Source organism: Anas platyrhynchos, chromosome 3, assembly GCF_047663525.1.
Source record: "Anas platyrhynchos isolate ZD024472 breed Pekin duck chromosome 3, IASCAAS_PekinDuck_T2T, whole genome shotgun sequence".
NCBI lineage: Eukaryota > Metazoa > Chordata > Aves > Anseriformes > Anatidae > Anas > Anas platyrhynchos.
Window position 1 is genome coordinate 103,860,313 of NC_092589.1, and position 72,089 is coordinate 103,932,401.

A 72,089-nucleotide genomic window follows, 5' to 3' on the forward strand; every position below is an offset into this window, starting at 1 on the left:
GTTATTTATAATAAATTATTAGTTATTGATTGCCCACAGGAAAACAAAACAAAAAACAAAACAAAACAAAACAAAACAAAACAAAACAAACAACCCCCCCCAAAACAAACAAACAAACAAACAAACAAAAAAACACCAAAAAGCAGAAGGAATGAGCTGGATGAGCTCACTTGTATTAAGTTGTGTTTTCTTTTTCCTGATCTGCTCCATGTGCCTAAAAATCAGAGGAGAGATATATTGCTTCATTTTATTTATTAGATTCTCAATTCTCATCTCCTTTTTACTAACTGAATGTGAACCTTTGTAATCTGGATTTATTTAACAGACCAGAAGTTTTGCCCCTGAATGTCCTAAGATCACAGATCATAGGAATGGTTACAGGGGGTGAGAGCACATCCACCTGGCTCTGAGCTCTGCAAAGGGTGATACATCACAAATCACAGTAACAGGGCAAGAAGGTGTAATCCTTCCCCTGGTATTCTTCTGGACTCCATCTATTTTCAGCTCAGGGGATTTCCTTAAACAAACATGTTTTCCATCTTTTCCAGAACTCTTAATGGTATTTTCTTCATCTTTTCTTTTGAGTGTCTGTCCTGTCTTGCTTTCAGCCAGGTTAAAATTTTAACACGCATAAGGTCTTTTCTCTATGATTTCCCAGTCTGCTACCCATTGCGTGAAGAAAAGCAACTTAAGGCCATGTAACTGTTTAAGTTCACTTTATCCTTTATGTGCAAAAGCAATACACAAAATAAGTATTATTTCCTGAGGCAAGATAGCACGGGGGTAAGTGTGGCACTAAGTGGTTTCTTTTGTAACAGTCATAGGTTAAACTAGCATGTACTTCCTAGCACATCATTTTTGTATTCTTTGTAAAGTATCTTTTAACTCCATTAAATATATACATGTGTGTATATATGTATATATATCTTCCCATTAAAACTAAAAGCAACTGAAACCAATCAACAGTTACAGCATGTACATATGAATGTACATATACTACATCCATCGTTTTATCATTGTAAACAGTAACGTGAAATTAAGTTTGGTTATTTACCAAACAAACATTTACCAGTGAAGATATATGCAGTTCAAAAAATGTTATTTATTATTACCAAACATTAAAATTACAACATATTTGAACAGAAATGTGTACAGCAATACAGTTTTTATTATAACTCTCCTTTTCTCTCTAAATTTTATTATTCTGCATTTCTCCTGCTCAAACTGATGAAGAAAAAAGTGACATGAGGAAAGCAACTCAGTGTATGTCAAAATGCTCATGGCACTTTGGTTTACTGCTGGAAAAACTTGAAATCCTGTATCATAGATTTAAAAAATCGTCTACTTCAGTTTTCAAAATGGTGCCTATTCAATCAGCTTCTGTCCTTGCTGTCAGCCCAAAGTGTCAGCCCAAAGGAATTCAGTGAGCTGCACTGGATTACTACAGACTTATGCCTGTGTAATTGATAGCTGTATCTGCCCCCTGGCTTCTTTGACCTTAGGAATTGTGGGGGCTTATTCATATTGTTATGGGATGGCTGATGTGCATCTGTGTCAAGTGCTAGTCACAGAAGATAAATGAGTTGTTCAGCAGTCTTCAGTATTCACATATGATTATTTGTTCATAACTGTTCCTCTTTCCAGCTTCCCAGTGCCTGCTGAGGTGAGTTGACATGGGTTTGGCATATCTTGAGCTGAGCAACCCTTTTCTTCCCTTGTGCAACCTCTTTGTAATCAGGCTAGGAGTGACAGAAAATATTTTTCACATCTCTGGCACTGACATTATGTCATTCTTTCTTTTTATTATTTATTTTTTTCTTTTCTGTGTGTCATACTGGGGTCAAACACCAAGAATTGCCATGCTTTCCATGTTCAGACAATCCTCCAATTGGCTTTTGCAGGTTACTCTGTCAAGACTCTTAGCTGGCAATATATCTAGCAGCATATATATTTATTGTGTGTGTGTGTGTGTGTGTGCATTTCACAGAATCACAGACTGGTTAAGATTAGAAGAGACTTCTGGAGATCATCTAGTCCAAATCCCCTGCCAAACAGGGCCACCCAGATTATGTTGCACAGGATGGCATCCAGGCAGGTTTTGAATATCTCCAGAGAAAGAGATTCCACAATCTCTCTGGGCAACCTGTTTCCTCACAGTAAAGAAGTTTTTCCTCATATTCAGATGGAATTTTCTGTGTTTCAGTTTGTGCCCGTTGCCTCTTGTCCTGTCACTGGGCACCACTGAAAAGAGCACAGCCTCACCATCTTGACATCCTCACTTAAGATATTTATACACATTGATAAGAACCTCTCTCAGCTTTTTTTTTCACTAGGCTAAACAGGCCCAGCTTTCTCGGCCTTTCCTCATAAGAGAGATGCTCCATTCCCCTAGTCATCTTCGTAGCCCTCTACTGGACTCTCCCCAGGACTTCCAGGTCTCTTGTACCGGGGAGCCCAGAAATAGACACAGCATTCCAGGTGAGGCCTCACCAGGGCTGAGTAGAGGAGGACAATAACCTCCTGACCTGCTGGTAACACCTCCTAATGCACCATTGACCTTCTTGGCCATGAGGACACTTTGCTGGCTCATGGTTAACTGTCCACCAGTGGATATCACAAAATCAGTAGAAGTAAGTTTTACATTAATGTTTTAAAAATATAGTAAAAAATATTATTAATAATAAATAAAAAGCTATAAATGGATTTCATGCCATTTTTATGAGCTTAGAGTGCTATGTCCAGGAATTGGTCATGCGCAGGCAGCATATGTGACAACTCCTGAAAGGTTCTTCTGAATCAATATCAGAGACGTCCAGTGTTTATGTAGCCTCTCTTCTGAAAAGACAAACAAACAAACAAACAAATAAATAAGTTGTGAAGCTATTCCTTGCAGTTCTGAATTTGTCAGTAGCCAGTATAATGCTCCAGCCTGGAGAAAGTAAATCAATGTTTAAATTGAAAAGATCCCCCCAAATATCTCTGTTCCAAGTCTATTTGAAAAAATATCTGTCTACATTTCTGAATTTTGTTTCAAATCCAAAACTGTGACAGGTTATTCCCAAGGCTCACAGGTGTGTTCAGATAAAGCCGGAATTAATTCAGAGTCCTAACTCAAAAAAAAGTAGCATTGTTTAGGATAAACTGTATGAAAATACATTCTTTAATTTGTTGAAGAAAAAAAGATTTGGCATAAAATGTTATTTAGCATGTATGCTAAATAACAAGTATGTGAAGATGTAGGGGAATCCACTTGCTGCATCTGAAGTTCTATACACAAGAGAAGCACTTTCCCTTTTCAGGGACATGATCCAAAATCCATTAAAACTAATGGATTTTACATCAGATCCTATCAAAAATCCCAGACGAAAAGGAGAAATGTTTTGCATACCAAAGAATTGGTCTGAATTAGCAAAATATAACTTGACTTGTTCAATCTTGTATTTTTTCCCTTCAAATTTCTCTATTCAATTCCATATGCAGATGTGCAATTATCACTTAGGTACCTATAGTTGCACACTTCGTGGTATCTGTCATGTTCAAACATGCAGATCTTTTGGTTACAACTTAGTCATGCAAACTTTGATTCAGCAAAGTCCTAAAGCCCTTACCCCTTTGCTTGCTTACTTGAATTTGGACTTAAACAACTTGCTAATGCAGGACCTCCTTTTGGTTTATTTTCCCTTTTGTATCTGCTGACTTTTTAAATAGTTCTTGGACAAGTTCAATGTGAGTTAGATGCTGTGCTGGTGCAGAACAGGTCAGTTTACTTTTTTTTTTTTCTGCAGAGATTAAACATTCTGTTACTGCCATAGCAATCTTTGCAGATCATTTTGGGTGAATAAGATCTAAAATGATACCACCGGTAAACCAAGTTTTACCAAGTAGGACCCACTGAAAGCAGGCCAGCTAAAGTCAGTCATACAGGGACGAATGTGCTCTGCTAGAAAAACCAGCACTAGCCATGAACTAGGAAACAAACAAAACCAACAGACTGAATTACTTACAAATCATCAAATCATCAAGCCATAAAATGGAAGTTCTAATAACTTTTTTGCAAAGTCCTTGACTATGAATGTAAGACTGTGGGGAGGCATAAATCACACTATGAAGTCAGAGCACAGGGATTTAGAATTTCAAAGGTTTTAAAAAATGAACGTTGTCTGCCTAAATCCCTGGCCAATACGAATAGGAGGAGTTAGAATTTCTTGATGCTTTAAATAACACAAAGTAAATACATTCCCCAAGTTCAGTCCTGTATACAGAAAAATCTGATTAGTGCAGGGAAACATACTATCTGCATTTTAGAAGCTCTTCTTCAGTACTTAGTGTGAGTTCATGTTCAGCTGTGTACAAATGTTACAGTGTTATACAAAAACAGCTAGGATTTTGCAATTCCCATCAGCTGGCTAAAATGCAATGGAAGTGGAGACAGTAGGTACTCATTTTGCTAATAATAATAATAGCAATAATAATAATAATAATATTCCATTTTACTCAACATCTCTTTTGGACCCATTTTCAAAGATTAAAGATGATTTTATTACTTTTCTGACAATTGGTGGTTGCCTAGAGAGCAGTAAGGATAATCTCATTGCATCAGTCTCAGCAGGCAAAAGTCCCATCTAGCAGAATATACTTGATTTTCCAAAAGAGCTAGTGACCAGAAGCTGAGGGAAATATATGGCCTAAAATAGTGTACTGTCTACAATATGTCTGAAATTAAAGTTTGTAAATAATTCTTTCAAAGACATAAATAAAGATACCTCAATTAACCAGCAAAGTGAGATTTAAGCATTTTTTTTTCCAAGGGTAACCACAAGTGTCCACACTGTCCCTATAATTGACCTTTTAAAATCTGTAATGTATATCTACACAGGCAAAAAAGCATCATTTTGAACGGGTGATAATTATGTTTGTATGTTTTCTAACACAGAAGTCTTTGCTTAGAAAACTTTCTTAAAAAGTATCATACAATAAAGACAATTAAGAAGTTCAAAATTGAGTGAAACAAAAAAGTACTGTCTTTTCTCCAAAATTAATATTATACTATCACATTTCTATATAAAGATAAGCTCTTTTACATTATGTGAATCTGCAGGCCTTTAAATAAAAGTTTTTAATTGCATATTTCAGAAACAAATTAGTTAAATATACATAGTATATTTAGAGGTCACAGTAAACTGCCAGATCCCTGATAAACTACATAACTTGGGAATTTTAATTTAATTGTGCTTGTCTAATTTTTTTATATGGCCACTAATTCTCATTGTTCAGATTCTTTCATTTCAAATGATTCTTTTGCAGTCACTACGTTGTTCTTTTTTTTTTTTCTTTCCTCTTTTTAAAATATGATGCTATATTTAATATACATTTTTACACACATGATATATTACTTCATCTGATATTGATATTTTATTGATATTGATACTGATATTTTGATCAAACTGTACCAACACAAGACAAGCGTGAGTTTGGGGTTCTGTGTTTTCTTTGTTAATAGATAGATCAGCAACCAAGGTATAGACAACCTTCTCCAGGAAGTCCTGAAGCAACAATCTATATCCAATAATCGGCATAGTCAAAATCCCAAACCATTGTTTTCCTTCAGTTCTCTGAACAGTGAAAACTCAATGAAATTAAGTGCAAATTTCATGATTTAGCTTTTACATAATGAGTTACAGGTTTCCTTTTGATCCAAAAATAGAAACTCCTGGATTTGGCAATTACTGGTCAGTAATGCAGCCCCACTGCATACTTCTCAGCCTGTGGATAAAAGGTCAAATCGCGGTCCGTTACGTGCCATCTGTTTCTGGGAAGAGCTCTTCCAGTGTTTTTGTAGGAGAGATTCTTTTTAAAAATGAATGGGCCCTTAGATCCTGACCAGACATATTTAAGTCTGTGAGTTCTGAACATAATTATATCTGTATACATTTCAGCAGATTTCTGGAGACATATTCCAGATTTATATCAACATAAATAAAAAGAATTAACTTCCTGTTGATTCCTATTTTATTTTACGCATTCAAATGCTATACATTTGATGTAACAGGTCTACACTTATTTCTCTTGAGGAAAAAAAAAAATCTAATATGTGAAATCCTTCATTTCTTTATATCAGACAGCAGATTTTCAGCTGATGTATATTCCTATAACTCAACTGAAATCAGAGGAGCTTGGGCAATTAACATAACTAAGCATCTGGTTTCCAGTCTCCACCTTCAAGTATTTTTTTAATTTTTTTATTTTTTTCCCTTTCTGATAATGAGCTGACATTCATTTTCTCTGTCTTGACAGGTCACAAGCATTCATGCAAACGACTTGTGTGTAAACACACCTGACTGTGTATCCGTGCAGAACACTCAGGGCCATTTGCAGCAGGGAAAGAAAGAGAGTGAGAAAGGGGAGGTAAATACTAAAATGCTGGCTGATCTTGTTTAGTGATTGATAGCTTTGGTTTTATAGGTACAGTGGGAACTGTCAGAGTGGCCTGAGCAGAAAGCAGCTGCTAGTTCTGCACTCCTTGAGCAGCCTCTCCTGCTGCCCTTCAGGCAAGCCAGGTGGCTGTGGATCTTTGCTGGTATCTTTGCTGGAACTCACTGACTCCAGCTTCAGGTGTGGGCCAGTCTTGCAAACCTCCTCATGGGGCATATATGATTAGCTCCGAGAAACTTTCCAAAACAACATCTGAAAAATTATGCCTGCCATAAGCGCTTGGTGTTTAAAAAGAGAAAGAGATGGGGAAAACAACACAAAACAACAGCATACCCCAAACAAAACAAGCTGTTAGGGAAGAAATGTTCAGGAAAGCTTGGCTGTAATTGTGCAGGTGCAGAGGTTGGGTAGATGCCAGGTCATGCTGATGCCATAGGTTTTGCATTAACATTTGTTAGGCTTGAGAAGTTTCTGAGGTAAAAAAAAAAAAAAAAAAAAAAAAAAAAAAAAAAAAAAGCAATTGTTTTCCTATAGTTAGTAGTTAGCTGGAAATGAGGAAATGAGTTTCAAAGTTTGGAATAAAACTTTGTATAAAGCGCTGTCAGTCACTGAAACCCAACCCAGGCAGAAAGGAAAGTTGAAGGATGTAGCCTTTTTTTATTATTTTATTATTATTTTTGTGGGGTCAGGCAGATTAGCAGTCACAAAAAGCAGATATATTCTGCCAATATTGGAGGAGAATTTTGGATTTTCAAAATATTTTCAAGAAAAAAAGAGACTGAAACCAACTTCCCCTGAATATAAGAGGATAAACTCTTGTATAAGAGGATAAACTTTGGTGGAATAGGTCTGAGGTCCTGGGAAATTAAGATTGAAAACTGAAGTCCCCACAATGGGAACATTTGTGTCTTCATCTTTATTCTGTATTTAGTGGGCATTCAGAATTGTTTGTTTTGTTCATTTAGTGCAGCCAAAGAGAGTTTGGGGCCCTTAAGAGAAAGCATACCTCTAGAAAACAATCCCAGGTGAAAGGGGTTGTACCATCAGGAAGGTTAAACCTCACTTATCTGAATAAGGATGGGTAGGATGACAGTCACATTATCACATACATGGGTAGTTGATTTGTAGAATTACTGTGGATCTTAGAATAGAAGAGACTTCAGAGAAGCTCATAGAAACTTTTAAAGCCAGAGAATATTCAGAGTGACCAGCGTGTTTGTAGACATTTATGTAGCCTGATTTAAACCTGTTTTCTTCCCCCACTGAGCAGAATAAAACTTTTGAAATGTGTAAAAATCAAAGACATATATATATATAATATTTATATATTTATAAATTCTCTGATGAAAAATGGATAATTCATTTTCTTTGGTTCCTAACAAATAATGCCTCCTTTATATATATATTATATATATATATATGTATATATTATTTTATTTACCAATGGAAAAGGTAGTGTATGTATTTAATGGTGACTCTTACTATTTAGTTTTACAATCAAAAGTTTAATATAAAAGTGCAGCTCAGGAAGCAGCATCTAAATTTGGTTCACAAGTTACATGTAATTTAAGAATAATAATTTCAGATGATGAAACCTGCCAGACTGTCTGAAGTTCCTGTTTTCCTTTATGGCATCTGCGAACCAAGGTGCCTATAAATGTGCAGAAAAGGATTCTTTGCAGGTCTTAACATCTATAGTAAATAGCTATTTCATCACACATAGCTTTGGGGATGGCAAAAGAATCTAATTTTGAAAATGTTTTGATATTTGTTGTAATATTGTGTAGCAGTTTTACTACAGTTTCCCATCATAATTTACTGATGCAACATGCCTTCTGTCTTCTTACTTGGATACAGTTCTTGGTGTCCTGCCCTCCTGATGAAGAGCATGGGTTTGTTTGCTGCTGCATTGAATACTCACTCCTGACTCTGGAGAAAGATAGCAGAAAGGGATTTCTTCTAGCTAAGTTGCTGAGTGTGGAGACAGAAAGGGAAAGATTAACATTTCAGAGAGCAACCTCATTATCTTCCACACCATGGCCATTCACAGTGATGCCAAGATTTAATTCTTTATCTCACATGCCTAACAGAGCAACTGAAGTGCTGTCTAGATGCGTATCACACAAGAAATAGACACAGCGAACCTAGAAAGCAGCAACGTATCTGCAGACTAGGAGAAGGATATTGCTTCTCTGTGGTACAAGTGAACAGAAAGAGTGTGCATAGGATTCATCCCTATTATACATAAGAAAGTCACAAAGAAGTCAAAGGTGAGTCCAAAATTTGAGACCAAAGGCGATAAGATGCTGAATTCAAGCCATCTGAAAATATGCATCTAAAGTGCCTGGCTGGAGGTGCATAAGAAGCCTGAGCTCCCATTACATTCAAAGGCAAACTAGGCAATACAGACAATGTAGCCTAGAGTAACTCAGTTTGGAGAAAAGGCTGGACACTTCATGGGCTCCAAAATTATGGCAGACACCCTGGTTTACTCACCTGAATCCACGGCTGGTTGGCTGAATCACTCCCCCATCCCCTCTGACAATTTGGGGAGCTCAGATTCCTATCACATCTGCAGACACTCACATAAAGATATTTATACTAATCCCAGGCTGAATCCCAATGCAAATCTGTAGCTGACAAATCACACAGCAAAGCCAGAGCTGAGTCTCAGATTTCTGGAGCCTGTGCAAAAATCCCCTGAAGGTCACAGCTCAGGGAGGCCAGGAGAGCACCAGGCAAGAGCACAGAGGGGACCTTGTGTACCCCTGTCCCAGCACAGAAAGGTTTCCCCTAGGTGTTGTTCCAAGCCTGTAACAGACAGGAGGAGGAGGAATAACGTGCACAGAGCAAGGGTGCAAAGTTGACATGCCATTTACTTAAAATACAATGTGAGAGACAAGGGAATTATTTAGCTAATCCATCACACATTTGCTTTTGTAAAAGTGGAAGGACACATCTCTGAAACTGAAAGTCTGAAATTCTGTGTATCAGCATTCAGGGATATAAACAACAAGTGCAGGCCAGGGCTTCCTCCATGTCAGGGGCAGCCTGGCAGGGCCTGGCAGCAAGACCCTTTTCACCACCCCAGCCAGGAGCAGGGCAGATAGGGGAAGCAGGGCAGCTCCAGCCCTAGGCATTGAGCACCTCCTTGGGGACTAGGATGGGCCTCAGCCAGTCTGGGATGTGGGCCCCTGAGTAGGCCTGGCTTGGTGGGACTATGGCCAGAAAGGGGCAGGGCTATGGGGAGCTGGAGACCTGCCCTGCTTTGGCTTCACTGGGGCAGGGGCTGATAGCCCCAGGGGCTTACGTGAGCTCCTGGGCCCTAGACAAAGTGAGGGGAGCCCTGGGAGGGTTGGTCAGGGACATTACAGCCTGGTGTATGAGTATGTAAGGTCTTATTTTTATTATTCTGCCCCTCTGCTTAGATTTCCTTCCTGGTTTCTGCCTATTACAAAGACAGTACATCAGACTGATACTGTAATGCAATGCACAGAAATGAGGTCTTACAAAATGTAGTAAAGGACACCACCTATCTCTATCTTTGTTAGTCAAAGTACTTGGCTAATAATGTTGCCCATTTTGTTCAACTAACCTTCTGTGTGTCCAGAGAGGCTCACCGCCTTCCTGGTAAGTGAAGTATAACCAGTGGTCTAGGGACCTGCAACACACGCTGCATTATGTCTTTCCATCCAAATTATTGACTTGCCTTTAACTGTAGGTCATATCTACAAACCACAAAAGCTAATTGTGTGATGCTGATGGTTCCAACTTTTTAATGAGGTCCTGCTACAAATGTATCACTGATACATAATTTGCTTATTTACTTTTACTTCAGTCTTGCGTGCAGTTATGCGGATATTTATATTTATATCAAAGAGCATGTACCTTACCAGTCTTTAAAAAGCTTTTGAAAAGTCTTATGAAACAAAACAATTTAGATGAGTTTCTTAAGGAGTATGAGTTGTATAAGACTGTTTCTGACCAAGAAGCCCAGCAAAAGATGAGTTTGAGAATGTAGTCTATATCTTAATTTGGTTTTCACCACATTCAAAAGAACAATATACATATATCTTTTCAAGGCTTCAAAGTAAGCAAGAAAATTATGATTTTGTGTGCAAATAATAGTTTGTAAATACAGTTAAAGCCACAGTTGTAAAGGTGCCTTCCAACAATACCCATTTATCTTGAATGACCTCATGATTCAGCAGACTAGTCTGTTTTCTTACCATAGCCATCAGAAGAAGATTCAGAATATCCTGCAAAAACAGCTTGTGACACTATTGTCTTCCATGAAATGTCTCCTACACTTATGTAGTAATTAATGATGATCTTATATCATAGACCATAATGCTGTCCCTGATTAGTGAGAACTAAATAGGGAAATGACAAAAAAAATGTTCCCTAGTTTTAATGCACAAAACAGACATAAAAAATCTTTTCCAGAACTTTCAATTAGTTTCATCAATACTAAATTGCATGTTGGAAAGGATATCAACTTTTTATTTGATGCTCTTTAGACATTTTTTGAGACATCTTTTGAGAGATTAAAATACAGACAACAAAATTATAACAACATTTATTAATGCTGTTCCTGGGAAAATATCTATTTCCATATCCAGCACCTCACATTCTGTGGCAGAAAAGAAATTGTGGTAAACACAGGCTGCTCCTGTTACTTGGAAAATCACATACCTCTTCCTGATCTCTTACAAGCTGTTAGCTACAGCTGGCCATGATAACAAGCCCTTAAAAATCACAATGCCCTTTAACATCTAAATTGCCATTGCAACATTCCTACTAAATGCTCAGCATGACTGGTGATGTTTGAGAAGCATGCACACAGCTGGTGCCAAATAACACAAAAAAGTAGTAATTTGTAAAGTTCACGTCCTAGTCCAAATAGTCAGATAAAATGTTCTATAAGGATTTAATCCCATGAAACAAATGGTTGCAATTAGTTTTTTGGGGGATTATTTTTAAATGTTTCCATTTTATTTAGTGCTGTTTTAAATATCTTTATTTTTGTATTTATCTGGACATGTTTCAAAAGCCATTTGTTATGAACCCCTGTTCTGTTGCAATTCTTTTGTCTAATGCATTAGTGGAATAGCACTGTCTAAAAGTGATGAAAAACAGATCAGTTCAGCCAGCAAGCAAGGCTGCTGAGAGTCACTCTGGTGACCCAAAGAGAATTTTCAAAAGAGTAATACATTCAGAGCCTATCTCAAACCAAATGAATGGGGAAGCCACACTATTGTGCTCACAACTTTATCCTTTCTGTTCCCCTTTCCAAAATTATGTCAATATGACTCCATCTGTGTACCATTTGAACTTGCTGTGGTTTTGAGTAGCAGGGTTAAATTGAATAATATGTAAAAGATCAGATTTTTTTCACTTCAAACGGAAAAACTTCAGTTCAGTGTTTCAGTGATGGAATGGTTCATAGGGCCTGAGTAGACTCTGACACTGAAGGAGAATGCCAATGACGTTAGTTGGACTTTATGAGATTTTAGGTTACTCGGAGCATGTTAATGACCTATATGTATCTACATAGAATAACAGAATAACAGAATTTCTAGGTTGGAAGAGACCTCAAGATCATCGAGTCCCACCTCTGACCTAACACTAACAAGTCCTCCACTAAATCATATCACTAAGCTCTACATCTAAACATCTTTTAAAGACCTCCAGGGATGGTGACTCCACCACTTCCCTGGGCAGCCCGTTCCAATGCCTAACAACCCTCTCAGTAAAGAAGTTCTTCCTAACATCCAACCTAAAACTTCCCTGGCACAACTTCAGGCCATTCCCCCTCATCCTGTCACCAGGCACGTGGGAGAACAGACCAACCCCCACCTCACTACAGCCTCCTTTAATGTACTTATACAGAGCAATAAGGTTGCCCCTGAGCCTCCTCTTCTCCAGGCTGAACAAGCCCAGCTCCTTCAGCCGCTCCTCGTAGGACTTGTTCTCCAGACCCCTCACCAGCTTCATTGCCCTTCTCTGGACTCGCTCGAGTACTTCAATGTCCTTGTTGTAGCGAGGGGCCCAAAACTGAACACAGTACTCGAGGTGCGGCCTCACCAGAGCTGAGTACAGGCGATCACTTCCCTAGACCTGCTGGCCACACTGCTTCTTATACAAGCCAGGATGCTGTTGGCCTTCTTGGCCAACTGAGCACACTGCTGGCTCATATTCAGCCGACTATCCACCAATACTCCCAGGTCCTTCTCCACCAGGCAAAACCCCCATAAATCATAAATCACAATATTGAGTATGAAGGATGTCTGTTCAAAAACATGACATTTCTGTCCTTCCAGGCCTTTTCCAACTTATCAAACATAAGTGGAAAGGAGCAAAACACCCTTAAAATAATTATTATCAGGTTACTTTGAGCAAGTAGTTAGGTAACATGTCATTGACATAGAAGGCTTTATAACAAGATTTTACTTCCATAAACCTTATGCAGAAACTGCAGACTGTAGCAGATAAAAAAGAACATTTCCTTAAACACTGTGACTGTCTGTGGAGGGGTCAAACTTGAACATAATCATTCAAAACTGATACTAATTACACTACTTTTTACTGATTTGAAAAGATGTCCTGTTAGAAAATAACCACATTCTGCTCTTCAAGACAAGTTGTAAGTAAAGCTAATTAGACAGGTATATGTACTTAAATAATGCAATGTAACCAAACCTTTTGCTTTTCAATTTTTCAGGTTCCAAAGGAAAACAAAGTCTTATCTAATATATATATACACATATTGAATAATATTGAATCATTTTGATGAAATAAGACAGTCCATGAAAAAATATTTGAAGAACGTAAGGGTGCTTTTCTTTTAAAAATGTTCTTACAAGAGCTGTTTTTAAAATAACTTGAGTTCTAATTAGGACTGCCACATCTTTTTCTTAGTAGAAATTAGATCCTGTGTTTTCAATGTAGCCTATCATCCTTGAGTTGGAAATCAGACTTTGTGAAGTCAGCCTACCTAATGAATACCACTGTGCTGATGGAGTTACCCTCCAAGTAATTATTGTTGCAAAAGGAATACACATTAGTGTAGCCCATATTTGTGACTTTGTATTCAGAGGAGCTCATGTTCTAAGGCACACAAAAGAACAGAAATGATTTGTAAGGCATCCAAGAGAGTACCTGGTTATTCTCAGCATATTTTTAAAGAGCTTTCTCTATGCCTTGATACAGAACAATACAAAACAAAAAGGACTAATTAAATTTGTAAATGGTTGATAAATGTGTCTCTACATAAATATGTATGATCTATGTGTTTAGTTTCCTATAATGAGTATTATTTTAAAGAGAAAGAAAACATCAGCCACATAAATGTCAGGCTAGAATGGAGATATATGAGATTTAGATGAGATCCACAGAATCAAATACACTTGTTCAGGTTGTGCTTGAATTACTTTGGGATATAATCACCTCAGTGCATAACATGTCCTTGTGTTTCTTTGTACTGGAAGTGCAGCAGGTGTGACTGAGCATTCCACAATTCAGGATGAAGCTGATAACTCCTCACTGGTGAATTCCTGCTGAAAAGATGGATAGGAACCACAGATGCTCATCTAAATGTCAGTTTTAAATACAATGACCTGATTCTGTTTTGCACTTAAAAGGCAGAAACGACTTATGTCTTAGGAAAAGAATTCTTCCTAAGAAGAGAATTCCAGTATGTCCAGCTCTTCAAACCCCTTCCCCAAAAGAACAAGGTGATCATAAAAGCCTGCAGTCTGCCCAGGAGCTGTCAAAGACCCTGACTTCAACTCTATTCTAAGTGCCTCATGGTCGTGGGCAGTCAGAGGAAAATTGGTATCCAGGTTTAAACAAAATGATGAAACCAATGAGATGACAATTTAGGCATTCCCAGATCAAAACAGTGTCAAGTCTCCTTTTTAGTGAGATAAAATACTGCTGATGAATTATTGTCATCATCTTCAGCAAATCTATAGTACAACGTTAGGTAAAAGTCTGCACTAAGCTCAGAGCAGCTGCCAGTCTTTGTTCCAGAAATGTTTACTGGTCAGGGCTCCACAGGCTACCACCATGACACTTGAAGGAGAGTATATCTATTAGCCATTTACTATCTACAGAGCACTTCTTGAAGAATCTAAAGAAAAGGATGTTCTCTGCTCCACCATTTCTGTAAATAAGTGGGTCATTCCCTCAAAGATTTTGTCACATTTAAATATGAAAGAAAAAAAGTCTTCAGAGACATTATATTTTCTCTAAGGTTCAAATGCATTTGGAATAGAAAGTGAAGAGACTGATGGTTACATTTAAGTGAAAATCATTTTGCCTATTTAAACTCCCACAGCCATGATAGTATGTTACATTCAGAAGCTTTTCCCATACAGAGATCTTTAATGATGTTCCTAATGGCATTTTGTCTATCCTGCTCCCCTTCTCTTCCTCCCTCTCCACTAAACCAATTTTTCACTGTCTTACATCAAAATTAGTTTTATTTCTGATTTAATAAGAAAGGTAGCAGATATCCACAGGGATGAGATAGTGGTAGGCCAACCTCAAGTAAGCTGCTGTGGTTCAAGTTTTTTCCCTAAACTGATAATTTTTACAAGGACACTAAAGTGGGAACCCTCACATCTATTAGTGTGCTTAGTTTCAACAAGTTTTTTGGAAGAACACTCAATGTTTGGTGAACACTCAATGAGGAAAGTTACTGCTTTACGTGCTTGCAAACGCTGTGGCTCTCTAGAATTATTTGTCTGTGTGGATCAATGACCATGACCAATAACCACATTGCTTCTGACAAACTCTGTGTGACTATTTCTCTAAACTACACTGAAATGCAATTAGTATATAAAATTCCCTAGGAAACATACATGTATATCTGTTTAGTGACATCATTTACCCTAGCTGCTTCATTGCTTTGAGAACAGTTCATGTCCCCTGCCACCTAATACTTAGGATTCCACATCTTAGGATTCTGAAGCAGGAAGTTTGGGAGGTAATCAGTGTTTGTGTCTTAAATGCCATGTAGCAAGGAGACACTGAACATGCCCCTTGGATACTGCTGGCCAAAGATTTCTGTCTTCTCACCTTGATCACGAGTACCATATAAAACACTTGAAAGAAGCCCATTTTTTGTCACAATGGTTATTTGCTCCTGACTTTTTATTACTGAACATTTTAGAGTAGAGTTCATTCTGTTGTGCCATAGGGGCATCACAGAGCCTTCCAAAACAAAAAGATTTGTTTGCCATTTGCAATTTTTCTTTGTACAATCTGATGATACTCTAGAGCTCTTATACTCCTCTAAGATATTTTCTATCCTCATTATCTTCTAGTTCAGCTCAGTGTTCTGGCCAACTGTCAGATGGCTGTGAATGCTGCTGCTAATGAACTGTAAACTATCCAGGGAATAAAATGTTGGCCTCACATTTAGTGTGCAGGTTTGTAGATTTTATATATGGGATAAGAAATGGCATTATACTTTTTTTTTTTTTTTTCTTTTACAGGTGTTAACACTTAAACACATTATCTGTAACACACCAGAGACAATCACTTATTTGGCATGATGTGTTTCAGTCAAAGAAGGAAGAAGAGATCATAATTCACAACAGGTGAGCCTTTCTGAATATAGCTCAGCTAATGTTTGACGTATTATGGTGCACCAAACTGATAAAGTTCTCCATGAAATTTTGACTTGCACCATGAACTACAAGTCATAGGAAAAACACAGGCTGAGTATATTTCTGCTTGCTTGGAAAATCCCATTAGTATTAATATTCTTACAGTGGCATAGCTGAAATGAGAATTAATTCCATTTAGGATGTATCAGAGCTGTTTTATTAAAGGCTGTCTTTTCTTTGGTACCTTATTGTAATGTAAGACTAAAGCAATGCCAAAAATAAATAAATAAACAAATTTATTAAATAAATTTATTTAAATTTATTTAATAAATAAATTTATTAAAGCACTTCTGAAGTGAAGTTTTCTGTGATTTGTTACTATGAAAAGAACATCATTGGATATGCCTCTTTAAAGACCCACCCAAAAAAATATTCAATTTTTTGGACTCAAGCTCATGTGCTGTCAAACAAAATCCTGATGGATTGCATGTGGAAAGATATCTTCATGGGAATAGGATTTGAAAGACTAATAGTCAGGGTGACCCTATGTATCTACCCATAAAATACCTAACTACCCAACAGCACAGAATTTCATTGACTCCATTGCAACATAAACAGATGAATACAACAAACGTTACTTTCAGACTAGCTTAGACAGATAACAGTTGTAAATTTAATGTTTTGAGTAGACATGTTGTGTCTCTTTTATGTTGAATAAATATGTAAAAGAGTGATGACAAACAGGAAGGCTTATACTCTTTTCATATCTGCTGAGGATAGAAAAAGAAGTAATGAGCTTAAAGTAACTTAAAGCATTTTTAAGTTATCCATTAGGAAGAAGATTTTACTGTATAGGTAGTTAAGCAGTGGAAAAATTTATTTTGGAAAACTGTGGAATCCCCTCTTCTAGCATCTGTAAGATCGTGCTAGCTAAACATCTGTCAAATATGGTTAATACGCATTCAGTCTGTCTTTGGTCAGGGCAGTGGATTACATGACCCCATGGAATTTAATGATAAACAAAATTATTTATTTATTTATTTTTGCCAGTAGAATAGTTTTTGATAACACTCAGACAATATATATTTATCTGAAAAAAATCACTATCCTACTTTAAATTATCAGTTTGTCTTGATATTAATGGCTGTGGTAGCTTACATCACATATCCACACCTAGGTAGACATCTAGGTTCTTTCCTGGAAAGCATGGCAAGAAGTGGTACATCTCATTAATACCTTGTGTTGATTTACAATTCCAGGGAAGAATAATCTGCACACAAAATATATATAATTTATTTCACTCCAGCATTCATCCTTCTTGGGATGATGGCCTACCAAGCTGCTAACATGTTATAAAATATACCAGGCTATTTACATTCAAAGGCAATTTCTAGGCTGGAAATGGAGCATGGAAATGATGGATTTTATTCAAATCCACTAACATTCAATAAGTGAATGAGTACTATACCTCAATTAATCTAGTCTGTTTTATATGTCTGCTTTAGAACTGTGGCCTAGATGTAACCATTCCTGCTTGTTGGCTATAAATGGAATCTGGATGACTAGGACAAAGGTAGAAGTTTGTACTGTAGAATACTGAAGTTAGATCAGATAAAACTTTGACTGGATTATTATTCTGCTATTGGCTTAATGTTATCAGCCAACTCATTATTGGTTCTACCATAGCCAATAACAAGAAATGGAAAAAAACCTACAGAAGTTCTCTATCAATGAGAATATCACCAGAGAAATCTTCAGAGTGACTCAACCTGAATCAAATTGCCTAGCATTTGCCTAGGTACGGACCACTCATGCAGACAATTATCACAGCTCAACTAATTTATGGTATCTTGTTAAACCACAATAATGATCTAATTCTTCCAAGGCCTTTGGTATTTATTTTGGAGTTTGCTGTAAACTCACTGGGGTCTTGGGAGTCTTGTATGATGTCGTGGTTCCGCTTGAGTGGGCAGCCGAGCTCCACCACAGCCGCTCTCTCACTCCCCCTCCTCAAAGAGGAATGGGGAGAAAATATGTGAAAAGGGCTCAAAGGTTGAGATAAGGACGAGAAAATCACGCAATAATTATTGTAACGGGCAAAACAGACTCAGCATAAGAAGATAGTAAGATTTATTGCTCATTACTAACAAGTTAGAGAAGTGAGAAACAAAGGAAAGAAACCAAAAGCACCTTCCCACCCCATCCACCCTCTTCCACCTCCTCCCCCCGAGCGGCGCAGGGGAACGGGGGAATGGGGGTTATGGTCAGTCTACAGCGCTTCTTCTCTGCCGCTCCTTCTCGGTCACTCTCGTCCCCTGTGCTGTGGGGTTCCACCCACGGGATGCAGTCCTTGATGAACTGATCCGGCATGGGCTTCCCACAGAGCTGCTCCAGATATGGGTCCGTACCTCAGGAGAAAACTGCTCCAACCTGGCTACCCTACGGGCAGCAGCTCCTGCCAAGTCACCTGCTCCTGCGTGGTCTCCTCTCCACGGGCTACAGGTCTGGCCCGGGGCCTGCTCCGGCAGGGGTCTTCCACAGGCGGCAGCCTCCATCGGTGCAGGGCCACCTGCTCCACTGTGGTCTCCTCCACAGGCTGCAGCGTGGAACCCTGCTCCACCGTGGTACTCCATGGGCTGCAGGGGGACATCCTGCTTCACCATGGTCCTCACCACAGGCCGCAGGGGACTTCTGCTCTGGTGCCTGGAGCACCTCTCCCACTCCTTCTACACTGACCTTGGTGCCTGCAAGGCCGTTCCTCACTGCTCTCTCCCTCCCAGCTGCTGTGTGTCGCAGCGTTTTTTTTCCCTGTCTTAAATATGCTCTCACAGAGGCGCAAAACAACATCACTTATTGGCTCAGATCTGTAAAACAATGGGGCCCTTCCCAAACATGGGGCAGCTTCTAGATCTTTCTCACAGAAACCATCCCTATGGTCCCCCACTACCAAAACTTTGCCACGTAAACCCACTACATATGATAGCACACAATTGCATCCATAACTGCAATTATATTTATAACTCCTTTGTCTTATTAAAACATACCAAGTAGCTTTGGTAGGAATGAGTCAGGACCTAAAAGTCTGTTGTGTACGTGCTGCTATTGCTATGTTAAGTAGCATGGCTGACATCCATTAAAGATAATTGTTTTTTTGTCTCACCCTTTCCATGTTCTCCATTGTTTTGGTATGGGTGCATTTTTTAAAAACTATGTATGCTGCATATTCTTCTAGTATAAATCTTGAGGCTCAAAACTAGACTACATTGTACTTACAATGAGATAGGCTAGGTAAATATCACAAATATTCAATCTTCAGTCCATCTGGTTCCAGATCCTGAGCTTGGCCAATGTCTTTCATGGTGATCTAGGGGAGGGAAAAAAAAAAAAAAAAAAAAAAAAAAAAAAAAAAGCGGAAAAAAGTTTCTTTGCTTGTTTATTTAATCTCTTAAAGAAGGCAAATTTCTTCTGTCAAAAGCTTATTTTCATCCCTTTTTAGACTCTTCAGGGTCTTTTTTTTGATTTCTTCACTTCTAAAACACATGCAATGAGAGAAATCAAACACAAATATGTGAAAATACATTAAAATTTTAACTGTTGTCAGAACTTATTGTGATATGCAATGTAGAATCTTACACTGCACCTCAGCATGACACCATATGAGTCAAAGTTGTTGTTCTGTCTTGGAGTTGCCTCTTTCTTTTTTTTTTTTTCTTTCTCTCAGGCAGACAAACAGTTTTTTATGGACATATTGTTTTTTTAAGTTTTATATATTGCTTCTACACACTTGCCTGTTTACTAGACGATAACAAGGAAGAGAGAAGAGGGACCAATAATGGAAAATAACAATGGGAGGGGGAGGATTATTAAATACACTTGAACCTCTGGAGGCAACATATTTCTATCGCTACCTCTGGCACCAAAAGTAGTTGGCATGAGAACAACTGTCTCATTTACTCTTCTTTAGTGCAAGGAGACAAAGTTACTGGTAAGATTTGTACTACCCAAGCAAATTTTAAAAAAGGATTGTTTCACTAATTGTCATATCTGTACGGCACAGACTTCTTCCTTATGTGCTTTTCAAATTAGCAACGCGAAGCATATTAAACTGATTAATTGCTATGTGAATTCAGGATCAAGCTAGTTGAAAACAATGACTTGTATGTTGAAAAGTATAGGACATTGAGTAATATTGGTAAAACAACAACATATTTGTAATCAGTTAGGAATTAGTATTAAAATTTAAATGAAATTGTTATCAACTTAAATGACATTTATTATCACCATCAAGTGCAATGTTAAGTCTTCATATTGTTTTATTATTTAAGACTTTTGACCTAATTAAGAAGGACTGTGGAGTATGCTAAGATCTAGGACTTCCAAATAAAAGTCAGTGCATAATATGAGAAAGATCAGCTACCACAAACCCAAAAGCTTGTGTGACAACAAAGGAAAGAAACTTTGAGAGTGTAGAAATGAGGCCATGAAGTAAGATAGTATTTTGAATTTTCAGGAACTGCCGCAGTCCAAATGCCCTTGAGGAATAAAGGATCCTAGTGTATGGTGGCAGTGCAAATGCCATCTGTCCTCATGCAGGGTTGAAACATTGTGCAACAGTGAGGAAGCTGTTACTCGCATGCAATTTGTTATATAAAAGACATACATTGGGGTATTGAAATAATTACAATATGTGGTCTAAGCTGTTCATAGCTTGTGTGAAGATGAAAATAAGAGGAAATATTATGCTTACAACACAGAAGTCTTGAACCCTGGTGATTTTTCCTCTTCTGTAGACTCTGTGTGTGCAACTTACGTTCTTTTCCCACAAGTACTTGTGCTTTGGCTTGACTCTCTGCATAGAACTCCATATTGGTCAGATGGTCTACTAAGTGCACAAAATTAACCATATGTGGAAGTTTTTGCATGGTTAGGACTGCAATTTCTCTCTGTGCCTCACTTACTGACTGAAGATTAATAGATTTTCCAGTGTAAGGAAGGAGCTGAGCTTTGTCTTTTTTTTTTTTTTTTTTTTTTTTTTGAGATATATATGCCCTATATTACATCAATCTGACATCTTCATGGAGCTGCAAGGGGGTTATTGAAGGGAATACAGGAGAGTGTGAGATACTGCAGCTCTAAGGAGGGCTGTGAGGAAAAGACTCCTTTAGTGTAGAGCAGCAGCAGACCAAAAACAGATTTTTGCCTGCTGTCCATGCTTCAGTGAGCAGTTGAACAATGGATGAGCAGTGGATAAACTTGCTTTTTCTCCTTGCAGGCAGTTCTATTACTCTTAGGCCTTATGGATGACATTCATCTTGCCTAGCTTCAGAACTGACAGAACAAATGTCTACAAGTATTCAACCTAGGCTCTCTTCTTAATTCACAGAGGGCACCTTGGGGTGCAGTTGATCTAATTCTAAAGTAGGCATCTAAAACAGGCCAGAAAAATCATGTCCCAGAAGTGTAATATCAAACATTTACTGGATTTGAATTTGATCTATCATATCCACGCTCAGTGTGCTATACAATAATTTGTGCATTTTTAAGTGTCTTCATTGCCTATGTCATCCTGAGGAAGGGTCTTAAAAAGATTTGCAGTCATAAGAAAGAAGAACAGATGGTATAACAGCTTCATCTGGCAATGACTAACGTATACATATGAGGACTACTCAGGACTGATGCCTTTCTCCTCCAAGTAATTGAACAGCTTCTTTACAGGACAGCTGGAAGGACTGCTGAGCCCACTTCCATTCTCGTGGACACAGTGGCCTGGAAAAAGAACAGAGGAGCTGAGTTTTCTGACATGACCAATGTTTTTTTCTCACAAAATCAAACACAAACAAGGAGAAAATAGGTAGGGTAGTACCAAATAATAATAATAATAATAAAACAAATGTCTCTATGTTCCTTTTGTTTATAAACCATGAATTAAAAGGTTTATGTACCCATGTGGCAGAAATGAATCTGAAGTTGAGTTGCTACTAATGGAGACAGAATGAGCAGGAGTACTCCTTTAGCAGAGTAAGAATAGCTTTGGGATCTAGAAATCCTGAGAGATGTTCCAGGGAAACAATTAAATCTAGTAAACAGATACAGTCAAGGTATCTGTTTTCCAGAAAACAAGCGTTTCTGGAAAAGGAAGGAAGGAAGGAAGGAAGGAAGGAAGGAAGGAAGGAAGGAAGGAAGGAAGGAAGGAAGGAAGGAAGGAAGGAAGGAAGGAAGGAAGGAAGGAAGGAAGGAAGGAAGGAAGGAAGGAAGGAAGGAAGGAAGGAAAAAATGAATACTCTGGAACACAGACAATGAAAGCAAAATCATCCATGGAACTGTCCAAGCTTGAATGGAGATCTAGTTTAGGCCAAACATAAACTGAAAACAAGAGAGAGACACAACAGGGGGAAAGTTTTAATCCTACATATAATAATAATAATAATAATAATAATAATGCTATTTTAAATATTAACTCTACACTTTTTAAGGGCATTTCTGCTCAAGGTTCTCCAAAGACTAAGCCAGAAGATATAAATACCCTTCCCAGTGTTGTTCTGCATAGTTATATCTATCACCAACAGAAATTGGGAGTGGTCAAAGATTTTTAGCAGATCCTCACTGTAGTCACTACTAAAGTAATCATTTTTTTTTCTTCTATATACCTTACATTCTGTATTTATTCTGTAGTACCTGAGCATATTATAAATGCTAATGTATTTTTAAGACATACCAGAATTGCTGCTTAAGAAAAGTTATGTTTCTTTAAACCAAAAATCAAGAATTTTTTTTCTTCTTTTTTTTTTCCTTCCTTCCCTTTTTTTTTTTTTCCTCTATCTCATCAATTGAAAAACCATGTGGTGTGAAGACTTATAAAATTGCATATGTAAACCCGAGGGAAGATTGCTAGTGTGGGGACCTATGTGAGCAATGGGAAACTGGAAGAAAGGTTAGATATATATCTTCATAAATATGAGGATTAGAATATCCTTAGTCAGTACTGCTGCCGAACATATTTTGTCATGAAACCACAGCTCTACTTGCTAGGTCACTAAGCCTGGCCTACTTGAAAGACTAAAGTAATTCAGACTCTCATGCAGAGATTTGCTCATCCATCAGTGTGTTACAACCACGAGCCTGACTAATGTGTGGCATTCTTCTCTTTCCCCTAGCTATGGCAGACAATACTAGAGCCCTCCTGTGGACAATGAAAACTGGAGGAAGCTATTCTGTATCAGTCAGCTATCCTATTATAGAGCCAACATGATGATTCCCACTCTCCATCTTCCATACCCACACTGTCTGCCTTTCTCAAGGTCACAAAACACAACAAAGCATTTTAAACTACTCTTCAAAAGTATTCCACCACTGGGGCTTTCTAGAGGCAGGTTAATTTGCTTCTGAGACCACCACAAATACTCCTTCCTATTCAGCTTCCCTGAGTGCATGATATTTATAATCTTAGCATATGTACCATAGGGAGAAACATTCCCAAGTTTTGCAATCAAGCCATTAGGCTATATATCTGAAGTGTATGGTAACTCAGACTGAACCAAATGATAAGGGGTCTGAATGAGCAGAGAGCTGAGAGACAGAAGGTGTGATGATATATTTGAACACCAGGGATCAGATGTCTGACAGTGACAAGGCAAAGAACTGGAAACAAGTTTCCCTGTGGGTCCTGGCATTTTCTAGACATAAAGGTGACACATATTCAGCCGAGGCTTGGGAGTATGGATTTATATAGTGCAGGCAAACACATCTGCTGCATGTGTAGTCCTCTAGCTTTGGATTAAAGATTAGAGAGAGGAGAAGAAGAAAAAAGAGAGAAAAATTTGTTGTCCCCAGGTGGTTCTTTTAATGAAAGATTATTTTGCCACTGGAGTTTAGAGAGAGTTAGAACAGCTCCCAGACTTGTCCTAAAACCTAACTTCACCCAGGTAGTCTGTGTGTGAGCTGAAAGAAAAAAAAAAAAAAAAAGTAAAAAAAAAAAAAAAGTGGGGGTAACATTTAAAGAATGTCAGTGAAAGCAAAAGATGAAATAAAACTTTCTTTTTGCCAGGTCCATGCTAGCTGAATGAGGATTGTTTGGCATGAATGCCAAACAGTGAAAGAAATATTCCTCCAGCTCAAAGTGCATATCTTTGTAGGCACATGAACACTGTTTGTCTTATGATGAAAACAAAACAATACAAAAAATTACCTCCTGTTTCCTACCTCTCATGACAGCCTATATGTGATTCCAAGTTGTCATGTTTTGAGATAGATCTAAATAAAATCTTTTGAATTGAAATAACATAATTTTCATTAAAATATTATTAAACATCATTATCTTTCAAGTAAAGGAATCAGAATGGCTTGGGTTGGAAGGGACCTTAAAGATCATCTAGTTCCAAACCCTCTGCCATGGGCAGGGATGACACCCACTAGATCAGGTTGCCCAGGGTCTCATCCAACCTGGCCTTGACCACCTCCAGGGATGGGGATCCATAGCTTCTCTGGGCAACCTTTCCCAATCTCTCACCACCCTCTGAGTGAAAACTTTCCTTCTAACGTCTAATCTAAATCTCCCCTCTTTTAGTTTAAAACCATTCCCTTTTGTCCTGTCATTATCTGATTGAGCAAAATGTTGCTTCCCATTTTTTTATAATCCCCCTTTAAATACTGATAAGCCAGAATGAGGTCATCATCTTTGTGGTCCTCCTCTGGCCCCTTTCTAACAGACCCATATCCTTCTTGTGCTCAGGGCCACAAACCTGGATGCAGTACTCCAAGTGGGACCTCACAAGGGCAGAGTAGAGGGGGACCTCTGGCCACGCCTCTGTTGATGCAGCCCAGGATGCAGTTGGCCTCCTGGGCTGCAAGCACACACTGCTGACTGATGTTGAGGTTTTCATCCACCAGAACTCCCAAGTCCTTCTCTGCAGGGCTGCCCTCAATGAGTTCATCACCTAGTCCATACTCATGTCATTACCCTGACCCAGGTGCAACACCTTGCACTTTGACTTGTTGAACCTCATTAGGTTCAAGAGGGTTCGCTTCCTTTTGGATGGCATCCCTTCCTTCTGTTGTATCAACAGAATAACTGCAACACCTGTGTCATCTGTAAACTTGCTGAGGGTGCACTTGATCCCACTGTCTATGTCACTGATAAAGATATTAAACAGTCCCAAGACAGACTGCTAAGGGACACCACTTTTTTTGTTTCCACAGTTTTGAGGAAACTCAAAATAAATAAGCAAAATATAATGAGAAAAAAGGGCTTTTAACTCAGTCTCCCACTGCCCAATCTGTCTGCAGGGAAGGTTAAAGATACATGAGTAACTCTCTCCTGGTCCTTAGGAAGTTCTCTTTTGTACCAAGGCCTAGTTCCTCATACCTGTCTTTTCTCAGTGGCTTCTCCGTCTGGGCTGCAAGCTCCTAGTGCTTGCCATGACTCTCTTTTTTTTCTTGCCAGAGTAGGAAGTCTGGACCATTCTGCCAGGACAGACTCAGTGACTCCATGGGGAATGAGCAGTCTCCCCTCTTTCCACCTGACCCACTCATTCTCTTAAACCAACAGAATATACCCCTGAGAACAAACCAGATACAACCCAGATACAAACCAGATACAGTAGATATGTGAAAAACATCCTTAATAGTATTAAATCTACAAATATTTCCGGTCCTATCAACAAGTGATAGTGGACATGAATCTGAAGAAAATGTCTGCACCAGAACACCTCCATAATTTATACAAACTAAAACCCAGATTGCACTTAGTGCTAGCCCTTTTCTGTCTACTGAATGCATGAAGCCAAATGTCCTCAGGCTTTAGAAAAGTTTGCATTTGTAGCTGAACTTTATGGCTTATATCCATCTCTGATTAGCAGCCAGACTTTCTGTGTTGGCCCCTCACAGATGATGTGTTGCAAAAGCATCATTGAGATATTGCTTCTTCCTCACTTACTCCAAGTATTTTTGCTTCAGTCTTTATATGTCATCACAGCTGGCCACTTTTCTTATAGTTTTGGAGTCAGATATACCTTGGAGGCAGATGTATATTCAGATTGCTTGGCAGCAGAGGGTGTATTGCTAGAGCCAGGAGAACAAGATTAGAAGGTGAGATAAACATATGTTTTTATCTCTCAAATAAAGATTGGCTTCTGTAGTTCCTTAACAGTGAAACTTTGGAGCCTCCAAAGAGCCTCGGAGCTATGAATTTATAGGAGAGTGAGCCCGTTTTTCTCAAGTTAAAACATCAGGTACTTTCTACCATTTTTACTACTTATTATGAATCAAATAAAAATGTGAAACTTGTTTTTATCACTCAACAGAAAGACCATTTGGGACATGTTACAGAAAGGAAATTTCATCAATGTTTATTGATTAATAATAAAGTGGTTAGTAGTCATAGACAGTATGTTGCAACAGTGTATGAAAGTCCTAGAGAGCATGCAGGCATAATACTAAGGATTTAGTTGTGTGGGTTTTGTTTGTTTTGTTTTGTTTTGTTTTGTTTTAAGGATTTTTTTTTTCTCATTAACTTCCTCTACAACTTTGGAAAAGTCATAGACTGACACTAGTTCTCTGCTGAGGTCAACATGTATTAAATACAACAAAATGAAGAATAAAGCTTTAATCTTGCAGTTTTTGTGTCTCTCTGTAAAAAAAACAGAAAAACAAAACAAAACAAAACAAAACAAACAATAACAAAAACACAAACAAAAACAGAAGTAGAATAATTAACAAGTTTTCATATGCCACACTGTAAAATGCTTAAGTTGAAGAAAATACATCTAAGAACACTATGGAACTCATATATTGTACATTGTGTCCTTTGCATCTATTTCATAAAAAACATACATATGCACTTGTCTTTGTAGTCAAGGTGATGAAATTGTGGTTTTTTTTGTTTGTTTGTTTGTTTGTTTGTTTTTCTTTATACAGCTTCATTCTATGATACTGAAAAAGCTGTATTTAAAAGACTCAGCATGTGTAGATAAAGCGTGTATTTTGACCCACTTCTAAGTCTAAATAAAAGTAGCATGCTGCATTCTTTTTGTTCACAGCATATTTCCTCTGTAAAAAGTGTTGCTTTTGCTCCTGTTTCAGATCAAATGAGCTTTTGAAGCCCGAAAGGCATCTTTGAAAAGAAATTTAAAAGGTTTTTATACTTCAAAATACTCCAATATTGTTAAAGTGGCTGTAACTGTATCGCTACCATTGAAATAAGAAGTAATGCTATGAAAGTCAAAACAGTGTAAGTCAGCTGAATGTGAATTAAAAGTACTTTATGTTCAATCTGCAGGTAAATAAAGCAGTAAAGAGTTAGAATGCTTTTAGGTCCCAATCCATCAATGTGCTTAAGCACTTTCAGCATTAATCATCACAAGTGTTTTGATTGGTTTCCATTGAACTATTCTAAATCTGAAGTACTTTGCTAATGACTGAACTTACTACTTTACAGTAACATATGGAACTAGAAGGATTTCTGCTTAGCACGGGGACAGAGGAGACAGACAAAAGGACAATAGACAATCAATGTCATTTCAGAGTTATCACTTTCTTAAATATCAATATATATTTCACTTAAAGTTTACAAAGCTGTTTTGATCTGGTGCATCAAATATAATGCAAAAGAGAAGATAGATTCTAACTCTCTTGATGTTTGTGTTACATGACACAGGTAACTGGAATAGCTAAGTGGCTACTGTTCCAAACATAAAATGTTTTTAGTAGCGCACAGTCCTCCAACAGTTAATTATTTATTTGCCAAGCTGGTGAGTACATTTTTGAAAACCTCCCCTGAGAATGTTTACCTATGACGCTAAGACATTTTGAATGACATATCAATTTCTATAGATTTCCTTCCTGCACTTGGAAGAAAAGGAAGTAAGCATACAAGTTTTTGCCTCTTAATAGTGGCCAAAATTTGGATTTGCAAAGTGCTGTAAGAGAACAAGGTGAAATAAATATTTTCATTAGGGATTTTGGAAGTTATAATGTAATATAAAATAAATCCTCCTATATGATGTTATCTATTGCATTAAAATAAAAACTAAACTAAAATATAAACTAAGATAAAGAGAATGTTAGAACAACCATGCTGTGACAGACCAAAGGTCCATCTAGCCATCTAATATCCGTTCTCCAGTAGCGGACAAAAATGCATGCCCATGGAAGAGGGTAGGAACAGGGAAAAGATGTGGTGATAGATTTTTTGAGCATTATCCAGCAAATTTGTCAGTTGAGTACTCCAGATTATTAAATAACACTGATGGATTTTCTCTTTCATGAACATGCATAGCTTCTCCATGAATTAAGGTTACTCTACACCACCTCTTGTAGTGAGTTATGTACGTGGAAGAGCCATACTTTTTGTGTGATTTGAGCATGCCTTTTGCAAGTTTCTTTTGATGCAGTCTAGTTTTTGAGCTGGAAAAGAAAGCAAATTACAGACCTCTATTCACCCTCTCTCTGACTCGTAGCTTTTAAAATCTCTGTTTTATCTTCCTTTAGTTTTTGTTTGTTTGTTTGTTTGTTTGTTTGTTTGTTCCCCCCCCCCCCCCTCAAGGTGATGAGCCTTGCTTGTTCCTTGCTTGAAAGTTTCCACAGAACTTTGATCTGCCAAGTTGCCCTCCTTAGAGTCTTTTTAAGTTTTATTATATTCTTTTTGAAATAAGGGAAACAGTACTACATATATCACTACAGATAAAGGTACGCCATAGCTTTTTGTACAGTAGTATAATGTTGTTTCTTTTCCTGTTCAATGTTAGTTTCCCAAACATTCATAACATTTAATTTGCTTTTTGGAATACTGTTGGTCCTGACCTTTTTGTTATAACACCCTTATTTTATTGAGCAATAATGTTTATGTTAGATCCCATCATTTTCTATACAAAGTTATCATAATGTCTTCTTACCTGCACCCTTATACATTAATCTACAAGAATTGTTACAAAGTTAGAGGAATGCCTGTGAAAGTTGTTGTGCTGGATGTTTAGAAATTTGTGTTAGAAAACAAATTTAGTTTGATCTAGACTGTGCGGTGTTTACAGTAACTCTGTTCATTGTTTGCCACAAATAAATTATTGTCCCAGGATTTACAAAAACATGCAAACCTACACAAAAGATTACTTTGTGATTTGGTTCTTGAAGCAGTAGAATGTGCCTTAAGGCTCTTCAGAATAAAAGATTTAAAAGTTAAGGTTCTGCCTTAAGCGTTATTGTCCTTGATAGAACAGCAGGAGGCAAGGACTGCAGGCAAAATTGTCATAGCCTGAAGCCAACCCAGCTGCAACAGGAGAGGGAAGCAAGAGCCAGACAACCCGACAGAATCATATGCCAGCAGCAGGACAGCAGTATGAAAAGCTGATCTCAGCCAAAACTGGAGCCACTATATTATCAGCAATTGGAATTTGAGGTTATAGAAATGCATTGTTTGATTTGTGAAGAAGAAAAGATATAAGTGTGTATCATGCATTAATAGGCTCACTAGGACTGCAAAGAATTGCAAGAGTTACTTCCCCAGTAACTCTGAATGGGAAAATTAATTAGACTTACAAATAACAGCAACAACAAAAAGCTATGTTATGAGAGCATGGTTAAGTTACAAATTCAAGCTATCCAAAGTCTGGGCCAAAAGCATTCAGAGTTTTGGCCAGCCTATTTCCAATCCCTTGTGTGCATGTGTTATGATCATTAATAGCACACTCACTAATTTCTGCTAGGAACCTTTTCTCATTCAAGTGCACAAAATGAATGACATTCACTTAGCAAATCTTCAGAATTGTTTAATTTCACCAATAAATGTTTTTTCCTGATCTCATTCCTCTGTTATTTGAGATAACCTAATTGGGCTAGCAAAACTTTTTTAAAAATCAGACACAAATGAAATCAAAGAACAAATCAAAATGCAGCAGCCAGAGGCAGGTACCCAGGCTGGAAAAGTACAGCAGAAATTGTTGAAACTTCAAAAACTTAGTAATTTTTATAAGTTTCTCGTAAGGGGCAATAACATAGAATCTGAGTAATAGGTAGTTAGCAACCACATCTAAGACAAACTCTCTGTATGTAGCCTTTAACTCCAAATCTTTTTGTTCTCATGGACAATCTACTGTAAGTTTTAAAACTGTATATAATTCCGTGTTCTTTTTTATAAAGACAATATTTACATCAGACTATAGAATAATAATCACTGGCTTCATAAGTGTATGTGTGTCACCCAGTGAAGTGTTCCTATCTGATCCACACGGGTTATCAAATCTGAAGTGTGGCCTACCACTGAGTAGTCTTTTCTCAGGAGATTTTCTCCTGTCTTTGAGTTTGTGATGTCTTGATCCGACTGAGAGATCTTAATTTCTCAGACCTGTCTTTCTCATCCATTAATCAAGACTACTAAATATGAGGAATCTCCTCCAAGAATGGAAAAAATACTGCTTTTTTTCTTTCTGTTACATGGAACCTGAACTGGATGTACAGAGAGCAAGCCCTGTAAGAGCTACTGCGTTACTAGCTTTGATCTCATCTCCCAGCCTTTTTAGGCATTCAAACTGTCTTCCAAAATGGTAATGGTTTTGATTTTTTTCTTCATCATTCCTTCTATATATTTCTACATGGAGGAGCAGAAAATTTAAAGGAACAGGGAAAAAGTCAGCATATTTTTTTCTGGTGAATGACAGAAAGAGACAGGCCTGTCTGCAACATCTGCAACATTATGCTAGTGTGGGACATGAAGAAATGTGGGAAAAGTGTGAGGACTTCTATCTCTTTCTTCTAGTAGGAATTTAATAGCATAAAAAAAGTCAAATATTTAATCTCTGGCTGGATTAAGAAACGCTGCATTGTTCATAATTGTGACAGATACTTATTTTTTTGCCTAAAAATATTGATAACCATTAATTTTCTCATAGAAAACATTAGGGTTCAATGTGAAATCACTTTATTATCATCAAATGACAGTATGGGAAGTTAAATATCAAGTGATTAACTACCCATAGTGAGTAAGTGAGTACTGTTTTAGTACATTTTCTGGGAATACAACTCTTACAGGAAGATTTATATTACTGATTCTTTTTTTTTTTTTTTAATGGGGGGCATGATTGTTGTTTTGTTTTGTTTCTTCTATTTCTTTCTGTCTAGCTGTATGTCTGTCTATTGGTCTGTTTCTTTGATTATAGGCACTGGAAATTCACAGTATTTTACTGGATTAATTGTGTCTAAAGCACTGAATTTATGGGTATTACTTTACATTGAAGTTAAAATGCCTGATTTAAGTCTCACAAATGTATCTTACCTGAATGGACATTATTTCTGAGTTTGCCCTGAGCGATAATTTAACTTTTCCTTAAACTTCACTACCTCACTTATTTTTTTTATTTTTATTTTTTTGGCATGAGTAGAAAGTAACTGTCCATGTCCCATCTTATCTAAAGTAAACATACAATTGTTTCTGTCCATATCACTGACTTGGAAATGTAACATTTAGAAATACCCTAACAGATTTACAGACATTGTAAATATTTCATATTTCTAGGGATGTCTAGCAATGATAGATTTTGCTAGGGTTTTATGGAAAAGAATATATGAGGTTAAAATCCCTTGAGGATGTATTTCACACAAAACTGTTTTTCAAAGCATATTCCTCTGAGGATTTTGTTTTTGCTGTTTTGAAGTATTCTTCCGGTAACTTATCTATAAAACAAAGCTTATAAGCAAACTTTTTCATTATTCTACTTCTGGATTGTTGTTGTTGTTTGTTTTATTTTGTTTTGCATTTTCTGTTTTGATCTAATCATCAGAAAGCTTTGAACACTAAAATTCCATTTTTAAAATCATGTTTCTTCTTAAAACTTGCTGTGGAAAATCCTGGGTGCACAATCTCACTTGATCAAGATTTGCTGATGACTAAATATTTTGCTTTTATCACTTGACTATATACTTTTTAAAATTATGCTTTTAGTAAATGTACTGGGATTTCTATGATTTTTTTGTAGAGTATCATGTCAAACCAAAGTCACAGTAAGTATTACTAACGGTAGATACCAATTGTTGAAGCTGTGGATTTTAGTGATACATTTCTGTATTGTTGTATTTTGTTAGTCAGGTTAGGACAATACACTGTGTGACCTAAAATGAACAGTGCACCTGAAGAGGGGAAGCAGCATCACCAACATGATCTCATGAAAGTCACTATGTCTCAGAGAATGAATGTCTCAGAGAATGAATGAACTTGTTGGAGCTTTATATTTTGCACACAACTTTTTGTGTACTCAGGAGGAAGGCAAACTGATAGACAAAAATTGAAATGTTTTCTGGCATTAAAAATAGATGGGGAGACTTCTTAGGGAAAAAAAAAAAAAAAAAAGACTCCAGATTTTCACTGGTGGACACTTTCCTCAACACTGTTAAAGTACAATGTTATTAGTCCCATGTGGAGAGGATTAGCTCATCTACCATTTGTCATCTTGTCTACACTGCATATTTAGACCCCTTCTCTAAGAAATGGAGAAAGATAAATGGTCGAATCCCTTTTCTGCTGCAGTGACTGTTTCCCCTGTGACAGCAGAGGCCAAGTGGCTTAGTCTAGACATCTAATTTTGGGGAGAAAAATAAAATAAGATGATCGCTATTACTAACAATTTATAGAAACCTATTTGGAACCTTACACATGATATTTTACTGTCTCCACACTCAGAAATGTGGTGTTCTCTGTCTCCTATACAAAGATGAGCTGTTCTGTTTTTTTTGTTTGTTTGTTTGTTTTTCTGAATTATGACACATTTCACTTACAATCAAAACCATAAGAGAAAAAATATCTTCATGCAACTAGAATCCATACAACTTAACTAGCTATTTTTTTTAACAACACTTGAAACCTTCAGCCACAATTTCATGTAAAAATGGATAAAAAAAAATACAAATGGCCACAGCCTAAAGGAATTCAGGAAAACCATACAGTTTGATACACTTACAACTAGAAACTTACAACTAGAAACCTTTGACAGGTTTAAAGTAGAAAGAAATCTGGCTAGAAAGCTTATTACTCTAGCATTACTTTAGGAAAGCCAGTTCTGATATCAGCAGAATTAGTAAACCCTTGTTTCCCTTGTTTCCTTTCTCTGGAAACCTCTGTACCCTCCAACTCAAGAGCAACCCCTTCCAAGGCTCGCTATGACAAATACTGGTGGTCCAGGAGTACAAGTGCTGTGGAGCAGTGTCCTGAGCCACATTCATGGTCACCGATGACAATTCATGCACACTGGTGGGATCTCAGGTTGATCTCAGCACTGGCAACAGTTACATTCTACTTGTCTTAGAAAGGGACAATCTCTTCACTTTCTTTTTTACCCAGATGGGTTTCTTATCTTTTAGTTACTTCTAAGATGGCACTCCTTTTCCATGGCTGCTTGAGAACAGCTGTGACTTAGCATCAGACACTGACAGACAACTGTGTCTTCATGACAATCTTCATAAACCATCATCATAAGCGTGATGAGGTGTCAATGCTAGGAAATTAAAAATGTCCAGAATAAACTAGGACAGTAAAGCTCTGAAGCACTGTGTGATTGGGAAAGGATTCATTATTTCATATAAATTGTTTTGGGCAATGAAACTGTAGATGCTCCTCAAAGCTCCATAAAAGTTCTGGGTGGCAGAAATACTGCCTTTACCAGCAATTGGCCCAAGCCTGCACTCTGCCTAACCAAATCTGTCCCTTAATGTCACACATTAACATTATGTGTAAATCTACTAGGCATGTTCTCCCCGGTAATTCACATTCTCTAGCAAACATTCATTCAATATTAATAGAAATGAACATATGTTTTTATTTTTGGTGGTATAAATAATCAGAAGTGTTCATGGAAATCACATATTTTTCCCTACAGAAAACCATAAAGAACCCTTTTCTTCGTGAACTTTTACGAAACAAATGTCTCTGGGATACCAGAGAATGCCATATAAAGTATTTGCTGAGACACATAAATATTATAAGAATTTCTTTCATCTCTCATCCATACTGGAATACTATAAATATCCATATAAATATATGGGAAAATGTTTCTTTTTATTAAAGACTATAATAATATTTTAAATATTCTATTTTTAATATTTAAAATACATATTATCATGATCTTATAGCAGCAGAAAGTATTTCCAGAAGTGTTGCATTAATTTGTATTTTACTTTTTTTTTTTAACTTCTTTACTCTAACTCCAGCTTTGTTTTGTAAAGGAAAAACTTCTCTTGCATTTGTTTTTACCACTGTGTATTAACAATTTGGAGACTGATGACATTTTCAGAGACACTGTTAAAAACTTCATTATCCCCAGCACTTACTATGTTTTTACAAGTGAAAGTTTGTTAACTTAATAAATCCAGGCGATATTTTAGAGAAAAGTTCTGGAACTGCTGGCAGCTCTTCCATTGCACATCAGGTATCTGTAGTTCACTATCAGTGGATAAGCAGTTTTCTATATTAAGTTCTGTAAGCATGGAAAGTAATATGAAATACCACAGAAGTAGCTTTGTGAAACATAGGGCACATTCTGCTGATATTTCATTTCATTCTGAATAATTTTAAATCCCTGTTTTGTTTTTTTTTGTTTTGTTTTGTTGTTTTGTTTTGTTTTTGTTTTTGCCAGAACAATACTGCTTTCTAGAAATTAATTCCATAATTATAAGCTTTTAAAACTAGAAACCTGTTTTGGTAAATGAAGATATTTCCTTTCCTCACCAGAGTAAAGAGTTTATTAAGAAAAAATAACCTATATCTTTCCAGCTCTTGTTCTAGCTCCCACTTAGAGGAGAGCTTCTTTTATCAAAGTCCCTTTACAGACTGGATAAGATATAACCAAAATGCTATGATCAAACTACTGTCTACATGCAATGACATGCCACCATCTTCAAATTATAAAGTAATGAAAGTCTTACAAATATTTATTTGTTTCTATTGCCTGAATTTTATGACACAAAAAGTTTGTTTTGGACACCATTAAAGAGTATGCTAATTTATAAATGTAAAGTCAGACTTTGTAACTTAGAGCAATGGAATTGTATTAAACTAATTCTAGGAATAAATAAATAAATAAATAAATAAATGAAATTGCTGAACATATACTATAAGTTTCTGGCTGTGTGGTTGAGACCAAAGGGCAATGAATAGACCTGTGTTCCTAGCAATTTTTTATTTTATTTTTTTTTTCTCCACTAGTATCCTTGGCAGTTGGTCTTCCCAAATTAGACAGATAAGGCAGCTCATTCAATAGCAATATTAAGCAATAATTAAGATGCACCTTGTATGAATCTATATAGTTCTTTCAATTAATTAATTGAGTAGTAATGGGGACAAAACTTCTAAAATAAGCTCATAATTGGATAAAATGTTATGATTCCACTGTGTGGCAGAAACACGTTGGCCATTCCACCCAGTTACTGCACTTCTTGGCTGGAATGACAGAGACTTTCTGCCAGCCTATGTGTGGACAACTTGTCTGTTTAAATAAGCCTTTGAAAAAGAGAGGACAGGAATTTCTAATGCTCCAAGTAGTTGGTGTGTCTGTCAGTTGCAGTGATACATCCGATATCTTACCAAACACTGGTATGGTATAATGGGACTCCTCAGGGCCCCATCCCTTTCCCCTCAGAACCTTGTATGAGCTAGGTCAATGAGACACACCTCCACAAGAGAAATAACAGAAAGCTTTTCTTGGGTTTTGCAGTACTTCAATTTGTTTCTTGGCAGTTTTACAGAGGACAGTACTCAAAATGGGTTACCTTTTGCTTCCTTCACAGGCTTAGTTTTTGACTAGGTAAAGTACTGACAGTAGTAGATAGCTATAAAAATAAACTCCAGGTGTGTGACAAGTTGTAGGTGTTTCAAAAATTGAAAGAACACAACAGGTTCTTAGAGCTGATTATGCACTATCTACATGATGGGACTCAAGTGAAATGTTGCATGTTTAAGTCCTTCTTTGACCCAGAATTAATAGGGATTTTTTTGTTGAAAAAGCCAAACTGATCAGTGTGGCTAACAGTGATCTACTTGATAAGTGTAATTAACTTGCTACTGGTAAATTATTATTATATACATATATATTTCTACTCCCGTATTAAATTCAAACTTATCTCAGAAATAGCACACTACCAGCCTCACATAATAAATTAATTAATTTACCAAAGAGTCAGAACAGTTGTTTATCAGTCTTTCCCCACTCACAAGTTCCTGTTGTTCTTGTTCTCATCCTAGCAAAATATCACATCCAAGTGAGAATGCAGCTGATAGATAAAGAGGAAGAGAGAGAGGGTAATTTCCTGAGATTCATTTAATGGTGTGAAGAGAGAAATCCAGATTCCATGAAAATTTACAGCAAAGTAATGGAACTCCACTGCCTTCAGTAAGGTATTTTATTAAACATTTCGCAAAACATTGATTTGGTCCACTGATTCCTACTGAAGACACCTGGGCTCTACATCCTTTTCCTCTTTACATTTCTCTCATTTGATATAACTATTTAATGTAATGAAAGGATTTCACCTTTCCTTACCTTACTAAATGATTCTGGGAGAGGATATGATTAATGATTCTGAGCATAATGTGTTGCAGAAAAAAAAAAATGGGCTTATCTTTTTTTTTTTTTTTTTCCTTTCTTTCAATAAAGCTTTGGTTTTTATAAAAAAAAATACTTTGAAATAATGTTTTTCCAAGGTTTTAAAATATTTATTCTAGGTACTTTCCAAAAAGCTTTTAGTTCTAAACTATACAAATCTATTCTTCATTGTTATAAACATTAAACAACTTTGCCTAGCTACCAGCTGCTACTCAGCACAGCTGTCAATATGGCCAACAGCCTTATTCAAGACCATTAAAGCAAAAGAGCACCTATTTTCTGCTACAAGCTACCACCTTTCACCCAAGATGATGCACAAAATGGAAGTGGAGTACCATTTACTGGATTAATATTATCCAGTGTTTACAGCTAATGGATTTGTGTTACTGCTTCATTTTACAAGGCCTTTTTCCGTCTTTTAATTTATCCTCAGGTCTGCTGCTTTATTTTTGTTCCATCATCCTCATAAAAGCCATTATCTTTCCATTAGCAAACCTGTTAAATAACTCTTCATATGCTCTTTGATCTGTCCAGCAGCCGTTTGCATTCTTTGCAGTGAGTTTTTCAATTACACTCAAGAATTTTAAAATATGAGTTTGCTGAGAGCTACTTCACACACTGTGGTACATTTAATTAACATAGGATCGAAGAAAGGTTTGCAACCATGTCACTACTCTTTGCTGCCATAACAACTCCTGGTTTCCTTCTCTTTTATGCAAATTGGGTCACGGTCATTTATGTCAGTGAAATTGCTTTAAAACTTTTTTAGGTGGACCAAATACATTTCTCAAAATCTGTACAGAAATAATTGTACTGTATTTTTGCATTTGATAGTTTATCTGAGAAAAATTGTTAGGCTCTGCAGATATTGTATGCTGAAAGTACCTTCTAGGTGAGTTTGTGCTTGATTTCACAAATAATGTTTTCATTTATTCCTTTTTTTTTTTTTTAAATATTATTCCTACTAGCTAATGTGGAATGTAAGCTTTTTCTTAAGCTACCTTTTCTTTTTACCCAATGTGTGACTACAGAGTTGCTTAGTCAAATCCAACAACAATAGAGAAAATATTTAAGCACCAACTTAGCTCATTAAAATTAAAAATATGAGAATTGCCTCAGCACTCAAGTAACCCCTTGGCTATGAGAACCTAGTGAAAACAAATCATTTTTTCTTTTCCATGACTCATCTCAGATGTCAAAACATTCTCTTTTTCATGGTAGTCCACAGAGAGATCACGCTATGAATGTGCTTCTTCCACAGAAATATATATTGACACAGAAATGAGTGCATCAGAGGATATCTGCCATTTTTCCTTAATGCCTTCATGCCAGAAGAGGAAAATGCTCAGTGAAATTGTCTTAAATTGTCCTTTCTAGTAACACCAAAAAGCACGTTTCTAGTAACACAACTTATTTGGAGTCCTGATTTCAGGAAACAGGGAGATACCCTTTGGGAGTTCATGATACTAAAAAAAAATATTTAGATGCTATTTCTAAGTGAAGAGAATCCCTGATAGTCACTGGATTTCTAGGAGTCATAGATAGAAGTCACTCCTCTGACCACCAAATGATTTCTCTCCACTAATCTTGTAATGATCCTTCTTTTATCCGCAAAATAGTGATAAAAGTTGCACTTTTATTCATGATTCTCATCAGAAATAGTACCTTCCCAAGTTTTTCTACAAGCAGTCTTACAGAGGCAGTAGAAGAAAGAGGAAAAGAAGTTGTAGGGATGCGTTCATTATCAGGAATAGATGATCAGGGACTATAACATATGGACAAGGTCCAAAATCTGCAGAAGGGCAAGAAGGCAAGCTGGACCACGTGTTCCACATGTTCAATAGATCATTGAGGACTGGAATAGATTGTTAGGGATGTGTATTTCAGGCCACCATTAAGTTTGATTTTCACAATTGGTATGCTATTGTTATAATCATCCTTTCAGACAATTTAACCATAATGCTGTAAGCTTCAAGTAAGTTTGAACTCTTCTGCTCTGAGAATGATTAATACTAAAAGCAGATTCAGTGCAAAAAGCAATATTTTATCAGTGACATTTGGACCAAAAAATGCACCAGTCAGACATTGGAACGGATTGCCCAGGGAGGTGGTAGTATCACTGTCCCTGGGGGTGTTTAAGGAAAGGTTGGACGTTGTGCTTAGGACATGGTCTAATGGGTGATATTGGTGGTAGGGGTATGGTTGGACCAGATGATTTTGAAGGTCTTTTCCAACCTTAATGATTCTATGGTTAAAATAGTCCTGTTACCATTAGTCCTTGATTATACGTCCTTGAAAGCAATAGCTTTCTGGGTCCCTGCACTTCACTGCTTCTAAATAAACTTCACTTTGCTGCTGCTTAACCAGCAGAAATCATGTCAGTCACATTCAGCAAACCATTGAATTGTTAAGAAATTTTGACAGTAACATACATGACTTTAACCACCCCAGCAACAAACCAAAAGAGCTCTCTGTAATTGATATTAGGAGTGTTGACCACTAAGATGGAACAGTGTGACACTTGAAGAATAACCATTTTGAACTTTCTAGTGACCTTTTCTGCCTCGGGCATGATTGCTTTTCTGAGATAAAGGTGCAAAAAATTGTTTATGAACTGAATGGGCTGTAACCTCTCAGTCATTTCATTTTGCCATTAGCTCAATTTACCAAAGGAGTTACAGGATTGTGATCTGATTCATGTGGAAGCTGCTGATACAAAAAATTAGTTTTTTTATGCTTTATTTTTTTAAGGAGGTCTTTACTGTTAAGTAAATAAATCCCAGAATCAGCTCAAGAACACAAGCCTTTGGAGTTGCTCCATTATCCTGCAGTCTTTTGCTGTGGTTTTCCTTGTTCTGAAAGCACAGTAAATTTAATCACACTGTCTTTCTTGTCTTTTCAATACCTTCAAGCCCCTAAGGCCCTTTGAAAGGCCTACATATTCTGGGTACAGTCACAACTGAAGTGTTAGGGTGTTTTTTTGTTTGTTTGTTTTTTTTCCCTCTCATAAAATTCTAACACCAGTCTTGATACATTTTCTCTGAAGTCCATAAGAGTTGCATCAAAACCCTCCTTTGGGGGGTAGAAATGAAATTCAGGTACTCGATCTGTACAGTTTGATATGTCTGTTAGTGTTACACATAATTTCTCTCCCAGGTATCTGAAGAGATTTTAAGATCTCCTTCAGATGTTTTTATTTGATATGAAATGACTGAAGTATGGTGAGAAGCAGCCTTCCATGTTTCTTCTCTAGCCATTGATTTTCTTATGGATTACTTCCAGTACAAGATACAATTTTACATGATTTTTGCTTGTTTCTTTGTTGTTATGTGAAGTATTTACTTTTAGTATTTAACACAGATGTGTTGTCCTTGAAGAGCAGGGTATTATTTTCATTACTTAAACTTTGAGAGGGAAGGAGGTATTAGCAATCTGTACACAAGATTAGAATGAAAACCGCCTGTGATTATTTAATAGTCATCCTATGGTACATACTAACTTAATTCTGATTGACAGTAAAATTTCACTGTTCTTTCCTCTTGGAATCAGGTAAAGACAGGTCTTAATTGCTTACAAAATAACAGATAACCCTCTTTCACCCCCACCCTTCTTTCATATGTTTTTGGATTTGTTTCAAGACTCAGGTTGCAGGTCCAGCCCTGCTTGGTGTATGCTTTCTGAAGGTAGTTTGGCCTGTCATTTCTGCACTGAATACTGGATTAAGTAGTAAATAAAAACATTTAATGATATCCGTCCTAGGAAGTTTTCAGAAATTTGTTGATTTTTCATGTTAAATACTACTTTGATAGCTATTTACAGCATCCATCTCTGGGATTATTAAATCTTTTAATGGCTGTGTTTACTATACTGGAATATCCATGAAAATATCCTATAACTTTCCCTAGAAACCACTGTAGCTCATCAGGAATGAATAATAAAAGGCATTCACATTTAGATATCCATGCAACATTCATATTTGCCAGTTCATTACAACTCTCATATTTCTCACTAGAAAAACACACACACACCCCTATACATAGATTTAATGAGCTCAATGTGATGCTTTCAGTTTTATACACAAATGATTGACAAGTTAAATGAAAAGACAAAAGATTGACGTTTCAAATGTACTACACTTTTGCTTTGTTCAGAAGTGAAAATTTGGCAATTTTTTATTATACATGGAACATTTGAAAAGGAGATTTACATTTCTATGAATGTTTTAAATTATGATTATTAATAATAATAATAAAAGAAAGACATTTGAATGAAAATAAAGATATGTTTACATCAAGAGAAGATAGTCATTTATTAGTCTTACATATACATATATTCTTACATACACTGTCTGTCTGAAAGCCCATTTCATGACTGTAGTCTAAAGAAGGCAGGCTCAGGAATGAGACTCCAAGTTTGTATCATTACGAGGTGTGATGAAATGAGCAGAGCTCTTGTCACACTATGCAGGAAGTAAAGTGAGTCAATGCTGGATATATCAGAGAAGGTGAAGTCCCCTGCTTTCATGGAGCTGTACTCTTTTTCCCAAGTACACTGATGCTTTTGATTTGATGCTCCACTGTAATGTCTCAGAAAGTGAAATGTGAAGATTCAATGTACTTAATTTAGGAAGGAGACTTCATTCTGTGCATGATATAAAATACATCATGGGATTAGATATCTAGTAACTGGGATACCTAAATAGCCTCTCTACCCATGGTTGTTCTTCCTGTATGTATAGGCCGAGGACAAAGACCTATGGACCTTGGACCTATAGACCAAGACCTAAAGACAATTTCATCAGTTTGATTAGTGACAGATAATGCTGGTTGGAGGATGCATGATTGTCCTTGTTTACGTTTAAAAAAAAAAAAAAAATAGTCTCTGGTGCATGGCTGGATACAAGACAATACTTTCCAATGTTAATAAGTCCCTGAAGTAAAGCTGTGTAAGACTAGGGCAGTGCTTCACTGTCACTTCACATCTACCACACCAGGGTCTATTGCAGATATTGAATACATCATTGCTGAGCCAATCTGCCAGTCAACATCAGTTAAACTAAACCATGCAGTAAATACGAAAGTTGGCTTCTCATAACCAAAACTGTTGAAATTATTTATTAGATTTTCCCACTGAAAGACCAGGAAAAGAAAACCACAAGAATTGTTTAAGTACCCTCTGGGATTGCCTACATTACAAGAGTAGGGGAAAGCCTACTGAAGTGAGACACACATGTTTCCCATACGCTTTCCTGATTCTTGGTCCAGATGTATTTTGGGCTTTCTCTTTATAAGTAGCTATGCTCAAGGTTGTGTTTTTTGTTTTGTTTTGTTTTGTTTTCTGATGAACTGGACTAATGCATGCTCTTAGCTGTTTTGCCTATCTTGGTTATACCATGTGACACAAAATTTTGTCAGTGCTGTAAATAAATCATGTAAAGAGAAGAACTGCATATGTGTTGTGCTAAATGAAGAATTCAGGTATGTATTCAGAATGGTGTTTCTTTCAGGGACACCCAAAAGCTTCCGTATATTCAATAACTGGAAATAAGTAATGAAAAACAGAAAGAAAAGTGAGAGAATTCAGCAAAAGCAAGGAGGAAGTGTACAGACAAGCACTGATATATACTTATTTATAAGTCATTTTGATTGACTGAAATTATAATTTTATGATATAATTCATCATATATTAAGCAGCATCCCAAAGAAGCAACTTCATCTTCATGCTCCTTTGCCTTCCCTTGTAAGGACTCTTGTATTTCTTCAACCCCATAAAAAAGTGGCTCAGGGTTACTAAACAGCATATAAGTATTTATAGAATCATAGAATTCTAGAATATCCTGAGTTGGAAGGGATCCTCAAGGATCTTTAATTTCAACTTCTGTGTCTCTACAGGATGACCCAAAAATCAGACCCTATGTCTGAATACATTGTCCAAATGCTTCTTGAACTCTGGTAAGCTCATTGCTCTGATCATTTCCCTGGGGAGCCTCTTCCAGTGCCCAACCACCTTCTGTATTAAGTTTACATGGCAAGGGATTAGTATCAGGGAGGAGCAGGGTAGCACATGGAGCAGAGGCAGAAAGTGACCATGAAGAAGTGGAGGAGATGAAGCGTTAGGGACTGACCGCAGCCCCCATTCCCCATTCCCCTGCACCACTCAGGGGGGAGAGGTAGAATAGGGTGGATGGGGGAAGGTGTTTTTAGTTTGCTTTTAGTTTCTCACTGTTCTATTCTGTTAGCGATGGGCAATAAATTACATCAATCTTTCTATGCTGAGTCTGTTTTGCCTGTGATGATAATTGGTGAGTGTTCTCCTCATTCTCAATTGAATCCCTGAGCCCTCTCCATTGTATATTCTCCCCCTTTTTCTTTGAGGAATAGGAGTGAGAGTGTGACTGTGGTGTAGTTCAGCTATCTAGCTGGGTAAAACCACTGTACCCTCTCAGTGAAGAAGTTTTTCCCAATAAAAAAGGTTCCAGCCTGACCCTTCTCTGTCCCAGCTCCATGCCACTCCCTCGGGTCCTGTCACTGTCCCCAGAGAGCAGAGCTCAGTGACTGCCTATCCACTCCGCTCATGAGGGAGCTGCAGGCTGCCATGAGGCCTCCCCTCAGTCTCCTCCTCTCTGGGCTGAACAAAGCAAGTGACTTCATCTGCTCCTCACATCTTCATCTCTGCACCCATCACCATCTTCATAGCCCATCTTTGGACACTCTAATAGTTTAATGTCCTTATATAGTGGCACCCAAAACTGTACACAGTACTCAAGGTGAGGCCACACTCATCTCTACATATAGCCAGGGTTTCCCTTTCCCAGGTGCAGAATCTGGCACTTACTCATGTTAAACTTCATAATGTTTATTGCCCTGCTCTCCAATTTGTCAAGATCTCTCTGCAAGACCTCTCTACCCTCAACAGAGTCAATATCTCCCCCCAATTTAGAATCACCTGCAAAATTACTCAAAACACCTTCTAATCATACATCTGAGCTATTTATGAAACCATTAAAGGGAATAATGTTAGAGATGACTCTTTCTTGGTTTAGTGTCTTGAAATAGCTCATCTCAGGACCATAAAAGCACCTGTAATTGCATGAAGGAGGGTGAAGGAACCTACAGCCAGTTGCTAATGGGGATGGTGAGTCATATCATAAGCAGCAATGAGAAACTATTTCAGCTCAATTGTATTGTCCAAATTACACCCTAGTTCTCTGCATTTTTATGTAATCCCCAGTATACAGTATCATTTCTTGAATCAAGATCTATTAATAGGTTTAGAACAGGAGATACTTTTTTTCTTTCTTTTTTTTTTTTTTTTTCTGGTTTCCTGGTGTAATAAGGGATATTTTGACTACGTGGTAATAATTTGAGATGGTCCTTAAGAGTATTCCGATTCCCCATGTCACAAAGTATTCAGTTACTTCTATTCAGCTCTCTCTAAGACATGAGGGACAAGTAAAAGTAAGATGATAACATTCAAAAGCAGAAATTGTTTCTATGAAATTGAGCAATTCTGTGTACAGTTTACACTTTCCTTCTTTAGCGTCTTTAGAGAAATTTTTTACTTTCCACATTTGAAAGAGAGCTGTTGCTCTAATCTTGTTCGTGTTTTTCACAGCAGGCCTACACAGTCCCTCCTGCTGTCTGCAAAGAGTTACCAAATTGGACGTATTACATTGTTCCCCTATGCAGAATGACATGCAATCAGTAAAAACTCCTTTTGTTTATACTGTTAATAACAGATGTTGCTCTGCGACATCACACATGCTGTTTAATATTATCAAAACAATTATTCATTTATTCATATTTGTGCAGTGTGTGCAAGCTGGCATTACAGATCTTGCAGACATAGCCTTCATGAATGCATAAACAGAAATGCACATCATATATAATAAATCACCCAACAGTCCCATCACCATTTTTAATCTTATATCTAAAATTTTGCTGATAACTTCATTGCTTACAAATAGACAAAGGGGAGACTGACAAAACTTTGGGCATGTGGAAAAGCCACCGAATTAGCAGAGGGCCCCTTACTGCAGAAAGCTGTTTTATATGTAAAAAGGGAAGTGAGCTTTGCTTTGTCAGGGTCCAGTGACAAACATTCTGGTGTTCATGCTTTATCCCTTTATCCCTGCCACCTTCCCACAAAAGGAAAACACAAGGAAGAAAAACAGTTCAAGAGTTGGTTTGATTCTTTTTGATTGAATTAACAAGGGTTCATTTTAATTGAATTAACTAGTGAGATAACAGCATGACTGAATTTTAAAGTATAATTAAAGGATTCATCTTCTACTTAATGACAATGGGATAGAAAATTACCTCAGAACAGACGCTACACAAGTTGTCTCTTTTCCCATTATAGATGATCATTTTCAGGTAACATGGCCATTAAACCTTCTTTGATATTTGGCACAATGTTTTGAACAAAAATTCTGAGTTTAAAACAAATCAATTTATGCCTTCATAACCTTAAATGTTTGCAGTGTTTATGAGGACATATCATTGTTTGTTCTGGTTAGGATGTAGGACTATGTGGCGTTTTTATTAAAATAGCTAAGTTACTAAGATAACTTCTTCCAATAAAAACAACCTTTTTATGTGTTTATGCTCCTGATAGTATTTGTTTGTATTCTAAAAATTCCTGTATCCTGTTTGTATTGTAAAAAAAAAAAAAAAAAAAAAAAAAAAAAAAAAAAAAAAAAAAAGAATGATATTTTCTTCATTTATTTGGCAGAAATTAGATTTTCATACTAGTGAGGGAAACAAAATTTTCCGTTCTTTTTACTTTCAACATCACTTCCTTTGAAGAAATAAGACAAACTATTATCCTTACAGGTTCATTGTAGTTAAAACTTCAAGAAAGAAATCTATCCTTAAAGTAAATGATTTGAAGTGAATGGAATTCGCTCCCACAGGCCTGAAAGTAATAGCTTTTCCTTGAAGAAGTATATTCAGAAAATGATTACAAGGTACCTGATACTATCTTGTAGACCTGGAATCTAGAATTCAGTAGGTTTATCATTAACCTTCATATCTGGATGACCTAGTGCAAGGGAGGTAGAGCTGGCTAAGGGGACAAGTGAACAATTTCTAACTTCTTGTTTCTTTCTTTGGAGTTTTGCTTACAAAATCTGAGTCATCTGTGTCATATGTTATTGAAAATAATGGTTTGACTTCAGTTTTCAGTCATTTTCTTTTGTTTTTCTTATGAACTGTCATGGAGCTCCTGTTCACTGCTGTTGGGAATGCTCAGTAGAAGCACAGGATCATTTACATCTAGTGTGTCGAAGAGCCATTTCCTTTAAAGTCTACTTTCCCAATTCTTTCTTATTATTTCATGTACTTTTATCACATCCGCCTTTAACCATCTAAAGTAATAATCTTTTAGTCTTTCTTTCAAGTACAGGTGTTTGTATTTGTTTTTGTTTTTCCATACCAATAAATTGTTCTTATCTTACTTCACACAACTTGTCTATTTTTTCAGTATGTTTTCTCTGATAAGAAACCAGTCTGAAGCAAGATGTATTAGGGGCTACATCAGTGACAATATAAAAGACATTTTCTATATTACTTACTGTCCCAGTGCTTATGCACCTTGAGAATTTATTAGCTTCCTTTGAATTCAGTTGCATACAAGCAGAAATTATTGGTGAATTGTCTGCAAAGTTTCCAAGAGAAATCTGAGTAGTGTATGTTTAACATTATGTAGCACTAGCATTGTTAAAGAAGAGATCATACATGTAACATATTTATAGCTATATTTTTCTTCACCAGACTCTCCGATTATCAATGGATGGTTACTATGATATTGACCATTTTTCCAACTTGATTCAATACTGTTTTGCACAGGTCCCTCTAGATTAAATCAAATGTAATGATAGTTTAGGTTATTTGAACATTTTTCACTTCATTACTGATTTTTTTTTTCTAGATAACTGAAAATGTATTAAATCATAACCTTTGTCCATAACCTTTAGAAATCCATCTGTTAACATTTCACCGCGATGAAAAACGATGGTCAATTCACTGATGTTTCCTTCTGCCGTTATTTATTTATTTGTATATTTATTTATTTATTTATATTTGTTTTTTTTTATTTGTTTTTTATTTTTTATTTGGTTGGTTGTTTTTTGAAAGAGTATGAAAGTTCTTTCACCTAATATTGTCACTGCTGAGAAAGAATTTGCTAATGGGCTTATGAAAGAAAAGTTAACTGCATTTTAGTTCTACCACCTTTGGGACATTTAGTTAAGGTTCTGATTCCACAATGAATTTTGTTTGTGAGATTTGGGAAATTTTCAAACCTTTCCCCAAGGTCAGCATTCAATCTACCTCTGACCTAAGTCTGATTCATATTAAAGGACTTATATTTAGGTGCTAAACATGCTCAGATTTACCTAATGATGCAGAGCATCCTCAGTGCTCTTTTTTCCAAAAAGAGAATGGAAAGAATTTGGAACTCTTTAAGGTTTGTTCCTATGTGTTTCCCCATCATCAAAAGTATCATTTACATTTACACTCTGTACAATGTTTCTATGTAATGTGTCTTTTTACAATACCGTGAGACAGTAAATCTCAAATGTATTTATTGCCAGTAATGTATTAATTAACAAAAAATAATTTTGTGAAGTGTGAGTTGAGGACAGGAATCAACGCAGCATTTCAAGTACCAATAACTATCAAAGTCCACAGACCTGTAAATTTAAAATAAAGAAATACCTGATTTAGACAAACACCTTCAAATGATAGGGCTGCTTCAGGACACAGGTTAAATAGAACACATATGCCCACAAAAGATACTTGATAACACAGATGTGGGAGATATCACATTTCCACATCTGAAGAATGATTATAATAACAGGGATACTATTCCACATGGCCTAGAGATCTGTATGCACAATAGCATTTAAAGGTGGGAAAGTGTTATTGTAATCATACTACAGTCAGGGAAATTGAGTCATAAAGAGGTTAAGTAAATGTTGCTCAGGGTTAAACATGAAGTCAGCACAGAGCTTCAAACAAAGATGAAATTCTCTGGAATGTTCACTGAGGTGAACTCCGAGTTTAAGCACACTGACTGATGGGCCATTGCCGGATCTGTGCTGCTTAACCACCCCCAGACCTTGGGTATAAGGAGTTAACATTGCAACTGGGAGGAAGAGGAGCTTGGTGTATTTCCCATGGAAGTGTCATGTTTGGTTCTGTGAATGCCAGGAGTCTATGAACATGCTCAGATCCATCACCACTGCAAGCTCTGGTGCTCTTCAGAAGTCCAGGTCCTACATCTGCGTGTATGGGGTGCTATCTGCACTGAAATAGCCATGCTCTGGCATGCTGCTGGCTTTCATCCTATCCTAAAACAGGATAGAACAAGAAGCATTTGTTTTTCTGAGGGAATAACCTTTTTGCATTGAAATCTATGTCAAATAAAGATATGCTGCAAACTTTCTGACCTTCCCACGCCAGCACTTTTCCCAGCCTTCAGTTAGAAGTACTTCAAGCTAAAAATATTTGAATTTTCCCTATTAGGCTATTTGGTTTATTAGGTTTCCTGTGCCTTCCAGAAGGTTCAGTTCCATTAGTACCTCACTATCAGCAAATCATAAAGCTTTTCCATCCAATAAAATGGACACCTTATAATAAACAAACTATTGATGTCCACTTCCATTATGGCACTGTCTGTCGAGCACTGATACATATTAAAAATGCACCAAATCTAAACTTCAGCTTAGAAAAGATTATGAGATGCAAAGTTTTTATAAATGCATGTATACAAATTTAAAATTTGCATCATTCTGAAGTTTGAGTTTTCTTCCAATTAAAATGTTAGTGACATCTTATTAAATGACACATTGTATACCTGTTTGCATAAAAAAAAAAAAAAAAAAAAAAAAACTATCTCACTTACAGGGAACCAGTTGTTCATTTAATTTTGGTATTACTGAGATTTTTATCCTGGGACCATGAAAGTAGGAGTACAAGGTCAGACCAACTCTAAAACTCTAGCTGCTGTATTTAATTCTGCCTTGACTTGTTGATAGCAGCTGCTGATACAGATCTTTCACAAAGCTGACCCTTGTTTGCTGCCATTGCTGGGACGTTTCTATTGTAAGGGTACTCTAGGAGCCTAAATCGAAGGTCACAGTTGTTCAGTGCAGAGCATACAATTCCCATAATTAAAAACATTTGTTAAACTCTTTGTTTAATGTGCCTGTGTTTTTATTTGAGAACTCATTAACTATTATACACATAAAAAGACAATTTTAGAACTGGAGGGAAAAGACTCACCATGTAGATGTGTGGGAATCAGCTGTAAAATGAAAGAAAATAATGAATAATTGTTCTCCAGGAATGAGATTCTTATAGTCAAGGCCCTGGCAATGACAGAAAAACACACCAAAGTTGGAAAGTTAACAATTGTTTAGTATGTTCTATCTTGTGGGGATAATTTTTTAGTTTCTTGGGTTTTCCATATCTGAACAATAGACAGCAACGATTTGTTCATCTCTGGTGCTTTCTTTTGTAATGATCAAAAAGTACTCCCACAGACCAGAAATAATATGAAATGATAAGTACTGATATTTTGTTGAAAGCTATAATACTAACTTCCTTTTGATCAAAAGGAATGATGGTTCTGAGAGTGTTGGGTGGGATGATGCACATCTGGTCTGGCCTGGCAGTGAGTCCTTCAATAAGTGTTTTCGGAAAAGTCAGAAGAACCAAAAAACATTTCCAAAACAGCTTTAAGCTCCAAACTTCCTCACTGAAATTGTCAAAATCTCTGCCTTAATTAACTACGTAAGCTTGTATTGCTGTGCACACACAGTTATTGATGATGAGTTGCTTATGGACTGCATGTACCGCATGTAAAGATTTAGATTATTTTATCTGCAAGTTCTGTCACTATATTTTTTAAATTATTTAGAAAGATCTAGTGATTTTGCAGTTTAAGGGCAGTATTCTTTTCTCCCCTCCAGTAGTCTCAGCACATAGTTAAGTTGGTTTAAATAAGTGAGACCTGTTCATACAGTAGAGGTGGCTAGTTGGCAGTCATTTACAAGCAGCTTTTCTTCCTTTCATTTTTAGCTAAACATTTAACACATGATAGATACTGAGTACCAGCTTTGCTGTTTGGAGTGCTCCAAAGATGGATTTGGGAATGTTTTGTCCTGATTGTTTCCATTTCAGTAAGAACAAAAATAGAAGTTTGTGATTAGTTGAGTGGTGATAACCTGTGATTAGTTCTCTGGTGATACATAAAATATTTTACTTGGTAACATTTCCTGTTTTTTTTTGAAAACATACATGAAAAAATCTGTTCATGTGTACAGCTAACTGTATATGCAAGAGGAGTGGAGAGAATCATAACTAAATTATTTACATGTTTCTGATATTTTTTTCAGATATTTTGCCAAGTCCAAGCCACTGAGACAGGTAGGCTGAATACATGGAACATAACAATGGAGATATTGAAGGAGATTTAAGTTCTTTTTAGTATCCTGTCTGACAGTAGCCAGTAGTGCATATCCAACACTTAATATGTCACTTAGAGATGCATTGAACTTGAGGTCATATTATTCAGAAATTTCCTAAAACTTCACTGTTTTCCTTTGAACCTTTCACCATCTAAATTTATCTGGGACATAATCTGCATCATATTAAACATGATGCAAACATGTAACCTGAAAACAGATTTGAAACGTTCTGATATGCTTCTGGTATCACTCTCCATGAACATTAGTGCAAGCAAACCTTTACTGAAGTGACTTTTCTTTGGAAAACTGGATCTGGGGACAGTAGCTGAAATTTATTTTCTGATTAACTGCAAATCCTTTTAGACAGAAAGATCACAGAATTTAACAGTAAGAAAAAATTCCAAGCAGAGGTATTGAAGTTATTTCTTGGTGACCATGTCAGGATTGCTTATTAGCAGATGATCTCAGCTTGGACACATTTTAAGGGCAGGTTCTTTCCTCATTCTGTGGCACCTCATTTGTGTGTTGTCTACACTGCTGACAAGTAATGAAATAAATCCTTCAGTGAATAATACAATGAAGAGCAAGACCTACTGAAATGTCCTCCTGAAACTCTTGAAGTTTGAACAGTGGTGAAGCTTTTCGATCTGGCCTCCGCTGTAAGAATCATATCCTGAAAAGTTATGCTGTGTTTATTAGATGCCTAGGGTACATTGCCAAGCATGAGGAATGTGAGAAAAATAGAAGCCAGACTGTTAAGAAGCCCATTTTGGAAGTATTTTGGAAGTCTTTAGGATGGCAATATTTGAATGGTATGTTGTCATCAGTGATCCTGGATGAATTCTGCTACTGCTAACAAGGATCTGCCTGCTTTTATAGAGCTTCTTATAGTTTCAATGCAATAACAAGGGTTTGTGATGGTGGAGTGAGATGGCTAAATACCACAAATACTTGTTGTAGGTCTAAGATATTTTGCCCTGCAGTATTTATAGTGTATTACTGGAATAATGAGGAATACATGTGTCATCAATGGTTTTGCAAATCTTTTTTTTGTGAAATACGTGTACAAAATTGTTAAGAGAATTTCAGGTATTCATTTCATCTTTATGCCATGGAAATAAAGAAGGTAAAAATCAATATATATGTGAGCTCTTATGTGAGAGAGACATTTATTAGTGCTGTATTTGAGTGAATTATTGAATATTCACTTGTATACAGTTTGGCAGAAATGGGAGCAAAAGAACCCATCAGCTCAAATTATTTTTCTATTGTATTATTCTGGCTATTTCATGTAAGTTTCAATTTTGTCACATTAAAACCTGAATACTCATCTTGCTCTAGATTTTTTAAGAATCTTAATGTTTATCATATCTAATTAGAAATATATATATATATTTCTAGTGAGTTCAAGAGCTGTTTGAACAACTAGAGACCAATTATTTTAGGATTTTTAGGAAACCAGAAAAATAAACCTTGGTGAATGGTAATTTAATACACAAATTTTCCACTGTAGTTTCCATGTCCTTGAGGAGTCTGCCCAGTGCAGATCAGTACTGTTCTGCTTCAGGAATTTTTAGTTTCTCTTCCTATCAGGTATTTGCTTTCAACAGTAAATCATTCTCCCATATTAGCTACCTGTGTTTTTATCTCTGGGTCACAATTTATCTTGTATCATTTTGGATTCTCCCACGGAAAACAAAGGCTGATTCTCTGGAAATAGACAAACAGTGCATTGCCAGAACTGTAACTTCTATTTATTGAGAACAACCACGAGCTTATAGAGAACTTAATTTGATGCAGTATAGATTTCTAACAGTAAGCAATGTTCACAACAGTTATGGGCATGAGAGCATGATCTGGAGTAGTCAGGAAGACAAATGAGAATGAATGGCTTATTCATGAAACAAGGCTTCTAGTAGAACTGGATGTTGAGACAGCAGAAAAGATCATGGACAGAATTCTTAAGGACTAATTACTAGGGACAATAACCAGTAAGGGAGAAAAGCTGCAGAGAATACAGTAATGCAAACATGTAAGAAGATTTTCAAGATTACTTTTAGTTAAGCAAGATCTATTTGTAGGCTTTTTGCTTTCTGCAGGGAAATGATCCTACATTTCATTTAAACATAGGCTACTTCTCTAGGCTGTTTAAATAAAATGTTGAAAAGGACAGTTCCTGTGAGTTAGTGCAGAAAAATACAGATCAGCTTCTCATGTATAAATCATTCACAAAACTTTTGCCACTTAGATTTACCAGCGGTAAAGGAGATATTAGGTCCATGGTATTTTATGTGTGACATATATAATATGTCATGACAGCAGGACGTATTCACAAGTTATACCCTCCCGAAGAAGTCAAAAATAGTTTCTTGATGAGAATTGTGAACCCTGCTTGTTTAATACGGTCACCAGATCTCCTCAGTATACAGCAGATATCGTATTGAGGCTTGAGCAAATTCTGCTGTAAGACCAGGGAAATCCTACAATAAAATGAAAAATCAAAGCTAATCATTGTGCTGCATAATATCCAGCATCAAAGCCATTTCTGTACTCTACCACTATTTCCTCAGGCCTGAGCTTTCATTGCCTCTCTTTCAATCATTTGTCAATCATTTCTTCCCCCCTTTTTTCATTCAGCTTTCTCTTCAGCCTTGCGATATACACTGATGATGAGGATTTATGTGAATTAATTTCTTAAATAACTTTCCTCATATTTTCTGTTTGCCCTTCCAGTGTTTGCACTTGGCAGGTGGGTTTGTGTATTCAGGATATCACATAATTCCATTTGGATTCTACTGGAGCTGAAACTTCTGTCTCTTCTAAGCTTTGTCTTCTGTGGACGAATCTGGAAAGGCACTTGGCATTTACAAAGGAATCAAACACACACACACACACACACACAAAAATACAAAAACAAAAAAAAAAAAACATTTAAGGTGATATTGTGAATATTGTGAAAAAGTGCTAGTAAATCAAGCTCGTTAAAAAAAAATAAATAAAAATGAAGTGATTCCTTTTTATTCTTTCCTTTGAAGAAATCCAGTTGCATAGACGTGACTTCATTCTGAAGAGTTTATGAAAAGTTTAACTTTCATGTGAACTTTTTAAAGACACTTAGTTGCCAATGGAAGAAGAATTGTTTTCAGTGTCTCAAACCAGTCCAGCTTAATAGACTCTATGAAGGTACAGTATTTATTTGATATACATATAAATATTCAGTAAAATTTGCTTTCTATCATAACAAAAACAAAACAAAACAAAAAAAAAAAAGCAAAAAAAATAATAAAAGAGCCATAGTTTTGATCTTGTAACAACAAGTAGTGCTAGGTAACAGTGTCTTCCTTCTTCCTTCCTTTTTTTGTTTCCTTCAACAAAGCAAAAATAAGCTATGATAAGTTAGTTTAGCAGGCAGCTGTGTGTTTGCATGTATATTTGTGTGTGTGCCTGAAGAAACACTCATGGTCACACAAAGGTTGTAGCTGTGATTGCTAGTACTGCAGAATTGACACAGATGATTCCTGAAATATTCAAACGCATTTTAAGTACCTTTAAAAATAAAACAAAGAAGAATGAGAACAGGGCAAGAGAAGAAGCAAAGGCAAAGAAAAAAAATAATAATATGGGCATTAAAAAAAAAAAAAAACTTGAAAGAAGGTAGAGATAGTCTATGGACAGGAATTGTTGATTTGAGAAAAATAGCATATAGCAGTGCCTCTGACCGTTGTGCTATCTTTTTCTTTTGTGCATATAGACCATCCATTAAGGATGATGATAAGCTCCAGGCTTAGTGCCATGGCTAGGATCCAATTTGAAGATCCATTAGTACTCCTTACCTCTTGAAGATTCTTTAGATCAGCCACTGTTCATGATAAGGAAATTATACGTTAATTTGTTCAATAGAATTTAAAATGAGACACACCAAGATCACCCTTGGCAACAGACATGAACTGATCGATGTTAACTGTTCCTTACTTTAATTTGTTGTTCAGTGTTGTTCCACTTTTTCTTGCAGTCCATGGTATTCATAACTAAAAATAAAAGAAAATCACAACTTCTCAAGCATTGCTAATATAAAAATGCTCCAGGGTATAATGTATCTACAAGCTAATTTAGAGGTTAACTTGTTCAAAACAGCGTATAGGAAGAGATTCATGGCTGATGTTTAAGTAACTAAGGTGATTTGGGCAAATAACTGTCACTGCTTCACATCTGTTTAGCAGATATGACTAACTGAATGAATGGTTGACCCATGTACTCAAAGGAGTACTGTGGGTTTATATTTATTCAGCGTTGGCACTGAATACTTTGACTTGTGGTGTGGGCAGTTTGGCTTTATTTAATGAACTACCACTGGGAGTAGCTTAGATAAAAAGAGGTTTGTAATGTTATGTCCAAGGAAGACACAGAGGTACTGTGCTGGTATATGAGAGCAATGTTCCTTCATAGACCTGGTAGCCTCATGACATCTCCTTCTGCTCTTATTACAGACTGGTAAAAACACCACAGCAAATCCCTATAAGACAGCCAAAGTTGCATCAAGTCTACATATACATGTACTCCCCGTTGCCTTAAAACTCCCCTGAGTCATTTGCTATGTCATCTGGTGACCATCTTCCATGCAGGGAAAACACAAAGCCCTGCCACAAGTAGCAACTCTTCAAAAGCCATTTTGTGCTTCACCTGCCATCTGCACAGCACATCTGGGGTTAAGGGCTTCAAATCTTATATCCTCTTCCTGACAATAGAAGTGCTGCCACTAATTAAGGATAATACTAGAAATCTCTTCAGGCAGCTATTGCCAATTGTTATGGTTTAATGGTCTGGGCATTTTCTGCACTGCTCTGTTTAAATGTCCTGTACTCTGCATCCTCCATGCTGGTGATGCCCAAGATGCAATGCACAGAGGTGCAAGATCTAACACACTGCCAGCAAGGCCCTGAAGAGGAGCTGTCAAGCCTGCTTCTAAAAATAATGGGTGATGGGATGTACAGTCATGAATGATTTTATGTAGAATAAGGCAGATCCTGCTCTTTCTCAGTGAATTGTGGACAGCTATTAAGCTGCAGTACATTTGTCTTTAATTAGCAGAAAGAAAAAAAAATGTTTAGAGAGTGTAGGGAAGAAAGGAACAGAAAAAAAAAAAAAAAAAAGTCTAAGTACATTTCTCTCAATAACTTTTTCCCTTTAGAAAATCCCTGGAAGGATCAAGGTGCAAATTTAAATATCTCATACACTCTGGATGGTGCCCCCTGTGAATGGAAGAAAACTGTTTTTAAAAAGCTGTCTTCAACTGAGATGTTATTGTAGTAGCATTTTTAAAAATGCATTTCCATATTAGTAACGAAACCTTAAAAAAAAAATCCTAAGATCATTTTGGAAAGCATCCCTGCTGAATCTCTTGCAGGCTGCCTTCTTCTCTCATGTATAAAGTTCATACCTTTTATGAAGGCAGTTTTAAATTCTGACAGACTGGCCTCCAAGCTGGCACTCTGAATGCTGGTGACCAACATGGGAACTAGCAGTTTCCCAGCCGTCTGTGCAGGGCTGGTTTAAGCAACCCCTTCTGGGATACACCAGCCGTGTTTTCAGACATCCTGTTGGAGTGCCACCTTTCAGGATGCCTAGGGACCACATGGCTGCTCCACACCAGGAGGACTTCGCTCAAAATAAAAATGACAACAATGCACTCTTTTCCACCTGGAGCTCCGCATAGCAGTGATCATGCCATTTCCTGCTCAGGCAGGCTCCGTTAGGACTTTTTAATAAAATCAAACATTTAAAAATTTCAAACTGGATGTGATTTGTCTTTTGGCCATCTGGAACCACAACCTGTCCAGATTAGATGCACATATCCAGAGCATTCTTACGCCTGTCTTTGGCTCTGTGCCTGCCTCGCTGATCCCAATGAGATTTAACATACACATGGGCTGTTGCTTTTGTCATTTTTTAACCCACCCCCTCCTTTCTGCAATACTCTCTGTGACTGAAAATTTATAGGCTGTGCCATTTGCTCTGACTATTGACACACTGTATAATTCCTCTCCAATCTCCCATCCATGCCTTTAAAACATTGCTGCTTCAGCTACATTCACCTATGTAGATGTATGCTCATCTTTAATATTTCTGAAATGAGTATTTTTAAAGTACCATTATAATTTGTGCACTGATGTAGTGGCTATGCTTTCTCAAGGAACTAAAGCCTTCAACACAGTGACTGAGACTTAATTATAAAAAACAACAAATAATGAAAAGCAAGCAATTGAGGCAACTGAGAATAATTCCATATGCCTTTAGAGATCTAAAAATCTTGAAAAATCTTGATTCCAAATGGACAAGCAAGTCTACAAGCAGTGGGATGGAATACCTGGCTTTTTATGAGGAAATCCATGTGGGTTGCCCAATGTCTCCTTATCTATCAATTTATCCCTTCAGTGTGGCACTAAAATTTCCTAGGATTTATGTAAATCTTCACTTTTTCAAGATCTGCCTACATTGTTTTACTCTCTGAAACCACTAACACTTTGTCAAATTTGGTTGAAACCAGCCCCTGTAGAACATTGCTATGAGACTCATACCAGTTTCCTCAGGTTAAGTTTTTCCCTTGAGCTTGACTAAAACAGAGCACAGTTTAGTAGTTAGATATATGCAAAAACAAACAAACAAACAAACAAACAAACAAACAAACTTCTATATTATCTACACACACAAAAAAAAAAAAAAAAAAAAAAGCCACCAACACAAAAAACTTGTTGTCCAGAAGAAGAGCAGAAGAGTGAATCCATCTAGACACCTGTCGTCTCTCTCTTCAGGTGAAAAGGAAAAAGAATTCTCAGTGGTCAACCTCTTCTAAAAGATTGATTCCCCTCTATGTCATATACTTTACCCCTTTTAAAGTTTAATGTGTTTATTAATATTGCCTCCTTCCATGATTCTTTCATTCTTTTCTAATGTTCAGGAACTTCATCCCAGAAATGCTGTATCCAGCACAGATTAGCTATGAGCCTTTCTGCTTTAGATTTCACAACATGTTTTCTTTGAAACTTCCATCCAGATGAATTCTGCCATATTTTTTAGCAACAACAGATATTTTACTTGACATTCTTTACCCTTCAAATGTCCTTGAATTTCTATTTCTCCAGAAAACCTTGCACTGGTGATTTAGTAGAAACTACCACTGTAAACCAATAATATTATGTCTTTCTTCTGCATAATGTAACAGCATCAAGAACTAAGAGCAGACAGTCCTACATATTTAATCTCAAACTTCAATAGACCATATTTCTAGATGCTGTGTGCTTCTTCTACAGATATTGCAGTATGCAGTATGTTGCCAATATTCCCATTAGAGATCTGCTTGGATTTGGCAATAGCTACATTAAAAAAAAAAAAAATGCTGGAAGGGTCTCCAAGAGACAGTCCATCCCTCAAGACAAAGATTAACTATGCATGTTATCATTGCTGACAGATGGATCTCTAGAATATTCCTAAACACTTCAGTGATGGAATGTCTCAAAACAAGGTATTCAATGTTCTGTTTTTCTATACTTTTCAAAGTTTAGATGTCTAACTTCATTCTTTCTTGCCACAATTTATTCCATGGATGTAGAACACAGTTTCTCACCATTTTACAATAACCTGTCATATTTGATGTATTTTTTACCATGTCCACCCTAAGTCTTCTAAGGTGAAAGAAATTTCATCTCTTTAAATCATTCGTCATAGATCATACTTTCTCAACCTCCAGTCATTTGCACTGCTTTCCTACAGAATGCCCACCTCATGCTGGGCTGCACCTACACCTGGGCACCAAACTCCAGACCAAGGCTTCTTCTCTGCCAGATGGAACAGAAAGAGTCCATTCCCATGACTTGCCAGATCAACTCCTGCATGGTGATTGCCATCTTCACAATGATGTTACTAATACCTGGCTTGAGGTTCTTCATATACAATGTTTTTTATTGCACCAATTCTATTTCTTCCTGCATTCAATGCAGTCTTCCATTTTTGCACTGAATTGGTGGTAAATGCTTTGGGAGCATGGTGATCCAATCAGGTGTTCACCTCTCCCCATGACAGAGTCTGTCTGTCAGAGGCATGGGACAGTGGCTCCCCCATGGCCAAGCAACCAGAACCAGGGGTGACCCAGCTCTGGCTGTGCCCTCACCCACACAGCTCATTCCCAGGGGGCTTTTAATGAGGACCATCAACAGTAAGTGATGAGTCAGGGCCAGGAAACACCCAGGGACTCCAGACAGGAGCAAAAGGAGATGGGGACAGGGACAGGGCTGAAGACTGGCCCTGCTGTGGTGTTGCTGGGACAGGGACTGAGGCCCCAGGGAGACTGCAATGTTGTCCTGGGACGTGAGCAGAGTTGCAGGGGGAATGCCACAGGTGGGGTTGATCAGGGACATCAAGGCCTATTGGTGCCCACAGGGCCCAGTGTCATTCAGATCATATTTTCCCAACGTGTTCATAAGACTGTCCTGTGAGAAAGTCAAAGTTTTACCAGAGCTGTAGTGTTTGACAGTTGCTGTGATTTTGTTGCATTCCCAAGACCTGCTACTGAAGATGGGATGTTTGCTTTTTTGAGTATGACTATTGGTAGCCTCTATTTTCTTATGGTTGATCAATGTCCTTTCATAAACATAAGAACTTAACCCCATTCTGAAAGGAAGTTGTGAGCTCATTTTACTTTTTGTGCCTCTTTCTTGTCAAACTTCTATTTCTATTTATCAATTTGTTTATCAATTCTTCATACAATTCTGTTAATACGGTTGGAATATTAAATTCCTACAAACAAACTTAATAGACTTAATATTCTTTAGCAAGTTTTTGTCAAAAGAGACCACAGCTGATATATCAGGTGAAAGGTAAACTTAAGAGTAGACAAGACATTTCATACATTTTTCTAATGTATCTAATGCATTCCAGTTAGTTACTATGGCAATCCCACCCATGTGATATTTAGTTTTGACTCACGGCTACTGGAGTCTCTGGCATTGTTCTGGAATATTTTTTTCTTACTATAATAAAAATGCTCAGACAATAAGCATCCTGCTTGAGGCATAAGCACATAAGCAGCAGCTTGATAAGGAAAAGGTGCCTGCTGCTTAAGCAATATATTTTACTTTTAGGGCTTTTTTTTTTTTTTTTTTTTTTTTAAGAGAAATGAACTAAATGACATCTGCCTCATCTTAAAATTTTCAACTTAGATTGCACAAAATACATTTAAAAAAAAAAAAAAAAACGGGCAGCTGCAGTAAAAGTGTATTTGTTTTTTCTCAGATTGCAGACTTTGAGGATCTTCACACAAATGTATTTTCATACAGAACAAATTGATGGTGAGTATGTTTGAGCACAGAGAGCCATTCTGTTCTGTTTGTGGAGCACTTCGGGCAATTGGAATTCTGCACCAAAATAGACTCAAAAACATCCTATCACCTGCAGTCTGCAGAGTTCACAAAGCTCTTCTGCTACTTTTTCAAAGCTTCTTCAGTCTTCTTTTTAAGACCTTTGCTCAAAAAGCCATCCTCCTTTGATCTGTTTTGTATGGCTATTTTGTCTACACCACTTGCCTCTACCTAAAATATCAGAAGATAGTCTTTTTTTTTGTCTTTTTTTTTTTCTTTCTTTCTTTTTCTCCCTCTATTTGTAATGATCCATAATTTTACCTTATTTTGTAATTTCATCCCTTCATTTTCCATCTCATTCTGGGGGCATCCTGGTCCTGAAATAGACTAATTAAAAATATAAGGTGTATTCTTGTGGGAACAGCAGACCAAGAAATCCTAATCCATCCAGTGATAACACTGTATTCTTAGAACATGAGAACAATTGTTGTAGCATTATGTAGAGAAAGAAATCTAACATGTCTATAATAATTAGTTTCATCTTGTTTGGAACCACTAATGTAACTTATGCATTGCGATGTATCACAAGGAAGTCTTATCATTGTTTGTTAGCTTCTCCATGCACTAGCTATTAGAATGATTTTTTTTCCTAAATTACTTCTATTCTTGACCTATTCTTTCAGTGTAATTTCTATTAAAAATATTAACGTTTTTAAGAGACTAAATTGCTTTAGTTTACTAAAGCTAATTATGGGATTACTACGTGTTAGAGAGTATAAACTCAAATGGGTTCCTAAGTTATAGTTATTTATATTGTTCTGAATAAAATTGTTTATAATTTGTCAGTTAATAGATTTTTTTTTCAATACACTTAACGTGTACATTGCAAGTCTGATAATCTAATCAGCAGCCTATTCATGTTCTGATGGCTTATTGATAGCTTAAACCATTTTAAGGAATATGATGCTTTTTTTTTTTTTTTTTCTTGTTCTGCATCTACTGAGAAAATTTTAAGATCATAATGAAAAGAAAGTATTGACAAAAAGAAACCCACTCCCTCCTTCAGGTACTACTAAAAATTCTGCTTAGAAGTTTGGCAAGGTGAACTCATCAAGGATCTAATATACCTTGGCTGCTTTGATAAAATCACCTTCATTAAGTACATATACTTTTCAATGAACATTGCAAAATGTAGAATGTTGGTAACATAAAAAAAATGCATTACTAGCTACAGGGTCAGAGTGCCAATAGCAAGCCACCATAGTTGTTATTTACTTGCATCTATTTGCTTTCAGGTTGTGTGTTGATTCTTCAAACCACCATTTGCTTTGCAAAAACTTTCCACTAAAAGTGCCAACTGCATGTAATGAAAGAACCTGTCTGTTCCACCCTTCTGCTGAACAATGCTGCTTTTCTGAATTATATTTTGTCTCTAGTTTCCACCTCTTTTTTATAGTCAAACTTTTTGCCTTTGATGTAATTCTGCCTCAGCTGTGTGAGTCAGTGGGGTTAAGAAGCCTGATAACATCACATTTTTTGTACACTGCTCTACAGTAACCTAAATCTAAAGTGAAATCCCACTCTGACTAATTTGTGCGTAAGTTTCAAATGTCTCACAGCACATTTTTTCTTAAATATTTTGCCATGTTTTTTAACAATTTAGGAGAAAGGCTAAGAAAATCTAAAGCTTCCAAAAAACGAGCAATGTCTAATTTAGATGCTTAAGCATGGCCATTCAGGATCTATGGCTGCAGGTTTTTAAAAGTGAGTATTTCTCTCCGTGGATAAATTAAGCAAATGCTTTAGGAAGTGATGAAGACACACCAGTCTAGGCACATTAATCTGGTGGATCTGACTCATTCAAAGGTCTTTTCTCCTCCTGTTCAGTGACTCTGACGTGCTCTCTTCTCAGACAGCGCAAAGCTGAAATTTAGGAGACATATACCCAATTATAGAATTTAAAAGCCAGTGTTCTCCTCTCTTTATAGTTCAGTATTCTTTTGCAATGACTGTGTGTCTTAATATATTCTCCAGGATTATTTTTTTTTTTCATTGTTTTCCATTTAGATCACTTTTTAGTTGAACGTATTCTCTACTGCATGATAAAGTTGGTTCATTTGTTTTATAGGGATGTCTTTCTGACAGGTCCTGAAAACACCTCATTTTTAACGTTAGTCCTTCACTTTTTTGTCTAAAATTGAATTACAGTTTTAAATTACTTCAAACAGGACATAAAAAGTAAGACTTCCCAGATCTTCTCTGCAAACTTTAAAGAGTTCTACTTTGTAAGATTTTCCCTACTTTGTAAGATTTTCCTAATAACTTTCTCTTGCCCATTTTATTCTTTTTCTCTCACTTTCTCTTTAATAGTTTTCCCTATTTTTTTGTTTCCTCATGTCTTCTCTTGCCCTGATTTCCCACTAAAACTTTTATCTATTATTACCCATCAATTAACTCATTACATTCCTGTTTTAAACTTATGTGTGCCTCTTGGTAAGAACTTGTCTTGTTATCTGTTCCACACACTTTTCAGAATTAATAAGTTTTAAAAACAGGAATAAATATTAAGCATTCCCATGATTAGATTACAGTTGCAGAGTGGAAAGATTGCATAATAGGCAGAACAAAAAGAAATAGCTTTTTGTATTTGCAGAAGAAAATTATCTGGCACAAGGAATATGCAGACTGGATAGCTGTAACACACTCTCATGGCTGTTCCTTACCTGTAGCCTCCCCATAATCAGTTGCATACCCTCATGGATCGTTTGCTTCAATGGAGCATATAAGCATAGTCTTTAGACAGCAAAGACACAAAGATACATGCAAGAGCTTTGTTGGCATATTGCCTATGCTTGGAAGGCCAAAGACTATTTCACACATTGAACACTGCACACATACAATGCAGCTGTAGAGCATAGCAGGAGTATTTCTTATCTCACTGTAGCGTCTGCTTGTTCTAGTTTGAATTCCAGCAGCAAAACCAATTCCCAATTGAGTTTGTACTTCATTATATACCAACCCTGAGAGAAATAGTTAGACTGCAAGTTCAGCTTATTTGGCAAGGAAATAATGTCTTCTTGACAAAAGTTGAATGTGTGCAGACATAGTGGTTGAATATTTTGCTTGCTCTTCTGATATACTTAATCTATACAAGTGAGTGGATACACCCAAGTAATTTTTTAGGAAAAACAAACAAACAAAAACCAACAACACTGTTGTCACATAGGAATTTCTCACCTTTCCCTATTTTTTATATATTTTTTATATATTTTTGAGTGTCTTAAGTGTTGCTCAGTTCTGTTTTGGGAAAAGTTCTGTTTGGGACTTTAAGTAATAAAAGACCACTTCTTAAACACCTGTTACTAAAAGTCTTTGAGAGCTCTTCATTACATTTTTCATGAGACATGATTGTCTCATTGATTTTCATTAGATTTTTCAGTTGAATTGAAAATATTTTTAATGACATTTTAAGCAGTGTGAGTGAGGTCTCTAATGGAGTTACCTGCCTTTTTGAATCTTTTCCCTCAGTCAAAAAGAGTCATTCACAAAAGTTTTTGCAAATTCCCTTTATGTCCAAACGTTAACAAAATTGTAATACTACAAAACAAATACAGGCTCCTAAACCTCTTTGGCTATGAGTGTCTAAGCATCTAGGCACACATCTTTCCAATTCATTTTCTTAGAGTTCAAAGTAAAATTCCTCATTTAGATGGATGAACAACAAAGAATTGAGCAGAAGCATCCAGCAACTCAGGTCTGTGTTCTGGCCTCTTGTCTTTGAAACAGATAACTTTAAAGAGGAAGTAATCCTAATAACAGAAGTCTGGAAGCCAATTCTGACCCTTCTCAATATCTGTACCACAAGCCCAAAATTGTGGTTTCTTACGTTTATTCTCTGAGTACATGACTCCTTTGCACAGTAGCCCAGCTTCAACTGGATGCAAAATACAAAAGTGTACCATTCCAGTGGACTGACATCATGGGAATTGGCCACACATCATCTTGTAGCCTATCTATGTTGTCTGGTTAGGTCCTGTTGGAGGTTTCTGTCTGAGCTCCTGAACCCATTTCAGATTAAGCACACTGTTTTAGAAAATGCTTTTTTCATATACTGATTCAACTGCATTAATTTCATCTGATCTGAGTTTAGAAGACTCAGAAGACGCTGAATGAAATGGGTTAGTAGCACAGGTACTAAGGGAGCACAGGTCTTTGGAGACATGGTAAGCAGTAGCTTGTACCTCACCTTTGTCTCAATGTGACATTTAGTTAAGAGTAATACAAGATTAGAAACAAAACATACTTCCTTCAAGCCCTTATAGCAGACCTTGAAAAAGTTGAAATGCAAGATATTAGACATTGATCAATTTCTTAGCTTGGCTGCTTCATCTTCCTCTGCAGACATCAAATCTTATGGCTTTAAAAATTCACTAGAACAAGTCCAGAATATTAGGGTTTTGATAAAGAATAGGAGACCCTAGAGATGGCTTTCTTTTAGTGCTGTGTTTTTCCTTACATAATGAGAGGTTCCTCACAAAAGAAGGAAGGAAGGAAGGAAGGAAGGAAGGAAGGAAGGAAGGAAGGAAGGAAGGAAGGAAGGAAGGAAGGAAGGAAGGAAGGAAGGGAGGGAGGGAGGGAGGGAGGGAGGGAGCTGAAAAAGACTGAATTAGTTTTCTGCAGAGTGTAATTTGGAATGCAGATTCTTAAACACTAGTTCAGGCTGGTATTAAAATATAAATTCAACTGCAACACTGAAAAGGTGTGTTTATATATATTTGTAAAAGAAGTACATCCTTTTCTTTTTTTTTTTTTTTTTTCCCCTTGGCTCTACGAAGTTATATTAAAATAACAAATATGAATGCTCCATGTGAATGGAGGAGCTTAGATTTTGTACTGCAGCAGTATTTTGCCTTATTACTAATACTGTTGATTACTGCTCTGATCTAAGTCCTACCTCTGCCCTCCAATTCAACAGTATCCTACCACCACTCAGCTGCTGGGGAGACACAGCCATCTTGACAGCCTGACAGTTCTCTCATACTGACAATATTTCCCTTTTGGAGTACTTTTCTCATCTGCCTCTGGCTCCCTCAATAATAAGACACAATAGCATCATGTAAAACATTTTACTTTGGTTATCGTCTGTTCATATTGCAAAGCTCTTGGGAGAAGATTACCCATCTTTTATTGACTAAGTAGCAGAGTCCTTATATACCAGAGATTATTATTTGAATCCTTTCACCATCAGCTCTGAAGTATATTACTCTCACTTGCAATCAGACATCCAGATTTCAGGGAGTTTTAATTTTTTATTTTATTTTTTTTTTTAATTCCTTGCTGGAAAGCTGTTTCATGACTTTATTATAAATTGCCAGATTGTACTTTCAAACTGAAAATGCATAGGAATAATGTTAGGAAACTAAAATGAATTCCAGCACAAAAATCCCCCACCTCTGCAGTTTCTCAAGGTTGGTGGATTTTTGTATAATAATCTTTTTTTAAAGTCATGTATATTTTATGAGTCTGAGACACACCGATTCCAATAAGTCTTTGGGCTATAGAAATAGAAAAGAAACAGGATGTAATGTTGCATATCGTAATATACGAAGCAATCATTCAAATGTAGCTTGCAGTAAGTCAATAAACCTCTACTGTACTGAGGCAACTATAGGGTATTCATGCAAAATATGTTTATTCACTGCATGTGAAAACTATTTTTTTCTAGTTTTCAACATGTGCCTGAAATGTATTGCTAATTCCTTGCAACAAGATCAATAACAATGTGGTAGATGCATTAATGGTAGTAAGAAAAATAGAGCATAGACAGCTTTCATTTTTGCAGTTCTTAGAACAGTAAAGTCACGTGAGCATAAAATTTTGCATTTCTTCAATCTGCCTTGTGATGAGGGAAATGATTCCAGCTACGGGTATATAGAGCAGCTCTGTACACTCTTCCCAGTTCTGAAGAATGAAGAAGGGGTTCAAGAACCTGTTCTTCACAGAACCCACGGTGCTGTAAGGCAGCTAAGTCTGTTACAGAGTCCCTAGATTCTCTATGTTTACTAGTGAAAGTTAATGGTTACACAATATAACATACCCATCTCGACAACCTTCCTAAATACTGTGGGTAATAAAAAAGGATTTTCATTATAGACGTTAAAGGATGGTATTTGGCAAAGCAGAGTGAGGTAGCCAAATTGAGCTAGAGTTGTCTACTCAGCACAGGATAGAGAACATGGGTTCCAGGATGACTGCACTGATCACATTTACCAGAAGCTACCCCATAGAAAGGAAGGGAAAACTTGCGACAATGATCGGTGCAGAGCAGAGTGCATTGGTCCCAGAGATGGTATCTGAGTCTGGAAACTGAATTAGGAAGAAAAACTTTACTTAGTATAGGAGCAAGAACATGACCTTGTCGTAGGCCATATTGTAAGCAGAACAAGGATTGCGCCAGTGGCAATCCTTGCATATGGATGACATGCACCACATTTTCTTGTGTGATGTACAGCCTCTCATCACTAAGTAAGAAAATTAACTTACTTTTTTTTTTTTTTTTTTTTTTTTTTTTTTTTTTGGTGGAACTGGCTTTGATCTGAGTATCTGCCTGGTTGTAATGAGGAAACAACACTGATGCTGATGTTAGGGCCAGTCCCTTGCATCACCTGGGGCACAGAAGTCTGCTTGGCAGGAAAATGTCTCCATCTGCTGCTGCTGAAACTACTTCCCTTCAGTGTGTGGCGATGATCCATAAAAGCAGTTAGTGTATTTTATAGAAGTCAATGCTTAACCAAATCGGGGGAATGAGATTCTCAAACCTCCTTATCAAAGCCTTGACACAGAAGCAATTAAGCAAGGTCTAATCACACCATTACAGCAAGAACTACACAGACACATCCAAGTACTTTAAGGCAATGTGAAAGTGACGGCGATAAACAGTCTTTTCCCCATCTCCTCTCCCCAGACCTACCCAATGTTACGTCCAGTATAACTCAGAACAATAAGCACCTCATATTAACATTTAAATGACTATGACTGTGATGAAAAAAAAAAAAAAAAAAGGCATAGAATTCATCTGAAATACTGAAATACTATAGCTGTCACATTTCCCTAAAAGAGAGAAAAATGATTTCATTATGCTGCCCTCTAGGTTATAAGAGCAGCATACATTCAGGGAGAAGGAAAGAAACAATGCTTTATGATTTTTTTCTGATAAAGCCAGCATGGGTTAGATTTCAAACACTATGTAAAAAATACTTATATCATGCTGATCATAATCAGTCTCCAAAGTAAAAAAGACAATGGGAAATCAATATATCTCTCTACTCACACATTCTCTCTCTGATCAGAGAAAGGGGGCCATGTAATTGAATAAATCACTTATTGTGAATTCTTCATTCAACTTCCATAACTAGAACTGAAGTCTCTCCATCAGTTATGATTATATAACTTATTTTATATTTCAGTGCCATACAGCATATGTATTGATAATTCATGAAGAAGTTTCAGATTTTCCTCAGGAGAGAAATTTATTTCCAACTATTTCCTGCTTCCAGAGGTGCAAAGTCCTTTCTGCAGATGTCTACAAGGATTTTGTTCAGGGCTAAGGCTCAAAAGAGAGAACTAGCAATAAGACTTATGGAGCTTGAAATAATGGAATAACTGTGAATTAATGTAATGCAAATGTAACATTTACTTCTCATGATCTTAAAAACAGGCTAGAATGCTGTTCATTGTGCTACTTCTTTAGGAAAAAAAAAAAAAAAGTGGAAAACAAACAACCTGATTGTTTTTATAAAATCCAACTTTATAACACTCTCCATGGCTGTTTCAGAGAACATTCTGACAAACAGAATGCAAGGGACCAGGGGCAATTTAATTATAATTTTGTGTGTATGCAGGTTCACCAGATGGCAAATATCTTTGCTGCAAGAAGAAATCCTTGAAGACAGGGAATGTACAAGGTTCAGATGGTACTTTTTATATATCTTATGTTAAGTAGAACTGGAGCTAATGATAAATGACCTAGTAAGAAAGACTCAAAGGTGGATAAGCCTTAGTCATAGTTTGGGCCTCTTAATTACCCTCACGTTTATGTTTCTGAGTAATGCATTGTTAATTCTAGCAAGGGTGTTCACACTTCAAGGGTGGCATATGAGTACATTTAGATAATGCCAATAATAACTTGTTTGTACAAGGCTGAGAATCCTCTAAACATCTGTCAGAAGTTGTGTTGTTTTTCTTCCAGGAGAGAAAAATACTTTCCTGGAATTACATGTTGTCTTGGATAATGCCATCCTATTTTCCATTACATCATCGTCATATCAGCATGAGTCAAGGTACAGAATGTTAGAATCCCAACTGTATTAGATTTAGGTTCTTGGTTAAGTTCCATGTAAGACTCCAGGACACCTAGTTTTGCTGTTTATGCTGAATTCATTAAGTATTCTTATCTTTAGCTTGAGTATTCCTAGTGTACTTAAAGTTAATTGTTTGAATTTGTCCAAAGCATCTCTTTTAGTAATGTAAACCATAATATCCGAGCAGTGTTTCATGGGGATGTGGAAAAAGGCAGATAGGAATCTGAACTGTGTCCCTAGCAAAGACAAAAAGGACATCATGTTAATGTTATTTTCATCATGAATATGATGGAAACTGCATGGGGGTTATGCAGTTGAGTGTCCTAGTGAGACCCCTCACCATCCTTCAGAGGGATTTTTAAAGCAGCTGAGCAGATGAGGCATTCAGTTAGGAGATGGCAAAACTCTGTTACACACTTTATTCCCTGGAAAAATTATTCTTAACTAGTGAAGATACAATATTATATACACCTATTGTTAGATCAAAATAAAAATGTGTAGGTTGTATAGGTTGTATAGGAAGACTTGCTAAGGAAATTGGAAATTTGAATTCCAGGCACTTGGAGAAATGACGTGGTTTGGGCTTTCCCTTGATAACTGAGTGGTGATGTGTAATCCCTCCTGATTTTTTTTTTCTCCAATTCTTTATCTTCCCACTCCATTTAGCCCCAAAGCTTTTGCACAGTTGCAAGAGAGGCAAGGGGATAAGCAAATAAATTAAGGGTAGACAGAACTACCAATAATATATAGGCAGAGATGTTCCCACTGAATTTCCAGTATCTTGATACGAATACAAACTTTTAGGGTTCCTAAAATTCTCTTTTTGTTTGTTTGTTTGTTTGTCTGTTTTATTGAGACCCAGCCACTAGTGATTTTATTTATTTATTTATTTATTTAGGTTCAGTCCTTAAAGTCCTCTTCACTCTTGTGAGTGGGGGTCCAGAGGCAATAGAGAAGGATTGAGAGGGGCTCAGTGGTTCCAGACAGTATTGGGTTCACGTGGCAAGGCTTTGGCAGTGGGAGTCTGCAAGGGTGATCACTGCGAGAAGAGTCCAGAAGCTGCCCCATGTTAGGTAAGGGCCAGCTCAAGCTGGCTCCAAGAGAAGCCCAACACTGGCTAGAGTTGAGTCGATGAGTGACATTGGTTGTTCCTTGGGTAGAGCAGATTGAAGAAAAAAACTGCTGTGCAACTGCAGCTGGAAGAGAGGAGTCAGAAAGTGTGAGAGAACCAGCCCTGCAGTCCCAACGTCAGTGCAGAAGTAGGGCAGGAGGTGCTCCAGGCACAGAGCAGAAGTTCCCCTGTGCCCTGTGGAGAGGCCCCTGGTGGAGCAGGCTGTCCCCCTGCAGCCCATGGGTCCCACATGGAGCAGATCTCCATGCTGCAGCCTGTGGAGGAGCCCCCGGTGGAGCAGGTGGATGTGGCCTGGAGGAGGCTGTGGCCCATGGAGAGTCCCCCCTGCAGGAGCAGGCCCCAGGCTGGAGCTGCAGCCCATGGAGAGGAGCCCACGTAGAAGCAAGGGGTCTGGGGGGAGCTGTCACCTGTGGGGTACCCGTGCTGGAGCAGTGTGTTTCATTTGGTTGCTTGCCTGCAATGAATTAGTTAAATCAGTAACTAGTTCTCATAAAAATCTATCCCTCACTTAATTTTCTGCCTTGCTTCAGACAGAATACTTTCTGCTATACTTTAGACTCCTCTATCCAATGATCTTAAGGATGAATGACAAGAAATAAATTAGGTCTCCATCCACTGCAGATAGAGTGGAGAATTATTATTTGTCTACTATACTTAATCCTTTTATTATTGTCACCAGTCTGGATTCAAACCACGAGTCTGTCTGTTATTTCCCCTTCTGGAAACACAGAAAGATCTACTTCCTTAGACCTCTCTACCGTGCAGGTGAGTGAAGAGTCAGTCCCTCTAGGTTTTGTTACAACACAGGCATGCTACTGCAGCAGAATTAGGGGTACTGTTTAGCTCATTCATGCTCAGAGACCGTAGTGAGTAAAGCCACGAAGTCTTTATTACTGAGCTACAGTCAATTAATTATGAACTCAGTGATTCAGTTATAGTGATACCACTGCATATCAACAAACCAGCACTAGCATATAAGAGAAATAACTAGACTATGGACTATGAAAAATATGGACATGCTGGCATATGATGTAAATGTTGCCAAGCTATGTGATAGTGCTTGAAAAGAAGGCAGTCTTCAAACAAAGACAACTTTCTTCTTTACTTTGAAATGCTTACAGGTGTTCTTAAACAACTCTTTTTACTGCACACTGCCTCTTTATTTTTTAACTAGCAATCTTTGTTGAAATACAGTAAAGTTTCTTTTTATTTTTAGCAGAACTGCAGAGCACTGGATGCTGGGGACAGCTGTAGTGTGTGGGATGTGGCATGCTATTTATTCTCCTCACTCTGAGAATACAGCAGATGGGTGACTACTTTATTAAATCAGAGTCCATGTATGGTATCTTCCAGATGTTGACCACATGATCAGCCCTGCTATGGCATGAAAAACCTATTCCTGTGTGCCCAGTTTTTAAAATTCTGGTTCATAAGTGCTCATTCCACCAAATCACTGAGCTGCTGATTCACATCTGTCTTGTTTTACTGATGGAATAGGGAAGATGTGCTTTAAAAAAAAAAAAAAAACAAAAAAACTGAGAGCTTTTCATATAATTTTAAGTACTTTCTGTTGCATTTATAAACATACAACAGAGCTTACAGTCACTTCAAGTACTGTGGTTTGTGCTCTAATGGCACAGTACATTTATAAATACATCAGCATTCAAGGGAGCAGCAATATGACACCTGCAGGAAACAGAGGAGCATAGGACGTTTTCAAACCTCCATAAAACAAAGGATATACATGTAGATGAGTAAATAATAGTGTGGGCAGCAGATTAATAACAGTGTAGTAATCCTCAGTGTAACAAAAAAGGTAGAGGACATTGGTTATTAGACTTCAATCCAGAAGGCCAAAACTGAATAATGACCCTGACCAAGCCAAAACTGATTTTTTTTTTTTTCTTTCTGTTTCGGTTACCTATAATCAGCACATGGACACCCCAGAAGAATCTCTTTATCTTCTTAAGTTTATGCGAGATGTGTGACATAAGGGCTGGAGTTCTGTTGTACAAGTAATTACAGTGTTGTTTTCTTTCCTGAGCAGAAAAAAAACACATGGGTAAATGTTTCACTTTCTGTAGGAAATGAAAAGTAATGGTTGGAAAACTTACAGTATTTTCTAAGAGTCAGACCAAGTGAGTCTAAGCAGCAGAACTTCAGGTGGTTCCGTATGGCTCCACACTGTGCAGTTCACTATGAGTCTTTTGTGTATTGTATTCCTACTCAAACAAATAAGTACCAGAGATGTGAGGTAATATGGACCTATCACAAGTCCTCCCTTTACATGATGGCTGCAGAGGAGTGCTTGAAAATAGAACAAAATCCCTTATGTGGGGTAATCAGGCAGTAAAGGAGAAAGTAAATACAATTCATCTGACTGCACCCCAGCATAGTTGCCATCTTGCTCAGCACCCTGAGGAATGAGCAGATATCCACATCGGGGCTCTTAGAGCTCTCTACTTGATGCTGGTCAGCCAACAAAGCTGAAAAGAGAAGCAGAAAAGAGCTATTTCCTGTTCCAGTTACACCATGGGACAGAACCATCCAAAAAAACTTGTAGAAGTTTCTGCACAAGAAACAGGTACTCAGGGTGGGTGCAGACTTGATTTTACAAGTACATCTGTTCTGTTTATTTTTGCTTCTTTGCAGTATTATCAACTTCTGCTCCATATGGATGATCCATATTGTGCCTTGGTGAAATGATACCACATTATGCTTTTATGCTTTTATCATCAAACACTACTCATGAAAAAATCACCAGGTTTGCCTAGGTTCATCTGTTCAATTTATTTTCCCAAAACTTTATTTTGAATAAAACACCTACGGTAAATGTGATTTATGTAAATGAATAAAACAAAACAGTTATATAAGCTTTTTGAATCATTCAGATCTTTTCTGCTGCTGCAAAACCATATGAAATACTCTACCAACATATTTTCTTTGGGTTATTTCATTTCTAAAGTCTTACGGCTAAATATATCAAATAATAGGATATGTACAAAGGCTTTCATTTTGATTTTATTTTCATTCTCCATGCCAATCTTTTCAGACAACGTGGCTCCAATATTTCAAAGAGACTTTTTCTTATGAGTTTTTCCAGTCCTCTCCAAATGCCTGTTGCAATCTTTCCCTTCCCATCTTGGTAGTG